Source organism: Leuciscus leuciscus, assembly GCF_965113295.1.
Source record: "Leuciscus leuciscus genome assembly, chromosome: 8".
NCBI classification, from domain to species: Eukaryota; Metazoa; Chordata; class Actinopteri; order Cypriniformes; family Leuciscidae; genus Leuciscus; species Leuciscus leuciscus.
This window is the reverse complement of record NC_138732.1, coordinates 23,601,908-23,670,849: the sequence shown is the minus strand read 5'-3', so window position 1 is coordinate 23,670,849 and position 68,942 is coordinate 23,601,908. Positions and strand designations below refer to the sequence as shown.

Genomic DNA, 68,942 nt, shown 5'->3' with positions numbered 1-68,942 from the left:
TGTTGAAATCCTAATGACATCATTGGATTGTGTGGGATTACAAAATGAAGTGATGTGAATTCATAAAATTATGGCAGCCATTACGTTGACGTTTCTTCATTTAGCAGATCGATTATCCAGAGGCTCTTTATGCTTTTATACAAAATAAGTGCTTTACATAGCATAGCAATGCTGACATTAAGCACAGGATTGCATGTCTTAATTGAGCACCATGAGTTGATTTGAATAATTCCAGGCCAGTTCCAGACACGGCTGATGTAAAGTGTGTTCACACCGCATCATTCATACCAACCGAACGTCTGTACACTCAGCTCTCAGACAGCTCTCTGTGCATTCAAAGACGAGTCTTTAACCTTCGGCCCTCATAATATATGGCATTACCCTGATTTTCATACAAATGCAAGGCTGCTAAAAAATAAATAGACATCCATGGTTGAATAGATGCAAAAACATTTGTGATGAATATGTTAATTGTCAGTTAAGCAAATCTAAATCCCTTACATTTGGTCTGATTATATTCAACATGAGGCAATAGTAAAATTTTGTCCCCATCAGTATCAGAGCAAACGTGATCTTCGCTCGACCCCAGACAACATCTGGAGGGCAGAGTACGTGTGCCGTTTATTGCAAACACACAAAGAGAGAAAAACATTTTTCATAAACAAATGGATGTGTAATTTATGTGACCACTTTAGTGTTTGGAGAGCTATGCTTGAAAGAATCTTCAGAAATGTGATGACCGCAATCACGTATAAACAAAATGTTCTCGCGGAGCGGTTACAGGGAGGATAGAAGTGACAGACCATGATCTTTTGTCAATGAAAAAATAACCAAAAGGTTTCAACGTTCGCATCAGGTGTGCAACCGCAAATGTGCATCGGTAACATGCAAACGTCCCAAATAGGTGTTTGCTTCAATAACGACTTTTTCTGAGCGTGCGATTCGGCTGGGTTTATGAATGCGGTTGGTCCATGCCCACACGTAGGCCGTGAAGTTGCTGAAAACATCAGTGGCAATTGCTAAAAGCATATTAATGCATTCATATATTCAGCCACCCAGAAATACTTTCACAATTCCAAAGGCTGACTAAATCCTCTAAACCACAAATTTAGATAAACCAATTTAATCTAAATCTATAAGAGTTCAGTGTGCACAGAACCCATTGAAATTTTTAAACACTGATCATCAAAGAAAGCACAATGATGCACCAATTCTGAGCACAAAAGCCCACTAATGGCATCACCAGAAGATGAAAAGAGGATTAGCATGAGGCTGTTCGGACTTTAAGTCTTTTAAAAACTCCGAAACCGAGCCTTTATCCGCAGACAATAGCTTTGAACTGACTCCTTTCAGACGAGCATTAAGCCATCACAGAGAAGCAACTTCACCTCTCCGCCTCAAACACGGTGATGCTTCATATACACACATTTCTAGGCATCCCACTGCGGAAAAGACAGTTGCAACATGTTTGTTTGCGTGCACAGAATGACTAGTTCGTAATGGTCGCTGTTGCAAGCCTCCATTAGCAGAGACTTCCCAAAGGTCCTAATAATGTTTGCACTTTACTTCTATTTTACTAAAAGGTGCATATTTTCTGTCACAGCACTGTCATTGACAACTGCTTTCAGCTGGTGCGCTGAAAACGCTTTGAACACCAGAGGCAAAAACAATGGAGACATCTCCGTGCAAAAATGAGGGGAGCAGGGCGGAAGAATGTAAATAATGAGTTCTACGCGGTTTGAAGGTGTTGAAAAGCCCTCCTTAAACCTTCCTCAAGGTGCACTGAGCGCCATCCAACCGAAACTGAATACTCAAATACTTTTCGAAACTTTCAAATAAAAGCGAAATCTTATTTTGTTGTACGCTCAGTGCTCTCGGCCTGGCATCATCAGCATGTGTGGCATCACCTCCGTGTCTCTCGAGAGAGGTGGTGGATCAGACTAGCAGGCCAGAACACTGACAGAGACTCAAGCCTCCTGAAGAGCTGGGAGACCCTCCGGGGGTTTGGACTCAAACACACACTGGCCTATCCACGGCAAGAAAGCCCCCAACACGAGGAAAAGGGAACCAGATGGCACCCAGATCAGCTTTACTACCATTCCCTTGGCACAAACAAGCTTGGTCTTGTCAGTGCCGTTCTCATTAGAGGCAGGGAGAAGGGTGGACTATAGTGGGAAAGAAAGAGACTGTACCCTTTGGTCTCTCCTACAGAATGAGTGTTCCCCGTTACGCCGCCTCCCTGACATTTTGATTCAATATTTTCCAAGCAGTTTAATAAAAAATTAAAAAAGTTCTCTCTCTCTCTCTCTCTCTCTCTCTCTATATATATATATATATATATTTCCAAAAGATTGAACTGTTATTATCTGCTATTATTGCTATTATATTATTACATTATTATTACATTGTTATGTAAGCTTTGGAATGAGGCCTCAAAAGAAAGACAATAAATAATTCTATTAATAGTTTTAAAAGTCTGCTGATAACACTGTTTATATATATATATATATATATATATATATATGTGTATATGTGTGTGTGTGTGTGTGTGTGTGTGTGTGTGTGTGTGTGTGTGTGTGTGTGTGTGTGTGTGTGTACTACACTATTAAGTGTATAACTTAACTGCTATTATTATATTATTACATTGTTACAATATTTTTAAATTATATTATGCTTTAGAATGCGGGCTCTAAAGAAAATCAATCTATCTATATTATTAAAGTGTGCTGATAACACTGTTTATACATCTATATGCATATATATATATATATATATATATATATATATATATATATATATAAGGGGTGTAACAATATATCGTGTATATATATCACTATACAAAATACAAAAACTATCGTGGATAGTGAAAATCTGAATTGTGTATAGTTCACCCAAAATGAAAATTACTGTGTGAGAAACAAATTCAAGTTTACAAAGTTTTAGTGTCAGTACTGCATTAAACTACTATATATAACGATAAATATAGTCTAAAAAAATAATATTATATTAGTGCAATGGGGGAATATTTGTGGGTCCTGATAATGCCAAATGTCTTTTGTTAGCAGTAAAAAGCAGCCTACACTATTTTAAATATGTCTAGTAAGTGACAGAGTGCAAGCATATTCTTCGCCTACAATAATTTTTAACCTTTTAGCATTTGTCTGGGAGTATTGCAATACTATTGTATCGTGAGTTCAGTATCGTGATATGTATCGAGTTGTGACATAAGGGTATCGTCACACCCCTAAATATATATATATATATATATATATATATATAACTGCTATTATTATTATATTATTACATTATTATTACATTGTTCTCATATTATTACATTATGCTTTGGAATGCGGCCTCTAAAGAAAGACAGTCCAGTCTGCTGATGACACTGTTCATACATCTGGAACCTCACAGATTTTTATTGTAACCTGAGAGCGCACAAATCTCCGAAAAATGCATCAGTGCCACTGTCACAGTCTGTGAATCGTAACCATAACACGAAACCCTGCTCATGTACAACAGCAGGCCGGTCTGGGATCCTGTTTACCTTGTCCCGCATGACGGATCCGAGGACATGGACGCATCTCTTTTCCCATTCAGGAAGTGCTTAAAACCCATGGACACATTAGCACTGACACTCTCCTCGATAGGTGATCCGTTCCCACCCAATCCCCACGGCTGCATTTAGTCTTGTCTAAACAGTAGTTTTCTAGGTTATTGGACACCATCAGTGAGTGGATCGGCTGTGTGTGTAAACAAAGAGGCTCTATCTGAACCCCGGATCTGAGTAATAGTGACAACAACCTCTGACTTCCACCAATTACCTGAGCAATGCCCTCGAGGACTGTGGTCCAGCTCAGGACCCTATAACAGCAAATGTGTCTGGGCTTCTCATCACAGCCCTCCAAGCAGGCAATAAGTCAGACCGGCCAGAGCTACTGATAGCAGCTTTAACAAATTGCCTGGTAAATAGGACCTCCTAGTATCCATTACACTTTTTAAAGGACTCTGCAAACAGGACTATCAAATCAATCAAATATTCTTGTATTTGATTTTTAATAATAATAAATTAAAGAAGTTTGAAGAAACATTCATCTCACAAAGATGGTGATTAAAATGTACAAAATAAAAAATGTAATCAAAATAAAATAAAGCTCTTAAAGGAACAAACATTTCAAGGCTGTTTATTTTATTTTATTTTTTATTACTAGAGCTGCCTATTAAATCCATGAGGTAAAGCGCTTATCCAAATAATTGTTTTAAAAGCTAACGTATGTCATTAACAGTGTTTGCATTATTATGGTAATTTTAAGAGCTGTAAATGTTTATGAGCCGTATAATAACAAATGTGTTTACTCTGTGGAAGAATCACAAATGTAAAAGAAAGATGTTGCATGTAGCACTTCGACTACCTCAAAAATATTCGTCCACTCACAAGAGTGTAGGCCTAATATAATTATTGAAATAGATTATGTATATCGTACATTTAAAAAAGAAAACGGAAACGATGTAGAAATACGGTGCATCTTTAAGAAGATACACAAACAAATATTTAAATCAAAATTATTCAAATAACAGTAAAATAATGTAGGCTACTTTAGTTTTAGTTTTTTCTACTATATTTATAGTGTTAAAATTATCCTAAACGATGGAACGTATTATGAAAGTATAATTTAAGTAAAAGCCTACATTTATTTTAGGCCTATCATTAATATAAATGTATATGCTTCTGAAAACTGTGACTATAATCTTTACTATCTTTATCTTAATTATCTTTAATAAGGAATTATTTATATTATAATACACAATGAGAGCTAAAAATGTTTCAAACAAACAGAAAAAAAATTTTTTATCGAACAACGTTCTTCTATGTGATCGAAATAAATTAGCGGTCTTTCATAATGTTATGACGACTACAAAATTATTTAGCAATTCACGTTTATTGGTAATTTGGTAAAATTAATCTAATTTAAAGTCAAACCATTTTTAAATAGACTAACACGAGTTGCACGGCATCATTTTCTCATGAGTCCTTTTAAATCGATATGTTTATAAAAATAGGCTAATATTCAGATGAGAGGTATTTATCGCATCGCCCGTGCGCATCGATATCAATTTTGAAATAAAACATTAAATCAATATAGGCCAAAGAGCTGCTGAAAACCTTGACTAGCCTACCGCATTGGCTAAATCTTTTCAATATTTTTTGTAACGTTAGTTATTAAGATTTTCTTAACTTCATGGGCCCCACTTCAATCTCTCACTGCATCTCTCAACATCCCAGAAGTGATCTTTACCTTGGAATCGATGTCCCAGATATCTGTTCCTCAACACCCACGGGTAGAAGTTGAGGGTGTCCCTATGGTGAGGGCTGAAGAAGGGCTGTGTGGGGATCTGGAGGTGACGCAGAGACAGCCCGGAGTTGGTGGAATGAGTGGCCGGGTCTGTGAACATCATCTCTGGGCTGCTGCTGTACAGTGTCCTGCCTGAGTTCTGGAAGCAGCTCCCAAAGGGGGAAGGATGGATGGATTCAGAGAACCTCAGAGCAGTGGGTCTGATGGGCTCATCCGCAGCGGCACTTGATGAATTGGAGTCTTTACCCACAAGAGATTCAATAGTAAAGCACTTCTTATTGTGCTGGAACATTGTGATGGGCTATAAAAAATACTCAGTCAATTAAATGCACAAAAAAAATCGAACAGGAAGTCAACCGATGATGACCCCACGTCTAAAAAAAGTCAAAAAGACAATATTTATATAGTCCCTCTACAATCCATAACTTCACAAGGTTCCTTTGGCTCCTTCAATTTCGTGGGTTGCAATCCACTTCCAATGACTGCAAATAGACGTGTGAGTTTCTGTCACCAGTTGTGTTTAAAGTCATTCAGATCTCATCTCATTAATGTCCTTGTCAGAGCAAACCTCGAGCATGTGAAGCAGGCATCAGCTCCGATGCAGTCAGATCGCTGCGAGCTCTTGTGATCGATGATCCGTCAGCTTGTGCGCCAGCGCTTGTCATGATGAGCCAACTTCAATACCTGCTCTCTCAGAGCTCCGACATGCGAGGTGTGCTGCGCATGCGCAGATCGGCGAGCAGCGCACTCGCACTCAATTACAGCCATTTTGTGTTGTGTAAAGAAATTCTTCAGGCTATTTGACCAGAAAGAGTTCAACAACACTTAAACGGATGTGTCAGAACAGAATCTATGAAGGTTATACCTAGCTACATTTAAAATGTTTTGAAGCTTCAAAACTGAATCTTTCTGATGGCTTAGTGATCAGCAGGTTGCTTTACAATTTGTTTAATTTTATTACACTGTGATTGATGTTGTTTTTGAATCATTTTTATTTTATTTATTTAGGATAATTTTGCGAAATAAGCGGAAGCAGGTGAAAGGGATTTATATATTTTGTTTTGCTAGGCTAGTTTAAATGAACGGCCTCATAATTCGGCACGATATTCATTTAGGTTATTATTTGCCTATTACTTTCTTGTCTTCTTACAGCCCCCCAAAAATAGCCTATTTATTTCCGTTAATAATTTTTAACACACTATATCATATTTATCATAAAAAAATATTCTGAAAGTGTTTCCTTGCTAGGCTACTGCATTTAAATGATCTATTATTTATATTATGTGTATAGGCTACACAGTAGGCCTATCGTACACTGTACATTTTTTTTGTTGGTTTAACTTTTAAAAAGTAAGTAACCTGGTTACTTAAAATAAAATAAAAAAATACAATGGGGATTGGTTTAATCAACGAAACTCTAAATGTTAAGTTGATAAGTTGATTTAACAAAATAAAATATTTACAAAACAATTATTTGGGGGGAAAAAAGCCTCTTTTTTTTTTAAGTGTAGGCTACAACCAGTAAGAATTAAAGCCTACAAATGTAAAAATTCGTTGTAGCAAATTGAATAATAACAGTATGGCTAATAATAATACAAATTATGCCAATAATAACAATACAAATATTAAATATCATTAAAATTGCCACATGCATCCATGTAATTTGCTATTATCATTTGCAGCATTAGCCTATAGTTTTTTTATTTATTACCCTTGTTGTTTTAGCTGTCAAATAAATATTATCTTCTCGAATATCCTTTAATGAAGTTTATTAAAGGATATACCTTACAAGTGAAGAAAATTATATATTTTTTATTTTATAGATTTGTTTGATTTATGGGCCATTACGCATAAAGAACATTAACTAGTGAAATAATCAATATGGTTAACACATCTAACACTTATTTTTATTTTATGGATAGAAATTGTCATCATAACAAGAGAACTCAGGAATCTGAGCTTAGTTAAGGAGTTTATGAAGGTGTCTTAATGAAGCAGACACAGATCAAGGGAACCAGGCATTGATCTCTCGGCTTGACATGTCTCGAGTGCCTCTCCTTGTCTCATTTGTCAGTTACAAACGCAATAAGTTGTTGAGAGAGGATGGAGGCTAATGGGGTGGATCAGAGTCTCGGAAACCCTGGACAGATGTCACCCTTTTGAGAAGGAACAATCGTGGCTCAGGAGCCACACAAAAGCCCCCCTGCTCAGGCCTTTCACAATCCACCCAGCGGAAACCCATGTGAACCACGCAGGGCACAGACCCCATTGAGCCCCAAAGCAGTCCTTCTCCAGCCCTCTTGTGCCTCCCTTCTCATTCCCTCTGCATATAATTAATAGCTTTCTCTGGCCAATTTTGTCCCCTTTGCCTCAAATACAAATGGCCATTAACATCTATTAATTTTGCCTCTGGCAATTGATTGCAGAGTGTGCACAGCTGAAAGGCTATAACAGTTGGAGTTTTTGTAAGCACTCTGGGTGTGAAGGCGAGTTAAAATGTGATTATTGTTCCCCTGCCTGGAACTAACTGGTGTTAAACCCTCTTTGAACACGGAGAAGCCAAGATTGGTTATTTTACTAGTCATTAGCTGACTCAGAGAAGCTAAATTAAATGGATAACCATCAATACCTATTGACTTGAGGAACAAAAAATAGCATGTTCATGAAATCCCTTATTCACAATAAAAAAATAAAAATAGCAAATCAAAGATACATTACAAAAAAGGTTGAATTAAGCTAATTGTAAAACTTCTCTTATCAGACCATGAATAGAACTCATATCTATTAATAGAGTTTTCAGACAGCCATAGTAAAATACCTTTCTAACTGCCGAATGCATTATTTGCAAAGTATTTTTTTAATAGAAAGTTAATATTTTGCAATAATTCAGCTCTTGAGTCTAAGATTTAGATCTAAAAAAGAAAATAAATAAATGCTAAAAAAAAATTACAGCTAGCCTATATTAAATATAGCTAAAAATATATTTTATAGCTAATATATGATAAGTGCCTGAATTATAAAGCTAGTCCTTTTTCTACTCCATATTTGCATGATGTAGGGCATATTTGGAAAAACTAAAAGAGGTCAGTAAGTTAAGGATGTCAAGCTCACAGTCACTGTTTACTATGGCACTCCGAGTTAGTATTTATTTGCTCATGTATCCTAGTCTGTTTATCCACTAATAACTATATAAAGTAAATGTATTACACGTCATGAATGCTGGGACAAACACTCAATGATATTATACAGGCTTTTTGTTAGTTACTGTTCAGGGTGTGTGGTGAACAAACGCCGCCCTCTACTGTACCAATGTGTAAAAGACACAGAGCACATTCATTTACACTGCATTTAGACATGCTTTTAAAATCGATAAATTGAAAACATATCGGCACTTAAATGTTTAAAACAATTAAATAGTAGGCTAAAACGAACATGGCATGGTGTAAGTAGGCCTACATGAGCCGCCGAGAGACTAGCCTTCATGTTGATTATGATCTCTAACTGATCTGAGGTGCGTTTCCCAAAGCCAACTATGATCGCAATTTCCTTGTTACCAATTAGAGTTAAATGGAACTTGCTACCAAAGTTGGCTAACGATGCTTTTTGAAACGCATGCGGCATTTCTGGACTGTCTTTCACCAGAGCCGCGTGGATAGAGCAAGAGCTGAGGCCAGAAGTGTTCTCTCGGAATTTAATTTAAAACCATTTCTAGTTGCTATGCTGCTCCAGCCTCCAACTTCTTTGACATTTAAAATTTTCTGAAGAGACTCAATCACTAATGAACAGATTGAATTTAGGCTTTTATATTTTAGTCACAAACATTTATCAGTGATCATAAACAGAAGCTCAACCAAACCTGCTTTACACGACGTGAGAACAAACCTCATTGGTTCTTACAGAAGCTCAAACATGCTGCGTCACACGAGAATGAACCTCATTGGATCTCGCACATCAAGCGAACATGCTTGAGCTTCCATTTACCACAAATTATTCTTGAGTTGATGCATGTTTATATGTGAATAAAAGCCTAAATTCAACCTGTTCATATAAAACGATCGTGTCTCTTCAGAAATTTTGGTCTAAACCGCTCAATTCATACGGATTAGATTTACCATCCCTTTATGAACTTTTTGAAGCGTCAAAGTGGTAGTTGCGTAACTGCCAATAAAGGGACAGAAATCTCTCAGATTTCATCAAAAAGATCTTCATTTGTGTTCCAAAGATGAACGGAAGTCTTACGGGTTTGAAACCACATGAGGGTGAGTAATTAATTACAGAATTTTCATTTCATTTTTATATTTAAGCCTCATCGGCTGTGAAACCGGGGGGCTTGTTATTTCCGAACAGAACAAATACATACATATGCATGCAAAATTATCAAACTGCTAGTTAGACACGTGAATCTTCGTTGAAGCTCTGCATTGTGTTAATCTCTGAGAATGAAGGACATTCTTTATTATTATCTTTGACATTCAGATACAAGTAGAAAGTTAAGTGACCTTTTACTTGATCATTTTTTTAATTATTACTGATATTACTTTTTTCAGCATATTAGAGTAAGACTAAAGTCCTTAAAAAAAAATTTGTATGGAAAATTGATACTGTGACAATACATTTTCAAAATCAAAACTCTCTCATTTAAGCTTCATCATAGTCACATTCCTTTGATTCCAGCTCTTCTTCTTTGTACACATTTTTCTCTCTCTGGTCAAAAATTATATTTAACTAGTACTTCAAATATTTCAACATTTAGAAGGCTTGCAAGCGAACAAGAAACAAATTCCATTAAGTGTGTCCAAAACTGACACTTTAGGTCAACAAAACCCAGCTTAACAACCCATTAAAATGACTATTAATAACCATCAATTTGCTGAAGATAAAATTAAACAACAGTTCACGAAAACACAGCATAGCAAACGTCATTAACTGTATAATGTTGTGGAGCTCAACAGGATGCACTACTGGCATGTACAGAGTACACAACTAGTATCATTGCTCTGCTGGTGAATCTGTAGTGCCTTGTTTTTTTAAAAAGACAAAGTAATTGTTGAGTCATATTTTCTTTATTTCTTTTGGCAAACATGTTCTGTGCAGTTGTGTAGCAGTTTGTTGCCACAGGCACAATAATGCATCTCAGTCTGGACAGAGTACTCATTCACAGTTTATGTTCAGGCATTGCTAATGAAAACAAGTATGTGGTGTCTACATTTTATTAACATTTGCACCGAAAGCTGTTTTTTTGGATATAGCTTCATGCCTCCAGTTCATTGGGTCTCTACATAATCCTGTGAGTGTACGTTGTAACAGCATTCCATGCGTTCTGAAACATGGGGGGGAAGTAAAAAGACTTCAAATTAAGAAACATTAGTTTTTTTATATAAATACTGAATATTGTGCAAATACAATCAAAGTACCCTTAAACCCATTTCATGTATATATAATATTGTCCTTTTCAAGACATGATTTTGAATTCAAGCAAAAAAAGAAACAATTTTGTCAAGACAGGGCTGAGCAAATACTCACAATTGCACTAAGAGAAACAGTCCACCGTTACAACTAAAATATTATAAAACTCATTCAAAATCTGACATTTGGATGCTCGTATTTGCAAAGTTGATGATGCAAACTCAGTGTAGTACCTGACATTGGTCCATAGATCGATTAAAAAAATGAGGCAGCACTTCATCATGGATGAAGTCAACAACACTGTCCTATAAAAATAAATCCAAAGGGAAAAGTTCTTTCCCCACTGTCACATATTCAAGTCCTTTTGGTTAGACGATCACAGAGTGACTGACACTAATAATCTGTGAAAGCTTTCCTGCCACCAGAATGTGTATCATTCTGGCGTTACAGGTCCTGCTTTAGCTGGACTGGCACCATGGGGTCTGGCTGAAGTCACACTCTAGAGCGATGCTAATGACAGTACATGGAGCTCCACTGATGGTCACTTCCTTTCTGGACTCCACCTTGTAGCGGAGGTTAGTGAGGCCACCCTCGGGGTCCACCTTAAACTGCTCCTGCCGAAAGCACACAGATATGAATCCAAACATTTGGACAAGAACGTGCATCATGACAATGTTTTCACGACAAAAACATCTACTGATCAGAACTAGAAAACATTTGACACACTTTGTTTCATTTTAGAAAAACTGGAAGTGTATATGTTTGTAAATTTCAGTTAAGCTGTGTCGACATACCTGGGCTGATTCCGAAATCTCCCCCCTATACCATCAAATAGGGCATTGTTTGAAGGGACAGCCATTTGTAGTGGTGTCCGAAACCATAGTGGACATTATTGAGTGCACTTATTCAATCCCACATTGCACCGCAATAACGGGTGTACAGCTGATGTACACTCAACGGCTGTCCGAATTCACTCACTCCTTTTCATTCACTCCTTCATGTGAAAAGTATTAGTGGACTAACGTAGGGAAAAGTGAATGAGGGATTAGGGGGCGATTTCAGATTCAGCCCAAGTCTTTATTAGTAGTACCTTTCCACACCTTACAATAATAATGAACTACAAAATAACACAAACTGAATCCTGGGAATTATGTAGTGACCAAAAATTCTCAAAACAATATTCAATTTGATCTAATATATTTATACCGGTATATTTAATTATCAAGTGAGATGGATTTAAACAAAATAATAACAACAATAAACATTTAGCTTGTAAAGAAAATCTGTAACCACAATTTATGTTTGTCTGCTAAATGGCTTCTAAAGAATGATTTACCTTTAGATCGAAATGTTTAAGATCATTATAAATATAAATTCAGCAAAATGCGTTCAAATGTTTTACATGGTTATGCAAGATATTTTATGAATACAGCTTAATTAATTTGTACCAATTTAAATATTGGCAATGTGAGTGGAATTTAAGATTTGATTAATACATAATCATACCATAGTGTTAATACATAGCTATCCATTTAAGGTATGCTATCACTCAAAACTTTAAGACCAGAACTTTTATTTTATTTTTGCAAGAAAGCAATACATTTATCAAGATTGACAGTGAAGACATTTATAATGTTACAAAAGATTTATATTTCAAATAAATGCAGTTCTTTTGAACTTTCTATTCATCAAAGAGTCTTGAAAAAATTATCAGTTTCCCCCCCCAAAAAAAAAAAAAAACTTTTTCCAACATTGATAATAAGAAATGTTTCTTGAGCATCAAATCAGCATATTACAATGATTTCTGAAGGATCAAGTGACACTGAAGACTGGAGTAATGATGCTGAAAATTCAGCTTTGCCAAAATATATTCAAACAGAAAACAGTTGTTTTAAATTGTAATCATTTTTCATAGCATTACTGTTTTTACTGTATTTTTTTTAGAGACTTAAAGCTGCCGTCGGCAACCCTGGAAGATTGAGTGGACTTAGCCAAAATTTTGAATGTTTACAACTCTCATGCCCCTCCCCCACTATCAACGAATACCCTCCCATCAAGTCCTTATTTATGTTGTTCTGTCGGAATATAGTGTCGATTTCACTGAATATGATCAAAAAAATGTTGCCGACGGCAAGAGACTACTTCTGAGCAGGTACTGAGCGCTGAGGTCTGAGGTGTTTTTTTTATTATTAAATAATTATTTCTACCTGCTTTTGTGCAGCGATCCGCTTCTGGTCTCTCTTCCTCCAGGCTGGATCATGGATGTGTTTAAATGTTTTAGTTCCTGTAGTAATACCCGTTGGCCTAAAAAGCTGCAGAGATTTGAATTGTCACGATTAAATAACATATCAAATGAAACGGCACAAACTCCTCATAACTCCTATAAGCAGGTGCGTAGGATGTATAGTGTTAAAATGTTCAGTTCTTTTGTACCTCAAGTTTAGCCGTTTTTAGTCTTCTGAAAAACTCGTCATCTTCTCTTCCCCATCCCCAAAAGCGATTTGACATCCCATTGCACTATAGAAAAAAAAACACAAGCAATTGTAATTTGCAATGGAATTCTGTAGTCCTGGAATCAGTACTGAATGTCCAAACGTAATTAGGTTTCTTACCATCTGATAATGTTTCTTGGTAAGCAGCAGGATCCCTCCCACATACGTCTTATAATGATATAAGGGATGGAGCTCTGGTGAGGCCACATGGAAGGGCCCCTCCTCCGGGAATCCATAGTCCAGATCCTCATTTTGGGGCAACAAGTCCACATCATGCATTGCAATGTAGTCTGTGTCATTATCACTTTCCATGTGGCCAACATTAATAAGAGAGGCACGATTAAACCTGACAAAAATGAGAGTCAAAATCCAAATTGTTTTATTCCATAACACTTGTGTAACAGATATTTCCTTCAGCAAAAATAACACATTTATTTTTGCAATGATTCAAGTGCCCCTATTGTGCTATTTTAAAGGTTATTAAAGGCATAGTTCACCCAAAAATAAGAATTACCCCATGATTTATTTACTCACCCTCACGCCATCCTAGGTGTAAATGACTTGCTTCTTTCAGACGAATACAATCAGAGTTATATAAAAAAATGACCTGGCTCTTCCAAGCTTTATAATGCCAGTGAATGGCCATTTTATGTTTTGAAGTCCATCAAAGTGCATCTATCCATCATAAAAGTGCTCCACACGTCTCCGGGGGGTTAATAAAGGCCTTCTGAAGTGAAGCGATATTTAAAACTTTATCGACTAAAATAACTGGCTACCGGCAGACGGCCGTACACATCGATTACCCATTTTTGCCCATTTTCTGTTATCTGGGAGTGACGCGAGGCCAAGATGGCGACGGCCGGCTCCGCCCACTTTAGGCTTCAAAAATGCTCTTCAGAAACCTACGGGTGATGTCACGGACACTACGTCCATATTTTTTTTTACAGTCTATGGTCTTACAGTATCAATTCAAGCCCGAGTCCATATCCGTTGGAAGTGCCTGTAAAGTGGATTTGCTTTCGCAGCGAAAAAAAACAGCGTCTTCTCCACATGTTGACAACACGAACCAAACTCTTCCAGGCCTCAGCTACAACTACAGTGTTTAAGGGGCCAAAGTAGATGCTGTTCGTGGGCAACCAATATAGACTATAGGCTGGCATTATTCAAATATGTTACAAACTTAAGACCGTTCAAGAATGAAGTAAGACTGGAGCTACTGAAGACTCAGTTCAGAATCAGTTCTTTTTTAGGGGAGAAAATAACTAATTTGTCTGCACTTTGATCATTGAAACTTTGCAGACATTTTACATTCACAAAGCTATTTAAACACTGCATGAAAGGTAGTATCCGAAAAAGCATAATAGGGGCACTTTAAAGAATCACTAGCAAACACAAAAAGTTAAGACACATAGTAAAATTACTCACCGAAAACGATCCACTTGGTTTATAATAAATATTTTATGCCGTATTTTCTTTTTGTTGAGGAAAGCGTGCATGTAAGGGACAAATATCAGCAGCTCTTCAAAGCGCTCTCTGAATGGCACGATGAGGGCCATTTTGTGAGGGCCCCAGGAGGGGTCATCAGGAGAGGAGGACTGTCTCTCTATGGGACAGGGCTGATGAGGGAGGTGGCTGTATCCAACAGTCTGGTTCATGTCTCCTGAACAAGTCAGCTGCACCCAAAGAAGGGACCCCAAAACAAACACCATGCAGAACCCGAAGAGCTTCCAGACGGTGCATTTCCTCGACAGAAAACTGCAAGCATAAATGGATTTGTGTGAAAAATAAAAATAATTGAGCTAAAGCTGATATATGACATGTCAAGCATTCAATAAAAGGATAATAACAGTCCCTGCAAATCATAAAGTCAACGGTCAGCATATTGTGGTTATGCGGATGCCGTTCCAGACAAACTAAAAGCACTTTAAATAACCCATGACATTGCTTAACGAGTGCAACTGACGTATTTCCCTTTAAACCAGGAAGTAAGTGTTGCAACAAATCAAAGTGCAGGTTAGAATTCAGGCAAATACAGGCAGTATTAGCGGGAGGGACATTCTCATACTTGAGAGCATTTGATTGGACAAAATGAATGAGTGCAAGATGAGTCATCAATACTTCTGGTTAGTTTTCCTAGAAAATAAATGCCATGCATCTCTAAACAACTTGTCTTGCTCAACCAGACTTGACCCCATAAAGTCTACTGTATGTTTGATACATGCATTTTTAAGGCCTCTAAATTAGCAACATGATAAAAACCTGTGCTGAAAAACCTACACTATGAATCAAATCTACTACATGCCTTATGTCGTCTGATTAATAGTTCATACCTTGTAAATGGCCTTTTAGTATAATTGTAAAAACATTCCCCTTCAGGTTGTGGTACACATCTTATTGCTGGGAAATTTGCATTGATTTTTATGAAGTAAACATAAGAATAGCTTTTATGTAGTTATTAATATTGCAAGATGAACACTTACTGAACTGAAACTTATGCTTACCTCTTTATTCACTAACATTTTTCAAAAGAAATTATGCATATGAAATATGATCCATCAGGCTTTTGATTAACATTGATTTGTTCATCTCTTTTTTTAATTTTAATTTTATTGAATTGCATTATACGTTTTGCCTCCCACAATTGAAATGATAGAACTTTTAACAATAAAACTAAGAATTTAAATTTCTTACTAAGATATACTACTGGGAGATATAGAGTGACTACTGATATTTATATACATTTTATGTGAGAAGTCTTGTTATAAAGATCTCACTGATTTACATTACAAGCTATCATATTTCATCTTACTTTCTGACCATATAAATATCAGCAACTGCTCGAAATTGTATATTTTTGCTCAGCTTGGGCCTCTGAATAGAATGTATGTTTTATTTTCCTCCTAGAGTGTGAGCTCCAGCTTTATGCATCAAATATTATACTCTCTAGCCTATATAAAACATTCTGCAAACTTAAAAAAAACACATATATTTTTTTTTATATAAATAATATATATATTGACTGAAGATTCAATAAACGTTTTTTCTAATTATGATTTAATGTGTCAGGCTTTACAGGGTTACAACTCTTCACACTTAACTTCACACTTATACTCACTGAACCTCTCCATGACGCTGCATCCTTTGACTTTCACTTCTTGAAATTTTGAAACACATGAAACAACTACTTGCAAACGAAGATTATATTTCTTTTCAAACACACAGAGGGTTTTACAAACCCACAGACCAGCATTTGCAAATAATTAGAGCAATTCGGCAAATGGAACAAGTTTATATATTTATAGAGAGAGAGTGATCACATGTTGATTTGCATGTTATGATTAAAGCGTTTACCTTCTATCATCTTTGAAATACAGCACAGGTTTTCTCCGTGAAGAATACATCATCTTTGTGCCTGTCAGTGCAACACTGTAACACGCATGAAGTAGACAAGCAGATCGCAATATCTTCACATATACTTCACTGATACGGCCTTATGACGTCTACATGTTAAAATCAAATTTCTCGTTTGCAATAATAGTGTATTTAGTCTCTTTCCATCATGAATGATCTATAACTTTAAAACACATTCTTCCTAGTTGTCTTGTTAAACGTTCTCTTGCATAGTAGGTGCGACGCCAATCATCAGCATCTCAATCTATATAACCCTAGTTATTCATCCTCGTCTCATTATGTCTGATTAGAGCATTTCGTGAGTTACATGTCACTCATAACGGTACGACAAAAAAACAAACAAAAAAACGCGCACGAGCTCGCGTGATGGTTTTAGGACGACACGTCCGTCTGACTCGTGTTACAAGCCGCTAACATACTATATACTTTGACGTTATTTAATACAGCGCGTCATTGATGATAAACGTTCAAAAACTTAACTGAGAACGGTGACAAAAGGAAAAAAATTACACGCTGGCTGGAATCGTCCGTCTTTAAAATATTCCTCTGGAAACAGTGTACGGAATAAAGTTCCTAGGATGTTCTGACCTGACAGGTACATTTAGTTTAGAGACATGATTAGACACATATTTTATTTATTTTTTTACAGTTATATGCACAAAGCGAAGGTCACCAATAGACAGTGGAAAACTGAGTGCAATGTGTCATGTACAAAATTTACAAATACGACTACACTCAAATCCAATTGTGATGTGAAGTTCGACTCTTTTCAGCGAATCGGTTCTTTTGAATAGTTCGTTTTAATGAACCGGTTAAAAATGTAAGTAATTATTTTACGCTATAGCATGGTCACCGTCATCCCCATAGTATTATTACACACCCTATTAAAGCTGTATGATAGGCACAAACTACTTTTTACGTTTACCGAATAGGACGCCTAAGTGTAAATGTTTGGAATATAGGCTACTGTGTGAATGTCTGTCAACAAGGTGTATAGTAGTAGTAAAACAATCCACTAGTAAATTAATTCCTCAACATAATCTTACCCAAACAACTGTGACGTGGACATTAAAACTGAGCCAATGTTGGGGAGCGGGAAACTTTATTTCTGAGTGCAATTATGGGTTGATTTCTCACCAGCAAACTTTTCCCTCCACTATCCCCACTTAAAAAGGTAACCCCATTTCCCTGTGGCTGCTTATAAACTAAAATGACCACAAAAAAAAAAAGAATACAATGAGGGCTAAGCAATTCAGTGAGCAATAATCTGTGTAACAAAACACTCAAAGGGCATGCCATTTTTTTTTTTTTAAGAAAATGCAACAATGACACCAGCTATGGCAACTGAAAAAGCAAACACAAATATATATATTTTTTGATTTTTACAGTGTATTCTGGGCTGATCACTTTGAAGGGCAAATAATCTGTGAAATCTCTACATTAACCTGAGCAAGTGACAACAGGATAAAGATGCGAAATAGAAAAATGACAATAATGTATGTGCAAGATGGCATTCCAGATTTCACAGGGAATTGAGGAAATCTCATTTGTTAAAAGTCTGCCAAAACTTCAGTCAGATTAACAGACAATGGATAATTGGGATTAAGGTATTCATGATAAAATAAAACAACTTTTTGAAATTTCTTTCAATGTGCCAAGTACTCACAATTAAAAATTTTACCTTTTGATAACTACATTTTGCCATTTATTTAGATATATACACTTTAAACAGGTACACTTTTATGCAAAATCATTGAGGTCAGTCAAAGTGTAGCTATCAAAAGGAAAAAACACCTAATACTAACATGATCCTGATCACAATGATGATTAGCAAAAATAAAATGGGGATGGGGGTGGGGGGGTATAGAAGAGAAAAAAAATGAACCAATTGCATAAAGAATAAAAAAGGAAAACACCAAGAAACATTCACTCCAAGCAAAACTTTAAATATCATCCTAATTACTGCATAACCAAACAGAAGAAATGTACACCTGCCACCAGGATAAACGCAGTTATTTTTGTCTTGTAAATGTTTACGCAAATAATCCAAGGATATTTAGGAAAACATCACATTCACAGCCCAGATAATTTCTTCATCGGCTTTCTGAAACAAAAACTACTGTTAACAACTTAAGGGGCCATAAAAAAAATGTGTAGGGCAACCACTATACGATTTGTGTTTTGAATCCAGTAAACTATTTGAGTGCCTATCACCTCCAAACAGTTTAGAACAAACTATAATGCATTTCTGAACAGAAACTAGATTCACATTACTTGGAGTGCGGCACTGAAACGAGCAATGTAAAACGAATCAATGCAGTATAAACCAGGGGAATTTAGGGTGGGAACTGAACTGAGTGCATGTCGAGTTTTCAGAAGTCTTGACCACACATGAAGCGGGTGATCTTCAAAATTGTGTGTACTCTATCAACAACAACAAAAAAAAAAATTCCAAATACAGTTCTATACTAATTTCTTGGCCTCAAAGAAGCTCTTGAGATGTCTCATTTGCCAAAAACCAATGGCCACCAGGATCAGCGTCTGGACGATAGACCACCACAGAACCCTCTGATTGGTGCTCTCGCTGGTTTGTCTGAAGCGTTCCTCACGATACTGAAAGTAAAAAAAAGATTCACGTAAGGATCATTCTTGTGCACAGAAAATAGGGCAATGGCAAAAGTGGTGCTTACGCATGTATTGCATGTTTCACTACCATGTTCTATCAGCGTCGGTGGAAGAATGCCTTGAAAATAATTGTTGCGGTGGATCTGAATCAGCCAGATCTCAGTTGCCAAACCTGTAGGACACTCACCCTCTGATAGTTCTGCTCTTTCTGGATCTGATCCACCTGCTCCATCAGCTGTCGAACTCTCAGCTGCAGCTCTGTGAGCTTGTCTTTGGCAGCGATTTCTGCATAGTTGTTTGTGTGCTCACCAACTTGGATGTCCAAGTGAACACGCTGTATTGAAAATTCAAAAGAAAAAGTAGGCAAAAATAGGTAGATAAATAACAGATGGTGCTCTACACTTTACATAACACACACATATACATATATAGAAATATATATATATATATATATATATATATATATATATATATATATAAAATTATTTATTTATTTTATTTTTTAAATAAGATATAAGCAATTTTATATATATATATATATATATATATATATATATATATATATATATATATATATATATATATATACATTATTTGACAAAATATTAAAATATTTATTTTTGTAATTAATAGATTAACACATCCTTACTTGCAATAATGTTTTGTCAATTTATCTGGAAGAAACTTGTAGCAATATACTTTAAATGTGGCATGAAACAGAGGTCACAATAGACTTTTCTTCCGCAATGTGACGTCTGAATGAATCGGTTTCCCAAACAAGAAAATTGTAGGGCGGGACTTGATTTTGTTCATTGGGAATTGTATGGATGGCTGTTGCTGTGATCTCATGTGAACTCAGCGCCAGTAAACACTTCATCAGAGAAGAGATGAGATGTGGTTGCAATAGGGAGGGGGAAGTTGTTTTGATAAAAGATTACGAGGGCACATGAATTTAAAAATAATGGTGTGCACAGATAAGTCTTTTATAATAAATACTGCAATATTCCATTTAAAAAAAAATATGACTTTAAGGAAACTATAAGATGTGATGCACAAAATGAACTCACAAGCATCCCACCAGCAAACAGAGCAAATTTGGATGAATTTGAGTGCAAGCAGATTTGATGCTCTCCAGGTGTGTGGGAGGTGAAAATAAACCTGCCCTCAGATCCATACTGGCGGGACAGGATCACCTGAAACCCATAAAAGATAAGCAAATGAACATGATGAAAACCAAACAAACTGGGCTTTTATTATTCACAAATCTTTCATCAAACAGACCTTCTCATCAGGATCTTTCACTTCCACGAACATCCCAAGTCCTTGAGTTGCAGGCAAATACTCTTCTTTCTGCTTGTCATAGAGCTGCGTTCGGTAGTTTCCTGTTGAAAAGAGAATTACACACTTGTAAGGAAAGAGAGCAAGTCATAAACACAAACTACTTTGTTGAGTACCTAAAAAGGTTAGAAGTAACAAACTAAAAGAAATACACTAAACACAAGTGGTTATTATTTTAAGAGTTAGCCTAGATGAGGAGTCATATTCACTTGATATTGCAATATAGAATGTTACTTGAGATTCTTATCTCATAATTTACATCGTCGTCTAAGTTAACTTAGTCAAAGTGACAGCAGGATGGATCACTATGGTGTTACCTAAGAAATAAGTTACAATGTTTAAAAAAAGCGTATAAGCTAATGTTACTTACCCAAACCAGTAAGCCGGTAGATGTCTACTTATATGTTCATTCGTATAAATTATCTTTTGCAACTTATTTTTGTTAATTTGTTAAGTCAAGCTGGTTGCCAACGAATGAACTCTGACAAACCTGCTAGTTAGCACAAGGCTAAGCATTAACGTGCACTGCAAACTTGGCTAATTCTGCTTCTCTTACTTACCTATTATCATGGTTTCGTCTGGTATTTCTTCTATGAAACATTTCTTTTCAGTCTCGCCGATATGAAAGTACAACGCAGACACAAAACTGTTGTAAATATTTAACAACAACACCAAATAAAGTGTAAACTGCATTCTGATTGCCACCATCTTGACACTACCGGTGATAAGAACACTGCGCATGCGCACTGTGCACAGAGACTCCAATGCCACGTAACCCATCGTCGGCCATCGTCCAATCACAAGCGGAAAGTGCAACCCCGAGATTCTTCATGGTCATTGTAGTTTGATTCAACTCAGTGAACCGAATCTTTTGAATCTTTCAAAAGGATTTGTCTAGTTCAATGACCAGCAGGTGGCGTGGCGGGAAAAAGTTGGTTTATTTATCTAATTTTGTGTCTCTGGAAAAGTGATCTTTATGACACTGTATTATGTTGAATATCAAAAAAAAAATCTGTCCATTTGTTAATGAGGGATTTTTGGAGTAAAAGTTATAGTTTTATTTTGAAGTAAAGATAAAATTACTATATCAGCTTCATAAACTACAAAAATTACTTTTTCATATTCACTTTTAGATAATATGTGAGGATTAGGAGGGGTGTTTTATTCAGTCTTCATCCAACATGTGTTAGTCAGGATGGTTGTTACTTTGTAAGATTAGTGAGAGGCTCTAGGCCAGTGGTTCCCAAACCTGAGTAACACCATTATCACATGGGTTAATGAGCTGATGAGTTGAATCAGGTGTGTTTGATTAGGGAGACAAAGAAAACGTGCAGTGTTGGGGGTACTCCAGGACAAATCCCAAATGTTGTAATTGTGGAGGGGATCACAGTGCGGGATATGGAGGGTGCAAGGTGAAGAAACCTGCGGCTCATGTTCAAAATGTTAGAATACACAGGAAGGATTGACATACTCCGAGGCTCTAAAAAAAAGTAGGAAAGAATTTGGAATCAGGAGAAAAAAGCAAAGAAATCATTCAACATAATTGAAATAGCAAAGGGAAAAAACAAAAGAGAAATTTGGGATTAAGAACAGTGTTGCATTTGTTATTTTTATGGCTGAAGTAGTGAATTGTTCGGCGCAAACTGAAAGCCGGACAGAGAGAATCAGAATTATAATCAAAGCAGTGGAAAAATATCTAGAGATCGTAGGTATTTCGGTGGATATGATTAATGAGGAATTAAAGATGCAAACAACATACACTCAACCGGGATGTGGTGGTACATAATGGTGCTTTTAATATTTCAGTGGAATGCGAGAAGCTTAATAGCTAATGGTCAAGATTTAAAAAAGTTCATTTCTGATTTGGAAAATAAACCTGATATAATGTGTTCAAGAAACATGGCTCAAACCTCAGTTGAATTTTGTGTTACAAGGATATGTGGTAATTCGGAAAGATAGGAAACAAGGTAATGGAGGTGGGCTAGCTACATTTATAAAACAAGGTGTGGGGTATAGGAATGTTGAAGAGAGTGTGGACAAGGAGGTGGTAGTGATGGAAGTCTGGGAAGGGAGCCATAGTATTAAAGTTATTAATTTGTATAATCCATGTGAAAGGTAAGTCTTACTTTGTAAGATTAGGGAGAGGCTCTAGGCCAGTGGTTCCCAAACTCACTTACTCACTTTCCCAAAGTAAGGAAGTATTGGAAAGTATAAGAGGTAACACAAATCAGAAAGTAATATGGTGTGGTGATTTTAATGCTCATAATACACTATGGGGGAGTATTAAAACAGATTATAATGGGCTGATTGTGGAAGAAATGTTGGAATGGGGACAGTTAGTACGTATTAACATTGGAAGTTTTACAAGAATAGATGTAACTCATGGACGTAAATCAGCTTTAGATATCACTCTAGTGTCAGAAAATCTAGCTAGAAAATGTGAATGGAATGTAAGTAAACAAAGTACAATGGGAAGTGATCACTATCCTATATGGTGTAAAATTGCTGTGGACATTATCCAAACCTTGGTGGAGATAATTCCAAGATGGAAATTTAATGCAGCTAACTGGGAGCTTTTTAAAGAATTGTGTCATAACAATATGTGTGAAATGGTAGACGATATAGAAGATATTGAAGGGTTTAATAAGAAAATAAGTGAAGTGTTAAGAAATAAGGCAGAGGAAGTAATAGGAAAAAAGAAAAATATAAATGGTAAAAAAGCAGTACCGTGGTGGAATAAAGAGTGTTGTAAGGCAGTTAGGGAAAGAAATAAAGCGATGAAGAAAGCCAGAAAATCTGTATTGTTTAGTGAGTACATTAACTTTAAGAGAGCACAGGCAATAGTGAGGAGAGAAGTAAGAAAAGCAAAAAGAAATTACTGGAGAGAATTTTGTAATAGAATTGGGGAAGAAATTGAAATTAATGAAGTTTGGAATATGATTAGGAAGATGGGAGGGATTCAGAGAAATAACAATATTCCAGTTTTAGTAAATAATGGAAAAAAATGGGGGGGGGGGGTGTTAACATGCCTAAGACTTTTGCACAGTACTGTATATATAACATCAGTAACTCGACAGCCCTACCTAGAACGGTTTTCCTCAGTGTTTTTAATGTCTGCAGACTCTGCACAAAGGGCAGCTGCATTAATTAAAGCATTAATTAATTAAATATTTATATTTTATTTACTGACAACAATGAGAAATATTAATAAATTAGTAAAAGAATGAATGAAAGTCACCATCACACAAACAAATGCATATACAAGTCAACACATGAAACAAAGCTTTATTCAAACTACAATCATGTATGTAGGCTACAGGCGCTGAACCACATCCTGCTGCCATCTCAACACAGCGGTTCCCATTCTGCGGCTTTATTCTGATGAATCAGCTGACCGCCAGAGGTGAGCCGTTCCTTCGTGCCGGAGGTTGTTGCGTGATGTGTTGTGCTTCACAATCTGAGGCAATAAGAGCAGGTGGAGTGATGGTGGGTCTCGTAAGGGCAGGTGGAGTAAGGGCAGGTGGAGTGATGGTGGGTCTCGTAAGGGCAGGTGGAGTAAGGGCAGGTGGAGTGATGGTGGGTCTCGTAAGGGCAGGTGGAGTGATGGAGGGTCTCGTAAGGGCAGGTGGAGTAAGGGCAGGTGGAGTGATGGTGGGTCTCGTAAGGGCAGGTGGAGTGATGGAGGGTCTCGTAAGGGCAGGTGGAGTGATGGAGGGTCTCGTCCATGGCACCATTTCCAGGATTCAGCTCTGTGCTCTTCATCCTCAGTGCTCACACCAGTCTGCTGACATTTCAGATCCTACAAAAATGCACAAACATAACACAAAAGCAGTCATTTTAACAGCACAATGTCATTTGATTTCAGTATTATTTAGAAGACAAAAATGCTTTTTTTCACAAATGCCGCCATCATCTTTTCTTGCAGGTCCTGCTCCACCACAAAAGCTGTGCAGCAAATGCACAGAAATCAAGAATCAGAAAAGTGCTGTAATAGCTGTTTGAAATTACCATAATTACAATAAACTACAACTTAATATTTAAATAGTTGTTGTTATTCATTTCTGTAGTATACTCACTCAAAGCCTTTGATGGCAGCATTCAGCTTCATGAGCCACTCTCCACTGGATAAACACACATCTGTTCATCTGTCCCTGTAACATCCCGACAAGATTCACATTACCTCTGTGATTTATGAGCTCAACACTACATTTACATGTTGAGGTTGTTTTAACTTTTTATCCAACATAAATGTTCCTCAATTTATCAACAGTACAAATGGACAAATAAAATAGATAACTTATGTTTAGTTACTTTATAGATTTGTTCTACATAATAGCACACATACTGACATACAGTACATCACTCAGATGTCTATTTCATGTTGTGATGATGTGCTCTTCTGCAATACTTATTGAAGATTTTCCTGTCAGATGTAAATAGACATTTAAAATAAGCGTCTTTAAGATGTATATGGTTTATGTAAATCCACTTTAGAGACGTAACTTACGTGTCCTTACTGGAGCTCCCCTGTTAGCTATAACGTTATATAATAAAACGTGTTTTTACAGCAAAATCACAACTATACTGTACTGTACTGTGTAACGTCTTTACACCTTCAACAATTCAACAGTTTACTCTACAGTGGTTCAACACATGCAATTTTAACACAAGGAACCGTGTTTACTCACATTTGAAAGCACCCGCGTCGCTGATCTCTGCGATGTATCTCTCGCGTGGCCTCCTGCGTATCCATCGGATGAGCACTCGAAAATCTGTCCGGAAGCAGTAAGCCATCCGGAAACTTCTCGCTTACTCTTTTATGAATACTGATGTTTCGAACATACTTTTTCTTTCACGTACTGTTTTCTCCTACTATATAGTAGGAAAATAGTAGGCATATTCGAAAGCAATATAAGTATCCGTACGTCTGCATCTCGCGATAATTAGTATGTCACCCAGGTAATTCTCGCCTACTCTTTTATGAATACAGATGGATTCGTACATACTCTTTCGCTTGGCTACTCTTTTCCCCCTACTATATAGTAGGGAAGTATGCGGTTTCAAACGCAGCCCAGGACAGGTTTGGGAACCACTGCTCTAGGCTATACGCTCTACAATACATCCCTGTTTTTTTTTGGTTCAAGGTTATTTTTAACCATAAAAATAGGTTAAAAATAGGGGGCGCCCCAACAAATCTCGCAAGAATCTCTTTTTGTTTTACGGCACGACTTCACATACATCAACAACATATGAAGCAGCCTCTATGGAAGACACTAGCACGCATTTCAGACGTGAATCATGGCAGTCGTTGAAGAAAACGAAGAAAGCAGGGTCGGAAGAGTGCAGAGGCAGCTCTGCGTTGAGTGGAATTTATGACAGTAATGTTAAATAGTTTGAGAAAAACGGAAACTGCATAGTGTGCCTTTAACACCACTAGATTGCTCCAATATTTTTGACGTCACAACAAGGTTGTAGTTAAACTACTAGAAGATTCACAGAATTAAATCCTAATATTTGCACTAAATCAACACTTAAAACTGTTTTGTCAGATGTGTCAGAGGTTCGTTCAAGGGATTCAACTGTTGAATCCCTTTTGTCAGGACAAATAATCATTTAATTCCTGGAATAAATTTTGAGTGGTTTAAGATGAATATATAGTGCAACACATGGCTAAACTAATACAAAAAGAAAAAAGAAAACATTTTTAACAAGTCAACTGTTATAGCTGCTTTATTTTATCACCAAAAGCATCATTTTACAGTCACTGCCCATTTGCTCTCCAACAGAAAACTTTTGGGAACTTCTTTCAGAAACTGTTGTAAATCAGTGCATTGCAATCACTTCTTTCATATGTGCAAAAATAGCAAAAAGGACATAAGAAATAAAAAACTCATATGGCTGAATTCATTGAATGACATTTTTTTTCTTCAATATTGGTTAAAAAACAAGGCTGAAACAATATACTGCAGAGAGAAGGGACCAGGGTAGTAACTTAAGCTGAAATAAGCTCAAATATAAACATTGATTTGATCAATTTAAAAGAACATTTTCATTAGTTTGATTTATTTCGCAGTCCATTAAAACCCTTTTAAGTAAATCGTACAGGTTGTACACAGCATTATTAGCACTCCAGATCAGAACAAAACAATGTGTAGATGAAACAGATTAAGGATTAAAAACAATAATATTACAAATAATAAAATCACCAAGAATTTAGAGACGTAGTGTATACACAGCATTTACACAGAAATAAAGATGTACTACCATTGAACACATTGGAAATGTGTAATCTACTATATGTAAGCAGACCCAAACTTAGACAGACCAACATAAGGAAAGGTTTATTTGAAGCCACCAATCCTACTCCTTCCAATCAAGCACTTCAACAATATCAACATTTGTATAGCTGATCGAAATTCACATTAATGTTTTTCATTAATCCAGTTCTTTAAAATCCAGATGTTTAGTAGAACCTCTTGTTCCTCTCCTGACGCTTCTGAAAGACCACAGCACCAACAACCGCATAAACCACAATTCCCAGCAGGGCACACAGAAGTAGTGGGAAGACCTTCCAGCCAGTGAGGGGTGAGCTCCGGAAATTTCCCGTTGGATCATCAATATTGTCTGTTTTGTGGGAGAAGACATGTAAGCATGACAAGCAATTGAATGAAAAATCCTTCTGCCAACAATCTGAAAATGTGTGAATATTGAATATGACTGACGCTAGGCTCGATCTTCGTCCAGTCCTGGTTGTCCTCCTCAGGAGTATGTTCTACCATCAGCTGGTACATCTTCATAGAGATGATGTCATGGTTATCTGCACAGAAGAAACAGTGCCAGTGAGGTCTGGCAAAAGGCATCAGGACTACTGTGGAGATTTAGAACTAACACTTACCAGAGAGATCTCCTGTGGCCGCAGAAGACCCAAAATAGTATCCTGTGGGAAGGCGGACGCCCCCAATATCAATACATTCTTTCCAATCGTTCCTGTCATCCACATCTACTATAATCTGTGAAAACAATATACAATAGCTGTGAAAAACCTCTATACATATTCAATATAATAATGGACTTATTATAAGGAACTCAAAACATATTCATTACATGGCATTACAGATTTCACAGGGAATTGAGGAAATTTCATTCGATTAAAATATGTCAAATCTTTAGTCAGATTAATAGGCAGCGGGGATTTAGGTATTCATGATTAAATAAAACAATAACTTTTGATATAATTTCTTTCAAAGTGCCAAGTACTCACAATTAAACATTTCACCTTTTGATAACTGCCCCTCCTTGAACTGCCACCTTAACGTGGTGGAGGGATTTGAGAACCCGAATGACCCTAGGAGCTCTGTTGTCCAGGGCTATATGCCCCTGGTAGGGTCTCCCAAGGCAAACAGGTCCTAGGCGACGGGTCAGACTAAGAGTGGTTCAAAAAAACCTTTATGAGAAAAATTAAATCGAGGTGGGGCCGCCTTCCCTGTTGGAGTTTACCCCGGTGTTGGAGTTTACCCCGGTGAACGAGAGGGTCATTTCCCTGCGCCTACAGGTCGGGGATAGGTCTCTCAATGTCGTGTGTGCCTACGGGCCAAACGACAGTGCAGAGTACCCGGCCTTCTTGGAATCTCTGGGAGGGGTGCTGGAAAGTGCTCCAACTGGGGACTCCGTCGTTCTACTGGGGGACTTCCACGCCCACGTGGGCAACGACAGTGTTACCTGGAGGGGCGTGATTGGGAGGAACGGGCCCCCTGATCTGAACCCGAACGGTGTTCAGTTATTGGACTTCTGTGCTAGTTAGTTTGTCCATAACGAACACCATGTTCAAGCATAAGGGTGTCCATCAGTATAACCAGGACACCCTAGGCCGTAGGTCGATGATCGACTTTGTGGTCGTTTCATCTGACCTGCGGCCGTATGTCTTGGACACTCGGGTAAAGAGAGGGGCGGAGCTGTCAACTGATCACCACCTGGTGGTGAGTTGGATCCGATGGAGGGGGAGGAAGCTGGACAGACTCGGCAGACCCAAGCGTACTGTAAGGGTCTGCTGGGAACGTTTGGCTGAGTCTCCTGTCAGAGATATCTTCAACTCCCACCTCCGGCGGAGCTTCGACCGGATCCCGAGGGAGGCTGGAGATATTGAGTCCGAGTGGACCATGTTCTCCACCTCCATTGTCGAAGCGGCCGCTCAGAGCTGTGGCCGTAAGGTCTCCGGAGCCTGTCGAGGCGGCAATCCCCGAACCCGGTGGTGGACACCGGAAGTAAAGGATGCCGTCAAGCTGAAGAAGGAGTCCTATCGGGCCTGGTTGGCTTGTGGGACTCCAGAGGCAGCTGACGGCTACCGGCAGGCCAAGCGAACTGCAGCCCGGGTGGTTGTGGAGGCAAAAACTTCGGCCTGGGAGGAGTTCGGTGAGGCCATGGAAAAGGACTATCGGCTGGCCTCGAAGAGATTCTGGCAAACCGTCCGGCGCCTCAGGAGAGGGAAGCAGTGCCCTACCAATGCTGTCTACAGTGGAGGTGGGCAGCTGTTGACCTCAACTGGGGATGTCGTCAGACGGTGGAAGGAATACTTTGAGGATCTCAATCCCGCCGTCACATCTTCCATTGAGGAAGCAGAGGCTGAGGGCTCAGAGGTGGACTCGTCCATCACCCAAGCTGAAGTCACCGAGGTAGTCAAGAAACTCCTCGGTGGCAAGGCACCACGGTTGGATGAGATCCGCCCTGAGTACCTCAAGTCTCTGGATGTTGTGGGGCTGTCTTGGCTGACATGCCTCTGCAGCATCGCGTGGCAGTCGGGGACAGTGCCTCTGGGATGGCAGGCCGGGGTGGTGGTCCCTCTTTTTAAGAAGGGGGAACGGAGGGTGTGTTCCAACTACAGGGGGATCACACTTCTCAGCCTCCCTGGGAAAGTCTATGCCAGGGTACTGGAGAGGAGAATACGGCCGATAGTAGAACCTCGGATTCAGGAGGAACAGTGCGGTTTTCGTCCAGGCCGTGGAACACTGGACCAGCTCTATACCCTCTACAGGGTGCTGGAGGGTTCATGGGAGTTTGCCCAACCAATCCACATGTGCTTTGTGGATTTGGAGAAGGCATTCGACTGTGTCCCTCGTGGCGGCCTGTGGAGGGAGCTCCGGGAGTATGGGGTCCGGGGTCCTTTGCTAAGGGCTGTCCGGTCCCTGTACGACCGAAGCAGGAGCTTGGTTCGCATTGCCGGTAGTAAGTCAGACTTCTTCCCGGTGCATGTTGGACTCCGGCAGGGCTGCCCTTTGTCGCCGGTTCTGTTCATAATTTTTATGGACAGAATTTCTAGGCAAAGCCAGGGGCCGGAGGGTGTCAGGTTTGGGGACAACACGATTTCATCTCTGCTCTTTACGGATGATATTGTCGTGTTGGCCCCTTCAGACCAGGAACTTCAGCATGCACTGGGACGGTTTGCAGCCGAGTGTGAAGCGGCTGGGATGAGAATCAGCACCTCCAAATCCGAGGCCATGGTCCTCAGTCGGAAAAAGGTGGCTTGCCTGCTTCAGGTTGGTGGAGAGTTCCTGCCTCAAGTGGAGGAGTTTAAGTATCTTGGGGTTTTGTTCACGAGTGAGGGAAGGATGGAAACGGGAGATTGACAGACGGATCGGTGCAGCTTCTGCAGTAATGCGGTCGATATACCGGTCTGCAGGGTCGGAGTGGGGTCACTTTTCAGCCCGGGAGTTTCAGGCCCAAGACCGGCCCACTTTTTCCATGGTGGAATTCCAAATTAGCACTTTTTCCAAATTGGATAAATGAAGCAACAGTTCAGCTCTTACTATTGTGTATTTGTATTAATACCATGGTTCAACAAATAATGTAAAGGTTAAATAAAAAAACACTTAGACTTTATAACACGCAATTGCGACTTTATTTCACGCAATTCTGAGAAATAAAGTCAGAATTGCGAGATGTAAACTCGCAACTGTGAGATAAAAAGTCGCAATTATCTTTTAAAATGTTTTATTCTGTGGTGGAAACAAGCTTCCATACCTCCTGGCCTCTTCCTCCCATCCATCCTCGCTGACGCGTACCGTTACGGTACGGCCGGCCCAGCTATCGGTAGGCGCCGGCGGTGCCGCGGTAGCCTACCTGAGAAAACGTTTTGAAAAAAAAAGATGGGCTATGGACCCAACCAACTCTATAGGAGGGGAGGGGAGAACTCCCTCACATGGTACAACCCATGCAGAGGCTGCACGCTGCGGTGTCAGAATGCGGAACGTGTGTAGCCTAATGTAACTAACGTGACAAATGTGGAAAAAAATTAATTAAATAAAATACATAAAAAAATCCTCGACCGGCCCAAAAGTGAAGCGGCCCACAGGGAATCCTCCCGATTACCCACCCCGGGCCTGCCGGTCTGTCGTAGTGAATAAAGAGCTAAGCCGCAAAGCGAAGTTCACGATTTACCGGTCAATCTACGTTCCTACTCTCACCTATGGTCATGAGCTTTGGGGCTTTAGAAGAGAATACATGAACCAATTGTATAACGAATAAAAAAGGACAACACCAAGAAACATTCACTCCAAGCAAAACTTTAAATATCATCCTAATTACTGCATAACCAAACAGAAGAAATGTACACCTGCCACCAGGATAAACGCAGTTATTTTTGTCTTGTAAATGTTTGGCTTGTATATGCAAATAATCCAAGGACATTTAGGAAAACATCACATTCACAGCCCAGATAATTTCTGAATTTCTGGAAGCGAATTTGCAAAGCGAAATAAAATGGACCGAATATTGCCTGTTGAATATTATAGGTTGTATTTTTAACAGTTCGAATATTTTGGAAGTGAAATATGAAAGTTGAATATGGATTATTTAATTTGTAATAATGAAAATATGTTTGAAATGTTTTGAATTGAAATAATATTCACAGCTTAAATATTCAAACATGCTGAATTTCAGCCAATAAAAATGCAAGCCCTAAAAATACAATGCATTAAAATTCAAGCATGGTTAATGCAATGCATTTTTTTTTCAAGTAGTGCAATTCAACTGGCTTTTTTGTTTCAAAAACATTTGGCATTATTTTACTTCCATAGTAAACTATTGGAGTGCCTATCACCTCCAAACAGTTTAGAACAAACTGTAATGCATTTCTGAACCGAAACTAGATTCACATTACTTGGAGTGCGGCACTGAAACGAGCAATGTAAAACGAATCAATGCAGTATAAACCAGGGGAATTTAGGGTGGGAACTGAACTGAGTGCATGTCGAGTTTTCAGAAGTCTTGACCACACATGAAGCGGGTGATCTTCAAAATTTTGTGTGTACGTTATCAACAATAACAAATAAATAAAAATTCCAAATACAGTTCTATACTAATTTCTTGACCTCAAAGAAGCTCTTGAGAAGTCTCATTTGCCAAAAACTAATGGCCACCAGGATCAGCATCTGGACGATAGACCACCACAGAACCCTCTGATTGGTGCTCTCGCTGGTTTGTCTGAAGCGTTCCTCACGATACTGAAAGTAAAAAAAAAGATTCATGATCATTCTTGTGCACAGAAAATAAGGCAATGGCAAAAGTGGTGCTTACGCATGTATTGCATGTTTCACTACCATGTTCTATCAGCGTCGGTGGAAGAATGCCTTGAAAGTAATTGTTGTGGTGGATCTGAATCAGCCAGATCTCAGTTGCCAAACCTGTAGGACACTCACCCTCTGATAGTTCTGCTCTTTCTGGATCTGATCCACCTGCTCCATCAGCTGTCGAACTCTCAGCTGCAGCTCTGTGAGCTTCTCTTTGGCAGCGATTTCTGTATAGTTGTTTGTGTGCTCACCAACTTGGATGTCCAAGTGAACACGCTGTATTGAAAATTCAAAAGAAAAAGCAGGCAAAAATAGGTAGATAAATAATAACAGACGGTGCTCTACACTTTATGTAACATATATATAAAAATCTATAATTTTTTTAAAAGATGTAGCCTATATATAAACAATTTATATGTATACACATTATGATTTGACAAAATATAAAAAAAAATGTTTTTGTAATTAATAGATTAACACATCTTTACTTGCAATAATGTTTTTTCAATTTATCAATTGAATAAAAAAAAATTATGATGTGCACAGATAACTCTTTTATAATAAATACTGCAATATTCCATTAAAAAAATTGTCTGTCAATTTTAATTTCATGGCGACTTTAAAGGGATAGTTCACTTTGAAATAAATTTTTGGTATGTTTTAGCTTACCTCAAGGGCATCCAAGATGTAGGTGTCTTATTTTCCGCAGTAGTTTCAATTTTGATATTTTTAGGTCACACCGTTCTTGTCTGTCAGTCATATAATGCAGGTCTATGGTCACCGCCTCAAAGAGCATGCACAGAGTCCAAATTAAAACAATTCCCCGTCGTAAGTACTTGATGGCCTAAGACACGAAACGAGCGGTTTGTGTGAGAAAACGAACAGTATTTATATCGTTTTTACCTCTTGAACACAGCCGCGTCCAAATTATCTGATCTGACGTGTACGCAGACTGGTGCATAGATACTAGGGCTGTTTCTCAAAACCAAGAATGCAAAGAACGGACTTGTGTTCTTGGGGAGAACGCTCTTGCTAGTTGTTCTTGGAAGAATGAACTCACAAGGTGACGAGCACACAGAACGCTGCTGACAGTTTGAGACGATGTGTTCTTGCTGGTATTGCGCAATAATACCCCCGCACAGACGCCGTCTGCAGTACCCAAACATAACGCGATTTAAATAACGGTTTAAACGGGTTAAATAACGGGTTTAAATAACCCAAACATAACTCCTTCCTCGAACGCCGAAATGAATGCTGGGATATTTCTGCCGTCAAGTTCACACAAGTTACCAGCTGCATCCTCTGTAAAATGGGTGTGTCAAGAACACTTCCGGGATTTTTAACCGTTCTTGCCAAAATGCAAACTTGTGTATTGGGACAGTACTTGGGCAGCGAATGATGACGTTTCACAAGTTCACAAGAACACAAGTACAGACAAGAACGCATATTGAGAAACGGCCTATATGTCGCCTTAAAGACATTCGTTCCAATGAACTGCCGTAGACAAGGCGACATCTAGTGTGTATATATATCTATGCACCAGTGTGCGTACACGTCAGATCAGATCATTTGGACGCGGCTGTGTTCAAGAGGTAAAAACGATATAAATACTGTTCGTTTTCTCACACAAACTGCTCGTTTCGTGTCTTAGGCCATCAAGTACTTACGACGGGGAATTGTTTTAATTTGGACTCTGTGCATGCTCTTTGAGGCGGTGACCATAGACCTGCATTATATGACTGACAGACAAGAACGGTTTGACCTAAAAATATCAAAATTGAAACTACTGCGGAAAAAAAGACACCTACATCTTGGATGCCCTTGAGGTAAGCTAAAACATACCAAAAATTTATTTCAAAGTGAACTATCCCTTTAAGGAAACCAGAAGATGTAATGCACAAAATGAACTCACAAGCATCCCACCAGGAAACAGAGCAAATTTGGAGGAATTTGAGTGCAAGCAGATTTGATGCTCTCCAGGTGTGTGGGAGGTTAAAATAAACCTGCCCTCAGATCCATACTGGCGGGACAGGATCACCTGAAACCCATAAAAGATAAGCAAATGAGCATGATGAAAACCAAACAAACTGGGCTTTTATTATTCACAAATCTTTCATCAAACAGACCTTCTCATCAGGATCTTTCACTTCCACGAACATCCCAAGTCCTTGAGTTGCAGGCAAATACTCTTCTTTCTGCTTGTCATAGAGCTGCGTTCGGTAGTTTCCTGTTGAAAAGAGAATTACACACTTGTAAGGAAAGAGAGCAAAGTCATTTACACAAACTACTTTGTTGAGTACCTAACAGTTAGAAGTAACAAACTGAAAGAAATACACTAAACACAAGTCGTTATTATCTTAAGAGTTAGCCTAGATGAGGAGTCATATTCACTTGATATTGCAACATAGAACGTTACTTGAGATTCTTATCTCATAATTTACATCGTCGTCTAACTTAGTCAAAATGGCAGATGGATCACTATGGTGTTAAGTTACCTAAGAAATAAGTGTTTAAAAAAGCGTATATGCTTGCTTACCCAAACCAGTAAGCCGGTAGATGTCTATGTTCATTCGTATAAATTCTCTTTTGTAACTTTTTTTGTTGTTGTTAATTAAAGTCAATTGCTGGTTGACCGAATGAACTCTGACAAACCTGCTAAGTTAGTTAGCACAAGGCTAAGCATTAACGTGCACTGCAAACTTGGCTAATTCTGCTTCTCTTACTTACCCATTATCATGGTTTCGTCTGGTATTTCTTCTATGAAACATTTCTTTTCAGTCTCGCCGATATGAAAGTACAACGCAGACACAAAACTGTTGTAAATATTTAACAACAACACCAAATAAAGTGTGAAATGCATTCTGATTGCCACCATCTTGACACTACCGGTAAGTACACGATACTTAATGTTATGAAAGATCTATCTAATTTGCATTAATGTGTTCTTGGGCAACATTTAATGAAAGTGAAGTGTAATAATGGAAGTATATAATATAATATATATAATTTTGTTACTGCAAAGATGTGCCCAATGATTATTGGATCTGGTCAGATGCCAAATTTAATTTAAAACAAATGAAAATGAGGTTTTTGCGTGTACTTTAACATCACTATTAAAACAATTCCAATGTTTTTGATGTCATAACAAGGTTGTAGTTAAACTACTATAAAGATTCACAAAATGAAATACTCATATTTGCACTAAATCAAGATTTAAAACTGATTTGTCAGATGTGTCAGAGCTTCGTTCAAGGGATTCAACTGTTGACACAGCGACAAAACGATTCGAATTTGAATCGATCCGGAGTTGTAGCCTACAAAATAATTGTTACTGACATTTTGGTTACACTAAAATATTTGTCAGGACAATTAATCATTTAATTCCTGGAATTACATAAACACATGGCTAAACTAATACAAAAAGGAAAACATATTTTTAACAAGTCAACTGTTATAGCTGCTTTATTTTCTCACCAAAAGCATCATTTTACAGTCACTGCCCATTTGCTCTCCAACAGAAAACTTTTGGGAACTTCTTTCAGAAACTGTAGTAAATCAGTGCATTGCAATCACTTCTTCCATATGCGCAAAAATAGCAAAAAGGACATAAGAAACAAAAACTCATATGGCTGAATTTTTTTTACTCTGCAGAAAAAAAAAAGACAATTTGTTTTCTTCTTTTTTTTCAATATTGGTTAAAAAACAAGGCTGAAACAATATACTGCAGAGAGATGGGACCAGGGTAGTAACTAGCTAAAATATATACATCGATTTGATCAATTTAAGAGAACATTTTCATTAGTTTGATTTATTTCGCAGTCCATTAAAACCCTTTTAAGTAAATCATACAGGTTGTACACAGCATTATTAGCACTCCAGATCAGAACAAAACAATGTGTAGATGAAACAGATTAAGGATTAAAAACAATAATAAAAATAATAAAACCACCAAGAATTTAGAGACGTAGTGTATACACAGCATTTACACAGAAATAAAGATGTACTACCATTGAACACATTGGAAATGTGTAATCTACTATATGTAAGCAGACCCAAACTTAGACAGACCAACATAAAGAAAGGTTTATTTGAAGCCACCAATTCTACTCCTTCCAATCAAGCACTTCAACAATATCAACATTTGTACAGCTGTTCGAAATTCACATTAATGTTTTTCACCTACAATCTCCAGAGTTCTTTCAAATCCAGATGTTTAGTAGAACCTCTTGTTCCTCTCCTGACGCTTCTGAAAGACCACAGCACCAACAACCGCACAAACCACAATTCCCAGCAGGGCACACAGAAGTAGTAGGAAGACCTTCCAGCCAGTGAGGGGTGAGCTCCGAAAATTTCCCGTTGGATCATCAATATTGTCTGTTTTGTGGGCATGTAAGCATGACAAGCAATTGAATGAAAAATCCTTCTGCCAACAATTTGAATATGTCTGCAACTACACATCAGCTGTGTTACCTTTCGGCGACTTAAGGAGACTGACGCTAGGCTCGATCTTCGTCCAGTCCTGGTTGTCCTCCTCAGGAGTATGTTCTACCATCAGCTGGTACATCTTCATAGAGATGATGTCATGGTTATCTGCACAGAAGAAACAGTGCCAGTGAGGTCTGGCAAAAGGCATCAGGACTACTGTGGAGATTTAGAACTAACACTTACCAGAGAGATCTCCTGTGGCCGCAGAAGACCCAAAATAGTATCCTGTGGGAAGGCGGACGCCCCCAATATCAATACATTCTCTCCAATCGTTTCTGTCATCCACATCTACCATAATCTGTGTAAACAATATACAGTAGCTGTGAAAAACCTCTTTACATATTCAATATAATAATGGACTTATCATTAGGAACTCAAAACATATTCTCCACTGAGCTGTTGCTAATTTCACATGTTTCTTTAAAGCATGCAAATCTAAATTAATTCTAAGGTTCAGGGAATGGAAAGCAAAAGTCATGAAAAAAATGGTCATGACTGTTTCAGTGCCAAACTGAAAATGCCAGCATAAAACAATATACACTACAGATCCGTTCACACTAAGAGCAATAGCTAGAAAGATAACTATATTAGTGTCAAGACAAAGTTCTGTTTATTATTAGCGGACACTGCAGTTATATCATCTGCCGTTTTGGGGTATGTTTACGTGTCAACGATGTACTAACAACGAAACCATATTTCAACATTTTGACAACATTGACAAAATGATCCTCGTTCACGGATCCATAAAAACAACTAAAAACACAGTAGCATGCTAAATCCAGGCCAGTATTTGACGATGTCACTTTGTAAAGAAACACACCGCACCTATAGACCAAACATGTAATACACATGTGCATGACGTCACCGTTTTCACACATTTTTGTACTTTACACTTTACACGGAGACAATTTCGGTATCATTTTCAAAAACACCCTTGTCGTGTAAATGAATGGACTGATGAATGGAATGATGGATTCTGATTGGCTTGTCAATGTTTTTTTCGTTCATCAGCTGGAAAAAAATCGTTATCGTCCTTGGTGTGAACGTGACATACCGTTCAAAAGTTTTTTAAAGAAATTGATACTGAAAAAATATTAGCAGCACAACTGTTTTCAACATTGACAATAATAATCATGTGACACTAAAGACTGGAGTAATGATACTGATAATTCACAGGAATAAATTACATTTTATAATATATTAAAATAGAAAACAGTTCTTTTAAATTGTAATAGTATTTCACAATATTACTTTTTGTTACCATCCTGATTATTACTATTTACAATTATTGAGCTCTTACCGTGAGTCTGCCTTTGGAGTATCTAACAGCCAGGTATGTGTCATGATCTTTGTTTCTGACTTCAACAGAGCATCCTCCCAATTCAGTAGACCGGCCGTCTTTCCCGTGATCGTACGGCAAGGAGCCGTTACTCACCATTGCAGAAATGTAGGGAAAAGAGCGCTAGAGGACCAAAATGAATATGAATAAAAATGTATTTCATTGATTTTTTTTCTATATTGATGACAAAAATACACTGAAAGTTACCAAATGATGGTACTTTGTACCTTGATACAGCTGTTACTGAATCAAACAGAATGAACAATTTATAAAAGGTCACTGTTAACTACTAAAATCAAAATAACAAACACTGAATATTGTTTACAAAATGCTTCATCAACAAATAATGAATGATGAGGGTAAGAAAATGACATGGACCACATGATGCAGGCAAAACAAAGAAAGCATTGCTTACTTGGAAAAATTTCGGAACATAAAAGCCATTTCGGAACATAAAAGCAAATCAAAAGAGAGTGCAGGGATAGTCCAAATAAAAGATATTCTTCTCTACTCGAAGGATTGTTTCTCTCAGTTCAACATCTGAAAGCAAATACCTGGCACATAATCGTATTCAAACTATCCCTTAAAGTTCAGTTTACAGATGAGGACAAAACCTCAGATGACCAGAAGCAGACCAAACATGCCAGAAGTCCAGAATTCTTAACGCTTCAAAACATATTTGGTAGTTTGGATATAGATATCTTTGCATTTTAGTCTCAAGTCAATTTCTGATCATGAAAAAGCAAAGCTTTCATTCAGATGAAGGTACAAAAACACAAACATTTTACATCTCTCAACTCACATCCGGAGCCTCATCGTTAGGGTATGTGTCTATAAAAATGGCCAACCCATGGAAATTGCCACTACTTCCAAACACGGTGCCTGTAGAGAAAGAAGGACCCATGAGTATGGCTCACTTACATCCATTCCTTGGAGATCATTACGGAAGGTATCCACAAAAATAGCCAGGCCTACAAAATGGTCTTGGTTTCCAAAGACTGGGCCTAAATGAAAGTATGACACAATCAACTGCAGGGAAGAAAGAGCAGACTTGCAAATGGATCACAGATGGACTACACACACACACACACACACACACACACACACACACACACACACACATATAGACAGCATTATAACTCATTACAGTTAAAATCATGAAGTGCGCAATGGAAATGGTCAGAGAAAGTGCTTAAAACAGGACCTGAACCTGCAATTTTCCTTCACAGGATCACCGCTTTCACACTTACCAGGATGTAGTCTCTCCTTCGTGTACCAAATGGCAAAGCCATCTCCATGGAGATTCTTCTTTCCTGATCCATGAACTTTAAACTGCACATGCATCTCCCAATCCTTCAAATAGCATGGCTACAAAAGGCAGAAAATGAACATTATAAAATTTACATAACAGTATTTTGGTGAATTTTCTAAATCAAATTCAATTCGTTTAAAAAGGAATCACATGATCGGGAATTTCACACGAGGGAGAAAGATTCCCCCCTCTCAGATTTTGCATCGGGTTCAAGTTGGATACATAACAGAGTTGATCAACAGGAAGATACTTGTTTTGAAAGCAAGTGTGAGATGCATTTGACAACATACAATGGACAGTATTTGCCAGTGAAATTTCAAGTGACATTTCTATTATGTGACCGCATCTAAGACATCTTTAAGACATAAATATTAGTATTGCAACTTGTAGTGTAAAATACAATTATTATAATTATAAGGGATGCACCGATACCACTTTTTCTAGAACAAGTCCAATACGGATACTTTTATTTTTAGTACTTGCCGATGCAGAGTACCGATGCCTGTGTTTTTATTGCATTTTTTTTTTTTTTTTATATTGGGAAGAGAAACTAAAATAATATGAATCAAATTATTTGGCTTAGTAAATTGATATTTCCTTCACTTATTTTCATGCTTAATTATGCCTGTTAAAATATATTACTTTCACTGTTCATATTATTGCTCTATCATATTTGATCTTTAATTTAATAGCACAGTGAATATTTAGAGCCGCTCCGGCAGGGCTCAATCAATCAAGAGCATTTAGTGATTTTCTCTGTCTCTTATTATTAGATTAAAAGTGCTCTAAGCGATGTCACGCGTTTTTTAGGCCAAAAATTGTTTTGTCACATCCAGCAAACATCTCCTCACTATCCGCTAGCTGCCTGTCCCCTGAACACACTGTAAAAAAACGCGGTCTCTGTAGACAGCCCAGGCTCCGCAAACAGCAAGAAAAACAAACTGGCCCAGCCTGGACCACGAAACATAAAGTGTTCCAGCCAATAACTGACAAGAATGATTTTGGGGTGGGTTAGTGCGCGTGCACATGAAGGGGAGTGTGGGGAGTGGAGGAGAGAGAAGCATTGAGAGGGAAGTTAGCTAGAGAAGAGAGAAGCATGAAGAGGGAAGTTAGCTAGAGGAGAGATGTCCTAACAATGACTAATGTTAAAATTTGATATTCTTGAGAATTTTTACATGGCCGACACGCGACCAAAGAGACGATGTTCCAATGAACAAATAACAAAGAATAGGGAAAAGGAGAAGGATTGTGCAAAGTCCCGAATTTACATCGGAAAAGCGTTCAAAAGGTGGTGAGAACTCCACCGGCAGAAGGGCTTACTATCTGAAATTCAGGTGGCTCTGTTTTTGCTGGACAGGTGGGTAAATCCAGTTTGTTTTTTCTAAATGGTTCATGACTGTTTCAGGAAGCACGGAAGGGAGGGGGAGGGGACGGGATGAGGAGGAGGGAGGGTTGAGCTAGCCTCCGTTTTGTTTGACAATACTTCGAACGTCAACAAGAAGTGACGTCACCCGACATCGCTTAGAGCACCTTGAACAATGAGGACAAAGACAGCAGTAGGTTTATTAGGCTGCTGTCACTTTAAGAGCTACACGTATCCAACATACTGTTACACATGTTTTATTTACAACCGTTTACATTCACAGGACATAACCGACTATGTTTCACAAGGACACTTGCGTATAAATTTTTTTTAAATATTTTAGTTAACATTTGTTTTAATTAAAGTAACTTTTTTTTTTAGTTTTAGTTTCAGTTAACTATAATAACCTCAATTTTAAAGTCCAGTTTCAAACTCAAAATAAAACACATAAAAAGATCCATCTATTTACTTGCATGTCATGTTACCATTAAGTGGCGTCAGAGAACCGTGAACATGCAAATGTGTGGTTAAAATATTGGCATATTAAAATCTCAAGGGGTAATATTTTACATCTAAAGGGTTCGGCTGACAAAAAAAAAAAAAAGTTTGTGAAACCCAGCTGTAGGTTTTTAGTTCTTCAAGGAAGTTTTACTCACCACTGTATTCCAGATGGACCCTTGTTTGCTCCTCTCATCCGGAGTTAGACGCACATACTGGCTGGTTACTAAAGTACTTCCCCAAAAGTCCCACTGACTTGAGGGACTCGTTCCAACACCTGATCGTCAGAGAAATGAATAATCATATCATTTATTCACAGTGTCTTGGGTGTCAGTCGCATCCTTTTAAGAGTGTAAACACTACAAACCATGAGAACATTATGAGATAAACATGAACTAGGCATCACATACACTGGGGTTCAAAAGTCTGAGACCACAATGAAAATATAGAAATGTAAATTTACACACTGTAAACATTTGTTTGTCATTTCTACAGAAAAAAACTAAAAATGCTGCAGTACTGCAAGTTACCACATACAGTGAGCTTCTGTAAATGCTATATGTAATTTTGCTGTGAAACAGTCATTTAGATAGTCAATAGATAATATTTATGTTTTTGGAAGTAAAAACTAGAACCAACCATATAATTTACAGTGAAAAACAGTAAAAGGACATTAGAAGCCCCTGAGATTATGACATCACATTATATTTGACTTCTGACTTTGTTTTCAGAAATGTAAAATTAGGGGGGTTTGCGTACAATTTGTGTGTTTGAATTAATGTTCATACATTATTTTATCCTCATGTATGTTACTCTGATGGTGTTTTGTTTTTGTTTATGACTCTGTGCACTATCTACATACAAGTATTGACCATGTTTTATGAATAGGCCACTTAAAAAAATAAACCTTGCATTATAATGGTGGTTGTCAGCACATTTTAAGGTACAAAGCAGATTTCGGTAGTTCAAATAGTTTGGTATATTATTGTTACTTAATAAAACTTGGTTACAAGTTATACAGGCATCCTCCAATATTGAAAACATCACGGTAGTTTTTAACTGCAAATTTCTGCCATTTAGGAGAACATGATCATCAAGTTTTGCACAAACTTGCGGTGTATTATGTAGTGTAACAAAACTGCTTTCTTCTAACGTTACTTTTAAAACATTTGGATATATCTACGCATGTATGCATGTACAAAACAGTCAATGTGCTATGCAAGAATAATGTTATTTTTTACAATTAAATAGTGTTTTGACAATTTGCATACTCTGCGTGTGAAGGTAGATTGCTTTACAACCTGCAATACAAATGCAAACTACCCTCACCTGTTCAAATAAAGGCGCTGACTAGTTTTGTTTACACTAAGTTGTGTTCCTGTAAAGACTTTAGACTACTTATTTCCCTGTGGTACATGCTCCCAATAAAATTCATGATATATGGCAAAATATAAAATAAAAGGTGAAATCCTACTCAAGGAAGTGAACAGAAAACTTAAAGCACGTTAGTGATGATGAGGCTTAATGACGTCAAGAACAAACAGCAACACTAGCAGGCAGAGGCTACACACAGCTAACGTTACTCACCCTGATACGGTTTAATGAGCGAGTGCTCCCGTTTTAAGTGCTCCACATTCCCGTCCGTTATATCTGAATATACGGAAGAAAAGTGGAGTAGCCATAATAGTAAGAGTATTCTGTGACACACCGGCATTTTACGAGTTACACTTGGTTGAGTGTGAAGCCATAAAGCTGGGCTTCTTTCTCGTGCCATTTTTAGCGTCTTCCTTCCTCCGCGCCTTCACTTCCTGCGCAGAGAAGAAGACGCAGGCCGTGTTTCAAAGCCTAGTGAGCTGCCTACTTAGACAGCGTATTTGAGCACCATGGACACGAGCATTCTTACGCTTAAAAGCGCAGTCTAGGTAGGGGGCTCACTAGGTTTTGAGACACAGCAGCAACATTTACTTGACAATTCAAGATGAATTGTTTTGTTTTATTTTAAGTTATATTTTGTTGTAAATTTGCCGTTTATCAATAAACATGCACATATATAAGACACGTTTTAAATTATGTTATGTGTTGGCGTTCAACATTCACTTTTCTTTTTAAGGAAAATATCTAAAATTAGCTGTAGAGCCGAGTTTCAGCTTGTCTGTTAAGTGTCAGACATCTTTCTTTTTTGTTTGTTTTAGGTAAATGTTGATGCATTAAACGATGTAATATATATAAGTAAACTTAAAAGACCTGAATAAGCTAAGTGTAATTTCAGGAACAACGGAGCACAAGCGTTTTCTTACTGAAAAGTAGTTTTATTTTGGAAAACAAACTTTACAGCAAAGGCACCTATTACAACATTTTATTAACATGCATGTTTAACCAGTTCAACATCATAGATCAGTGCTTGCTCAAGGACCTTGTCCTTATTCTGGCAAATGTCACATAATGCAAATATACAATAAATGCACTTGGAGAAAAAAAAAAGAGAGAGATTTAATGTCATATTTATAACAAACATTAAAAATGCACAGCATCCTTTTGGCAAATACATAAAACATAAATAAATTATCAGTAGGCAGGAATGCCGCAGGGAAGAGTTTTTGTTTTTTTACGTTTTTGTTTTTTTAATCTTAATGCTTAGCAACATAACAAATAAAGAGCATGGTGCATTATGTAAGCTTTTTTCCGCTACAATGTTCTGCGTGAACATCAGTGATGGGTTGGGCATATTCTGAATGCCAATCCCTCTGGAAAATCTTCTGCAACTGGCTCTGGACGGTTTGCTGGCCCTGCCCCACTGCAGAACCCGTCTGATTCACAACAAGCCCAACCCCTGCCGTCTGGGTGAAGTAATTCTCAGACCAGTTGGAAGTTCCTATAAAACACAATATAACAATCGATCATTGTAGCAGGATTATAAATATGACATTCACTTTATTGCACAACTCATATTCACAGTGCTTCAAAATGTAAACATGGACTGTTTCTGTCGGCAGGTTTTTATGATGAAACCTGCCGTCAGATTGCAGCTATATGGAAAAGCATGCAAGTGTGAAATTGTGCATGTAGACAACTAACATACCAATGTAAACAACTCGATCAGTCACCATGTACTTGGCATGGTTGACACGTGCAAACGGAATCCTCTGTTGCTCTCGTGTTGAGGGCACCTCGAAAACTTTCTGTATATAAAAGGTTTATAGGTATTAAATCACCAGTGATGGTGACAGTGATTATATCTTTTTTAAATATAAAGAGCAGAGAAACGTACAGTATGAATGTTGCAGCTCAGAGGGGGCTTGTTGAGGACTGACAGGGACTGAAGAAAGACAAACATGGCACCAGGAGAGTGACTCCAGCAACTGACCAACAGCTTCACCTCAACACCTCTGGTACAAGCAGCCTCACGAAGGGCCGAGTCGATGACAGGCCAAAACCTACATGACATTAAACATAAAAATCACGGAAAACAATCTTTCAATTAGTCAAATTAAGCTATTAAACACCACATGCACATTTAATACATTTTAAAAATTATTAACTGACTTCAGTTAATGGAATTATTGTTCCCACTAACGTTATTTTAGTATTGAGATAAAATAATTTTTTTTATATTTTGAAATAGTTTATTTTCAAGTTTCATTTGAGTTAAATTATCAGTAATTTTGTGTTTTTGTCATTTTAATTAGCTATTGATTTAAAAAATATCTATATCTATACTTTTTATAAATTTTTATTTCAGTTTTAGTTTTAGTTATTTCAGTATATCGAAATGAGAAATGTCGCTTTGGCTACTAGCTGTTAGTCTAAGTATTTTTAAAATGCCTCTATTATGCTTTTTTTGGATATTACCTTTCATGTATTGTGTAATATAGCTGTTTGTGAATGTAAAAGGTGTGTTTCAAAGATCAAAGTGCCTAATAAATTTTGTTATTGTCTCCCAAAAGAAAGAACCAATTCTGAATTGACTGAAATGGGTCAATAGTAGTTCCAGTCTTATTAAACCAGTCTTACCAGTCTTGCTCAAACGTCATTGGCTGTCCGCAAAAAAACGTCTACAAAGACAAACATTTTGGTTCAAATTGTCGACATGTCGAGAAGACGCTGTTTTCTGCACTTCTAAAGGATGAGGACTTGAACTGATACGGTAAAACCAACGCCATCTTTACTGTTCGTATCACTGTGTGTCAAGTGCTGAAGTTTCATTTCTGACATGCGCTGTAAGTGGTAGACCAATCACATGGTAGTACCATCTGACCAATCAGAGCAGAGTAGGCTCTTGGAAAGGAGGGGTTTCGAAAGAACGAATCCTTTAACGAACAGTTGAGGACATTAAGAAATTAAAGTGTCCTTGGATGCATGTAAACATATTGTAGGAGAACTCCAACACTAAATTAGCAACCTTTAAAATAGCATAATAGGGGCACTTTAATATTTTATTTTATTTCAGTTAATGTTTATTTAAATTTTTATGGTTTTAGTTTTACTTAATATCAAATGGTAAAGATTACCGAATGGGCTCCGTGAACTGGGACATGGGAAGGTAGTCCATCACAGACACATAGACGAAGCGCTCAGCATCAGCAATCACTGACAGGATGCTTGAGAGGTCATCAGAACGGCCATGTGATGATAAAGGAGGAGGGGAACTCTAAAAGAACAAGTCAAAAATTGCCATGTAAACATTTCAAACATTTCTGCTCACACAAAAAAAATGCATGTCATGTTTAGAAACATATTAAAATTAATGATATAGGACACACATACAGTCCATGCAATGTATTCATTACAAAGCTTTTTCAGAAGTGAAAAAGGTGACAACATGACAAAAAGACAATCTTTCTACACAATGCATTAAAAAAAACTCATATGGAATGAATGAAAACCAGCCAACACAAAAGAGTCAGAGAATGACTGGAATTGTGAACAGGTTGAATAAAATGATTGCAAAACATGCAATGAAAAAAGATAAATAATGAATATGGTGAACAAAAACCAGACCAAACAACAAAGTCAACTTGTGAGAGAAACACAACTCACAGACAAATAGACACGTGCAGGGACACCGTTGAATTTAACAGCTAATGGGTACTTAGAACTGGAGAGGGCGGAGAACCGGCCTGGCCAGAAAGGAGGTAGAGATCCATTCTTCTGAGCTCCAATGTCCCAGTACACGTCAAATATCCGTGAGGCGTCCTGTGCTAGACAGCTGCAGTCTTCCACAGTCACTCCAACCTCTTTCACCTAGTAGAAACATTGACTATATTTTAGTATAAGCATTTATATTTATAGGATTGTTTATTTGGGTTGATGGCCATTTTAGTCTAATAAACTGCACTGAATAATGAATAAAATTAAATACAAAACAAAATTACATTATGTACATGTCAAGGGCATTACATGTCAACAGAAACCTCCAATAAGATCCATTAACCATCCAATAAGATAATGATATTGATAGATATTGGCTGCGTCCGAAAGCTATCCTATCAAGCAATGACTTTGCAGACAGTTTGTTTGGCACAAAACTGATTCCTGTTTTGCCTGCCTGAGTTCCTCATTAGTTTCCTAGGTTGTTAATAAGTTTCACACACTAGCTCTACTGTCACAGAATCTAACACACAGGATTGTGGGATATCGTAGGCAGCGAAGGATAGCATTTTTCAGCTTCCGGACGCAGCCTTGGACTCACCTGGGTAAGAGAACGCCAATCCATGTTTGCGCTCCCTAAATACATATGCTTCTTATCCACAACCCACAGTTTGGTGTGCAAAATGCCTCCAGTGATGCTCTGCAGGTCAACTCCCCTGACTTCAGCCCCTGAGAGAAAGCACAAAGCAAGTAACCCGAAGGGAAAAGGCTGCATAACATCCATTCAAAATCATTCAAGTGTCACGAAGTGCTTCATGCAAATGTGCAATAGATATTCTGCTGTACGTACCTGTTGCTACCAGTTCGTCTGTGTCTGCAATGTATGGCTGAGGGGCGTTTACTGCAATCTTCAACTTCACTCCTCTTGGTTCCAGCTGCTTCATTTGGTTGAACACTTTTTTGCCCTATTGAAAAGATAGAAATGAACTGCCTTCCAATATAATCAGAATCAATACTATCCTATTATTATCCGCATCTTATTAGATCATATGCCGATAACAAATGTTCTAAAGCCTAGAGTGCATTATTCTCACTTATGCACAGTAAAATGTCCACGGCACAACATACCAGCACAGACGAGGGCTCCGTAAGGCCCATGTCTGAATCTCGGAGTGTGAAATAGAAAGCACCAATGTGGACAGAGCTGTTTGCTCTGTTTAGTAGATTAGTCCAAGTCTCTGAAATGCTTGGCAGGTGTGGCGAGCCGGAAGGGAAGCTGAGGCCCTCTGGGACACTCTCAACAAGAGTGAGCCTGATAAACAACATTTAGAAACACATTTAAACATCTCAAACTCACCATTTAAATAGTTAAAAATTCTTGATGACCTGTTTCCTCACCTACAGTCAGAGATGCACGTCTCTTGAGGCATCCAGAAACTTTCCAGACAGTGAAGCTCCAGTTGTGACATCAGGTGTGACATGGATTTAGGGACTCCATACTGCCAGATATGCAATGCAAATCCACCAAAAAGAAGGAGAATGGAGGGCACGAGACAGAAAAGGAAAAAGCTCCTTCCTTTTGTCTGCTAAAACAATATAAAAATAAAATGAAAGACATACTATTTACTTATGCTAGCATCTATCAAACAAGACATATGCAGATATATGTTAGTGATGAAATTGCTGTTTTATGGCTTTTTCATTTCACATATCCTCTTCTGTTGAAATTCTGTTGTCTTTGATGGTAAAACAAATATTTTAAGGCAACTAGAGACTCTGAATTTGTATATGTATGCAAATCAAAGAGGTCAAATTAGTCCAGAGAAAGACATTCTGGCCTGCAGATATGGCTTGCACTGCAGTATTTTTCTTTCTTACTTTTTTGTCACATTTTTACATGAAAAAAACATCTCAACATTTTTAAAACAAGACACATTTACTTGGAGCAAAACGACTTATTAATTGAGTCTTGTTTCGTATAAAACGTATGTGAGTTTGTGCCTAAAACAAGACAAAATATCTTGTTTTAGGCTCAAAAAAGCATAATATTAAGGGAAAACAAGTTTATTTTTCTTAGCCCATTGGCAGTTAAACAGAAAACTGACTTTATTTTGATAAAGCATTCAGAAAACTTAATATATTATGCCTTGTTGATTCTTAAGTAAATGTATATTAATTTAAAAATGTTTAGATAGTTGTACTGGAAAACAAGAAAATGATTTGCAGTGATTCCCTTCTTCTGGGTAAATCTATGTCTGTTCACTTAGAAAGGTAATGGCATGCCTTTCCTCAACAGGAACAACAATAGTATGCTTGCCTAAGCAAACACCATTCATTTTGCATATTGCATGTAATATAATTCACCTCACCTTTGAGGGTGTACACGTTTCGGCCTGGGTGTGTTTTGTGGGACTAGTATTGCCAGTTTTGGTTCCCTGTCGTGTTTCTTCAATGCATTTTTTGCTATCTAAAGGTTTCTGCATCTTAGCGGTTTCATCCTGACCACTAAGTGTGGATCCATCACCCTTATCTGAAAAAAAGCACTGTTCCACATTGTTCTCTGTGACACGATTTTCTTCTGTCCAATGTGATTGGGAAGCACTTCCTTTTTCCTCACGCAAAGTTTCTTCACAAGCTTGATCGGAGGCCTCGCGTTGATCATCGGAGGAGCACGAGCTCAGATCCTCTACAACAGCATCCTGTGCCGACATCTGCTCATCTTCTGAGATGGTCTCTGCACTTGCAGTTTCAAATTCAGAAACAGGCTCTACGACGAGATCATTGGTCTCATAGATGTTCCTGAGAGGGGGTCGCTGCAGTGACATGTCATCCTGATCAGAGTCTTTTGTAATCTCAGGCGTTTGATCAAGGGATTGATCTATTTTCGGAGCTAAAAGAGTGGAGGTGTGATCCGAGATATCACCTTCAAAGAGAACATCAGCAAGGCTTGTGGGTAAACGAGCCGATGGGATGGGAAGTGCTTTTTCTCTCCCCCCAGATACTGACATTTTCCCTCTTCCAGCCTCTGTAGAGCCAGCTTTCTCTTTTTGGCTCTGCTGGCTGGATCCATCCGTCTTCAGTGATGACTCTGCACTCTGGACGGTGACTCGCTTGCGGCCCACGGAGCTTTGAAAGGTAGGGATGCGGGACAACGGTGGTCTCCCTGCTTTACGGGATTCCTCTCCATCCTCCTTCCTCTCGGATGTTGCTTTCTCATTCGCTTCCTCGTCTATCAATTGTTCTGGTGATCTAAAATACACATCCTCTGGTTCCTATAGCATAAGTTCAAAAACATAATATACTTCAAAAACATAACATAATGGGTGTATACACATGTAACATATATATGTAATTTGTTGTTTGTATACTCCCTTTACACTTTGGTACATATATGTATGTTGTTAGCAATTTAAAAAATGCAAGACTGTAGATATATAGATAGCATAAAGGGTATATACAAATAATAGACACTCTTTACACTTGGTACATACAGTATGTTATTATCATGTATAAAATGCAAAATTATTTAAGATGCAAAGACTGTAGACAGATAGAATAGAAAGATAATACTGTATAATCAACTCCATATCCCTTGATCTCTAAATGCAAGACTGGTTAATAACAAGTAAGTAGCAAAACGTTTGTCTAACATTATGCAAGGGCAGTAGAAGGTGTGTGCGACAAACTGATATGTTTAAACGCTAAAGAAAAAAAGCTGTAACCTTTTTAAACACCAAGCCAGCAAGTTTGAAACCCTAGTTAGCACGCAAGCTACTCACCATGACCACAGGCGATAACTATTCTCAACTTATCCGTAACGAGCAACGTTAATTATTTTCAAAAATAAAACGGCAAAAACAAAACGTATGACGATCATAGACTGTAAAAAAACAGGATGACGATCTGTACGAGGTGGTAAACTTGTTGTAGGTCCAGGCGATACAGTTGGTAAAGGAGACGCTGTATCTGTCTGCGACGTGGCTGCAGAACTACAGCTCACACAGTGCGGTACAATGAAGAAAGGAGAGCGAGAGAAAGAGAGAGCGAGCGAGAGGAAAAAGTGAGGAAGAAAAACCTCGCCTACTAAACACGCGATGAGTTCAGACGTTACAAACCACCTCTGACTCACAACCTGCGAATCTATACTGACCGCACATCATCAGTGCGACTGACATAACTCTTGTTCATGTTATGAAATGATGAGTTCATCAAATACAGTAGAGTATATGTATTAAAAATTAAACTTAAAATGTGTTATTTAAAATAAGTTGTTGATTTGCTCGTTTGAATCAGTTTGTGTAATGAAAGCAGATATAAATCATAATGACAGGAAGGAATGACAGCTGACATGACGGTTATTGATGGCGCAAAATTGAACTAACCGCCGTTTCTCAAGTGGTAGTAGTACCATGGTGATGGTTGATTGATTGAGGGCTCCCCTACAGGCCAAGTGCGGTAATGCAACGGGCGTTTTTCATGCGTCCTGAAACTTCTACCACCGCCCAGTACATCGCCTGTAATAGTACAAACCACGCCCACTACATAATGCTTAAATACAAAATACTTCCTAAAAAAATGAGATGGTGAATCTCTTTTGAAACTCCTCTGTACCTTTGAAGAGTTTGGTAAGACAGTGTTTTAAGGACAGCATCGTTACCATTCTTCATAGTGGGCGTGGTCTTGCATGAGGAGGAAGTCACGTTTGTTTACGTTTGCCATTGCCAGTATGTACCGCGAGATGTCGCCATAGATGAGTCCGTTTGATAACGCAGTGCATAAACACGAACGGGACTTCAGTGATGAGGGAAAGGATTTATTGGATGTGTCACGGCGATTATATGGTCTTTCATGGTCATTTGTAAGGTATTGCTGAATTTATTTTTGTAATATTTTAGGGGATTTTTAAAGAACGTGTGTCGCATATTTATGTCAGAAACCGACCTATGAACTAGCAAATCGATTTTAAACTCTTATCTAGCAACGTTAGCCACACAGCTAGCCACTTTATATCAGTCTAAACAAAGTCATTTTGATACAAATGTTTCAGTGTTAGAATGAGTTAAACAGTTAAAAACTATTAAAACCTGTGCGGATGAACAGGTCGAGCGAACAAACAAAAGTCGTGCTGTCATTCGCGACTGTCAAAACTCCCAATCAGTTACTGTTACTGTAATGGTAACATCAATGGCTGTTGTCGGATAAAAGATGCTTTTGTTTTCGATGAGGAAGATGTTGTTCTTGACATTCAGTGTACATTTTTGAGTTGATGTAAAACTTGGCTGTGTTACTAAACGCTTTCACTTTTATTTTGCAGATCACAGGTTGAAAAGGGACATTCTCACAAAGGACTTTTCAGAAGTGTGTTGTTTTTCTCGTCGTGTAGTAATATGTGACATAATATCACATAATGATAATCATACAAAGACAGTACGGCTGATTTTTTTTTTTTTTTATTACCATTTTGCTGATATGATTTATACTGATTTTATACCATTTTAGTTTTATTTTATTTTGATGCTTTGGTCTATACATTGTTTTGTATAATATTTTTTCTTACATCCATCATCATAATGCACTCTTCAGTTCCACCGTCTCCCATGAGACCAGCCGTGGCCCCATCAGTACAGCTGGGTGTCACGGTTCTCTACGCCTGTCTCTATGGGGGTCTTTTTTTAGTCGTATACATTCAGCTTTGGTTGCTGTTACTCTACCGGCATAAGCGATGGAGCTACCAGAGTATTTTTCTTTTTCTTTGCCTGTTCTGGGCAGCTCTTCGCACAACACTCTTCTCGTTTTATTTCCGTGATGCCCTTGCGGCCAACCACCTGTCCACTCCAGTCTACTGGCTGCTTTATTGCTTCCCAGTGTGCTTGCAGTTTTTTACTCTGAGTCTCTTCAACCTTTACTTTACTCAGGTAAGTCAAGTACAAGTTACATAGAGAAAGATTTGTAAGATGTTTGCTCGGTTGAGAAATCAATCCACTCCCTAATAACAATGTTTCATTTTGACAGGAGTTGCTCAAAGTCAGAAGTGTATTCAACATTGAGCCCAGCAAAGCTCTGTGAGTACATTCACGTTCATGCATATTAGTTAGTGCTGTCAAGTGAATAACATAATCTAATTAATTACATGATGTGATATTTTATCAATCTAATTAATCGCAATTTAATTTGCACATAAAATTTAGCTGAGAAATTTCCCCCAAAAGAAAAAGTCTTTATTGTGTTAAATAAGAAAAACATCAAATAGTTATTATAAAAAGTAGATTTAGAATTAAATATTTTACATATTCAACATAGAATTTATTACACTTAAACCTTTAAGGTTACAACAGCCATGATTTTTTTCAGAAGCTACATTTGAATTGGTATTTAGATATATTTACAGACCAAAACAGTTTGGTTACCAACATTCTTCAAAATATCTTGTCATAAAAAGTCATACAGGTTTGAAACAACATGAGGGTGAGTAAATGTAAATAAACATCATTTTCGTTTTTGGGCAAACAAATTTATACACGTTATTTTTTCGTAACTAATTAAATTAACACATTAAATCTACAGCCTTAATATTAATGGGTATCATTTGTTTGATGAGAATTGTATGGAAGCTTGTTTCTGCCACAGAATAAAAACAAAAAAAAAGGTAATTGAGACCTTATATCTCACAATTCTGGGGGGAAAAAAGGCAAAATTGCGAGATATAGGCCTAAACTTTAATCTGTTTTGTTAAATCTCAAAATTCTGAGTTCATAACTCGTAATTCTGACTTTATAACTTGCAATTGTGAGTTTATATCTTGCAGTTCCGAGTTTATATCTGAACTCGTAATTGTGAGGAAAGAGTCAGAATTGCAAGTTTATATCTCACAATTGTGACTTTTTTTTCAATTACAAGTTATAAAGTCAGAATTGTGAGATTAAAAAGTTCCAATGACCTTATGATTTATTCCGTGTGTTTGTAATTGTGTGTTTGCGTGTGAACTTTGACTTCCAGACTGGCGGCTCGGTGTGTGTATGCCACGATGAGTGCCGTCTTCCTGTGCGTCAACATAGTTTGCGCAAGCCTCGGAGAGCATGGAGGTTCTGGTGTAGCTGGTGAGAACACTTGGAGGCTGGTTTTGCTTCGGGTTCTGGTTAATGATCTACTGTTCATTCTGGAAGCTGTGTGTCTGGCCACATCTCTGCTCCTGTTAACTCGATTCTCGTCCACCACCACCACCCCTTATCTACGCAGTAAGGTACATACTTTGCAAGGACTTTAGCTCAAATGGTAGTCGCAATCTATTTTACTTGTTTAATCTGAAATATTCTGATGTAGTTCATGGTACTCTGGATAACAGTGTCTGCTAAATATCTACTCAAGATTACTCAAGATTAAATCTCTGTTGCTGTTCATGATAAACAAGACAAACTTTGGTATGTTTGATTATGTCCAGCTGTGTTGTGTTTGCAGGGGCTTTGCCGGACTGCGGTGTTGGGGGTCGGTGTAATCTTGCTCTTCTCTAGCAGGGCTTGCTACAATCTTGCAGTGCTGTTTTTGTCTCAGAATCATAAAGTCGAGGCTTTTGACTATGACTGGTACAACATTTCTGATCAGGTGGGCAGTTGCACTTTGTTGGTTGCTAATGAAAGGGTATTTTTCTCACTAGTCAGTTTGTGATGGTTGCGTGTTCTTCTCAAAGGCTGACCTTCAGAGTGAACTTGGAGAGAGAGGCTACATTATCTTTGGAGCAGTTCTTTTCATTTGGGAGCTGCTACCTACCGGCCTGCTCATTCTCATCTTCAGAGTTCGTCAGCCTCCTCAAGAAAAGGTATTTATCTTTTATTTTGCTCTTACACTATTGGTAACCCTCTGGTACTCTTTGGTCAGTTTTGACTGAAAAATTTGATGTTTTTTTTGTTTTGTTTTTTTACTTCATAGTGCGAAACTTGGTAAAGGTTTTGGCACTTGCTTTGTGAACTAAAAAAATAAAAAATAAAAATCATGGACATCATTTGAAAAGGTTGTGCAAAAAATAGCCACACTTGGACTTCTCACATTCAAAAATGTCCGCATTGGAAATGAATGGGAAATGAATGTCTAGTGGAAACTTTTGGTACTGCACCCAAATAAATAAAAAGCTTTTTTTATTTTTAGATATCAACCTCAAATTTGGAACACAACTTGTTTTGATTTATGGCTTTTAATTTCTCGCAGATCTAGAGTAAAACGTGTTTTGGAAAATAGTTGAAATAGTGTTTTTGTGCATTTTTCATATTTCCCATTTTCAAAATTCTATAACTTTTTTTTCCACTTAACCAATAATCTATCCCGTGTCTTTAAAAAGAGTCCAAGATTAAGTCTGTGTTCCACAGCATTCAAGATTCATGACAGTTTAAGTTGGAAATTTCATTTTCAGGTCTATGCTCAAAAAGTTAATAAATGGATTATAACAACTGCATAAAAATGATTTAGGACCATAAAATAAATATTAAATAAAAAACATTATCAAACTAAAATATAGTACATTCATATCATAAAAAAAAATGTAGGTAAATTTTGACCACCACACGAAGAACACCAGAGGGTTAAAAAGTTCAGAGGCAGAACGATTTTTTTTATTAATACTTTTTCTCTTCAAAGATGCTTTAAAATTTAAAGTTTAAATTGATCAGATGTGATGGTAAAGACATTTATAATGTTACAAAATGTTTCTATTTCAAATAAATGTTCTTTTGAACTTTATATTCATTAAAGCATCCTGAAAAAAATGTATTACTGTTTCCACAGAAAGATTAGCTGTTTTCAACATGGATAATAATCAGAAATGTTTCTTGAGCATCAAATCAGCATATTAGAAGGATTTCTGAAGGATCATGTGACACTGAAGACTAGAGTAATGAAAATGTAAAACTGAAAATTCAGCTTTGCATCACAGGAATAAATTACAGTACAAAATATATTCACATAGAAAACATTCATATTGAATTGTAATAATCTTTCACAATATTACTGTTTTTACTTTATCAAATAAACGTAGCCTTGCTGAGCATAAGCGACTTCTTTCATTAAGAAACCTTACAGACCCCAAACTTTTGATCAGTTGTGTACATTTTCTGTATTTAGTTCCATGACAAAAAAAAAAAAAAAGATTGAAAAGCAAACTAAATGAAGAGCAAACTAGTTTATCATCTGCCAAAAAAAAATAATATATATATATATATATATATATATATATATTATTTTTTATATTTGCATTAAATGTTGGCTTCCTGTATTAAAAAAAAAGGTTTGATCTAATGACTTTTTTGAATCCTCACAAAATACAAAAAATTATTTTAGTTCAGTCATTAAATGTATGAAATGCGTTTTTAATAAAATAATAGGTCTGAGCATCATTTACATGTTTGCTTTGTTGTTTATTTCAGAACTGCAGCCCGGCCATGTGCAACACACAAGCCTCACAGTCATATTTCTTTGATGATCCTCGAGGAATGGATGATGACACGGCTTCTCTCTGGAGCCACAGTATCAATCCTCATAGCAGGTAATGTGTTCATCAGGCTTTGATTATTACAACTCAGATACTTGACGTTAATGGGATCAGTTGTGATACAGTGATTAAAAGCGAGTGTCTGCACCAACAGCTGGTTTGGGTCGAGCGAGACGACTCCACTCCTCTTCAACAGGAGCGACCATATCAACCAACACCACTCGCTTTACTCCACTCCACAGACCTGACCGCTACGCACAGCTGCAGAGATCTTCCTCTGACCTTCTCAGGCAATAGCACAGCATTACCTCTTCCTGTTGAGTAGCTCAATAGGTTTGTTTGCACTAACATGCATCAGAAGCATCTATACTTCTGAAATTGCACCTTGACTTTTTAAAGCCGAGCACAATTAGGCTAGATGCTCACGATAAAAGGGACCAGAAATGATTTTACTACGATTTAAAGGAGTTATAACCACATTTATCTTTTTATCATTCATGAGATATTCTTTGAGATGTATTAACAGATGTTTTTTTGTGTGTGTGGGATGGTGACCTTCCATTTCAAATGGTGCATATGGAAGCAATCAATTTGGTACTTTGTGCTCTGATATTTGCCAATTTACTTTAATAAAAAACTAATTTAAACATTTTCATTTTTAACTTGCTTTTTACATATTTATGGTGCGTTCATGTATTGTTGGAATTTCAGTAAAGACTAATTCTCGGACTTTAGAAACTGAATATTTATAACTCATTTGACCATTTGTGATGTCATGAAAACAATCTTATCTGATTAATTTTAATATTACCTTAGGTTAATGCTCATTATTAGGACACTATTAGGCTAATTTGTTTCTCTTGTTGGTAAGACTATAAACAAACATTTTATTGAATTTACACTGCAAAAGAATAGCATTTAGAAAGTTCAAAAGAACAGCATTTAGATACACGATATATCAGAAACCATATTTGGTATCGGCCGATACATGTTCATTTTTAATGTTATCGTTATCGGCTAAGAAAGCCGATAAATAATGGATTATTATTTCCTTCAGCTGAGACACTTCAGATACACACTGTTCGCCCTGATGTTTTTGAAGTCTGTCATAGTTTATTGTGCAGTATGTACATATCCTCCTATTAAAACACTTTATACATTATGTACATTAATTTACTCATATTTGGTTCATGGTCATCTTTTACCCACAACCAAAGTAGATCTAAGAAAACAAAATCTATTATGTAGAGCTAGAAATAATGAAAATACACAAAGAAGGGGAAAACATCAAATTTTAAGGGCACATGAGAAATCCACAGACCTTGTTGATCCTCTGAGAAACAGAAATCACATTCAGAGAGGAAAGTCTCACCAATACTCGATTCAATAGTCACGGCTGACCTTCAAGGTGCAAGGTTTTTTTTTTATCCTTTAAATCTTCACGCACGGTTACCCAGAAACCAGTTCTCTACCCGAGTCTTCTGTACACGCGACAATGACAAATCCTCCATACACTGGGTAGTGCCTTGATGTGCCACATTTAGATAACATCTAAGAACACATGAACTTTCCTCAGATAATCTGACATCTCAACATGACAAGTGCCCAAAAAGTCCATAAGAAGCGTTTCTACAGTCATGTATTTAAGCATCACATCATCAGTGGTCAGGAGTGGGCGTGGTCTCCAGTTTACGGAGGCGACGCCGTCTCAACTCGGCGGCGCTCGGCTCGCCGTCATCTTCATCTCCATCCATCCTGTCTTTGTCCTCCTCTGTGGTTGAGTCTGGTCGAGAAAAGCCTGTAGCTCCATTCACAGATTCACCTAGGAACAAGAGAATACAATGACTCTGGTACTAACATGCGGCCCAGGCGCCTGGTAGCAAATTGGCTACATAGTTAATATATGTGTGTTAGAATGTTAGTGTTTTAGTAGTTTAGGAGAGTAGGAGGTGCATATATGGATATACGGATATATATATATATATACTGTAAGAAGTATGTGTTTCAGATATTATGACTGCACATTTCACTGGCAGTCATGCTGTGTATCGGGGCGTGTCAATTCAAATATAAAAACTCTTTTTATACAATATTAGCTCAGTCATTCAGAAAGTTGTGGCATTATTTTTCCTTCTTCCACTCACCGCTCTGAGCCTCGTTCTCCTGACTGGGGGTTTCCGTGTTGCCCGGGGAGGGGGAGGGGGAGGACTCCGTGTTCACTGATGCACTCGTCTCACCAGTGTTGGTTTCTGATCTTGGCGGACTAAACAGGAAGTTTAGAAAAAACAAAAAACACGGGGATTTCAGAGGTAGGAACTGGATGTGCCAATCTCTATCAAACCTTAAGCAACACTTGCATACCTTAACGTAGCCACCGTGCTGAGGTAGTGGTGAATGTTGAGCATGGCGGCATCCAGCAATGTGTGGATGTTGTGAAGGCACTGCAACCTGGCTTCCAAACCTCGCCTACCCTCCTGCTCCAGTTCTCTGAGCTCAGCCTCTGACATGGTGGACAGAGTTGATGGTGGCGGTGGCATGGATGACACTAGTAAACAGAGATCAGAGTTAACTCATATCTGACCTGGAAGGTTTCTAAAGCATTTGTTCTACATGTTTTATATAACAAGAAAGCATTTTGACCACTCTGACATACTAAAAGGTGGAGGTGGAGGCATTGGCAGCCATGGAGCTGATGGGAAAGGTGGCGGCATGGAAAAGGGGAATCCTGGGATAGCTCCAGGAGCAGCAGAGGCGCTGTCTGCAGTCGGCTGAGCTGAGCTGCTGGCTCCTGATTCTACATGACAGATGGTGAGAATTTTTATGAAAATCATGGATATTCTACATTTTCACAGGGAGGTAGAACAGATGCTCACCTGATCCCTGAGCCTGTGCTCCATCGGTACTGGTCTGTGGCGTGTCAGTAGCTGCCTGTGCACCAGGGGCAGCAGGAGGAGGTGCGCCAGGGAAGGGACCCCAAAATGGAAACAGCCCCGGAGGAAACTGAGGCATCATACCTGGAGCAACTGCACAGAAGTGTAGGCATACAATCTCAATCTCAATTAGCAATCTCAAAACAGCCAAATATCAGCAGAATAACCAGCCTGGTCTTACCATTGACAGGTGGAGGTACGGGGGCATTAGCAGGAGCAGCAGGGGCAGGTGCTTGTGCAGGAGCTGGGGCTGGATTCTGGTTTGGCTGGGATGCTCGGAGGACATCCATACGACAGGTGGGACATGTCTGCTGTCTTTGGAACCATGAGCGAAGGCAACTACAATGAGAGGAAAAGACCATTTGAAATGTGCATGCAGATATAAACACCAAAGGAACTGAGATGTGTCAATCAGTGGACATGAACCTTGAGTGAAAGATGTGGTTGCACGGCAGTTTCTTGGCTCCAGTCACCATCTCTTCTCTGCAAATGATGCACACATTGTCGGTGGCTTGCAAGTCTTCAGGAGTGGCATCAGGATAGCTGTGACAAAGCATGGAAACCAGCGATTTGAGAAATACTCAGAAAACTATTAATACACTCTCAACATATTCAAAACGGCACAATATTAAGAAAAAGACTAAATATACAATAAAAAGAGATTTACATTTTTTTTTAAAGGAAAAAAATTTACTTTATAAAAAAATTATAAAAACATTAAATACACAATAAAATACAACTTTTTTCAAAAAAAATAATAATAATCAAATAAAGAAATTACTAAAAACATTTGTCAATTAATAAAATAGATGAATAATAAAATAAAACTTTAAAAGTAAATTTCATTTTAAAAGATATTTTAGATTATTTTAGAGAAACACTCACAGAGTATTCATATTACGAATGGCTCGTCGAGACATGATGGCGTCCGTTACTGCCTTCTTGAATTGCCTGATGAAGACAAACATTTGGCACATGACAAAATAATAAAGACAAGCTAGACAGCTGTTCATAGCTGGAATCTGATGATGCATCACTCACCTCATTGCGAGATACATGGGCCGAATGGCAAACAGAGGGAAGGTGTGCACTTTTATCATTATGGTCATAAACGCCATATACAAAAGCACCTTGATGAATCCTGAAGGAAAAATATAATAACAGTCAATCTGTAAATGGGCTTATTTGATACATAAGCATCCCATGCTCTGGTTCTCTAGGACGTACCTGTAAAGAGCTCTGTGTACAGCATGTAGACAGCTTTATTGTCCCATGGATTCTCACTCTGCAGATCAACTGTGTGTAAGGTGTACTTGATGAAGGTGGTGAGGACCATAGTCATCAGAATCGCATACTGAAAGAAATGCAGCATTCATATTACAGTAAAGTCTATGGCATTTTAATACTCTAGTAGTATAAAATATGTTCTGATTTATAAATTGCTCAACTTCATCAAGTTATGGGCCACCATGTGAGAAAGTTTAGGGTCAATGGGCCTTTCAATAATATTAATGAAATTCAGTTTAGCAGGATCTCACTCAAGCTAAGACATAATAAAACTAGAATTAAATTGATGTTCACCTCAAATCCAAAAACCAGCTGCACTGATGCCCCTCTTGTTATAATGCTGTGACACGCATGATTGACAAACAGAAAGTCTAACACTCCCAGCAACACCATAAGAGCTGTACCAGAAAAAAAGAACAGTAGTGACAAGCTCATGAAATGATGCAATACCACAACACAGTGACTCCAAATAAGGTAGTCCAATGTCAAATGCTTTAAAATTTAAAATGCAGGTGCAGCTCAAAAAATTTGCATGTCAAAAAAAAAAAAGACTTGGTAAAGTAGTTTCATAAATAAAGAGGAAGTAAGAGATATACTGGTGCTATAGGAAACAGGCCGCAGCAAACCATAATGTACTCACAGAGAACTCTGAAGTGGAAGACCCATGAGATATTTGGACTCCTTTCCATCTAAAAAAATTAAATAAAACATTAGAATCAAAAACATTTATATATATATATATATATATATATAAATATATAAATATATATATATATATATATATATATATATTTTTTTTTTTTTAGGGCAGTCACTTATAAATATTAATATTTTTATATTAATATTTGATAATAGAGTAATCAGTCGATTATTTTTGAGGAAATAATTTTGGTTCAAATAAAGGATCAAAAGAAAGTAATCATATGGTTTTATACGTTTTATATAGGGGTGGTGGTGGCGCAATGGATAAGACACATGCCTTTGGTGTGAGAGACCCGGGTTCGAATCCACTGTGAGACACCAATGTGTCCCTGAGCAAGACACTTAACCCCTAGTTGCTCCAGAGGCGTGCGACCTCTGACATATATAGCAATTGTAAGTCGCTTCGGATAAAAGCGTCAGCTAAATGAATAAATATAAATATAAATATACGCTGATTTCACGCAGCCGTTATTTTGAAATCGAAAGCGAGGCTCCGGTGGGAAGAAAACCGGAAGTGTCGCCTTTAATCACAGGAGAGTCGTGAATGCGATGGCGTATTGTTGTGTTTAATGATGTTGTGTCAATTCTAAAAATGTACAAACATTTCTTTCATACTTTAGACACTTATACAGTGAAATTCATTTATAAATAAAATATTTTTTTTATATATAATTCAGAATGTAAAAAACGAAGCAGGTATGAACTATATACATATCCTATATTGGATATTAACATCCAATAGTGTAAATCGCGGCAGCAGCTTCAGGTTGGTAATCCAAGGCATTGTTGTTTATCTTTACTTCCGGGGTTCTTCCCACCGGAGCCTCACTTTCGATTTCAAAATGGCGGCTGCGTGAAATCAGCGTATAGAACAACACATAATATAGTATACATAATATAAACAATCAACTTGTGTATATTGTAATATAACAAATGCCTGCAGAGGAGGCAAACGGACTGGTATTGTTACGATTCCTGAAAAGTGAAGCTAGAGCGTCTCGATCGCCCCCAAGCTGCTGGATGCAGTATAGCTCATAAACACAGCCATATTTTTTCCCAAATATGGTTTCTGTCATTTTAGTCTGTTTTTATCACGCTGATGTTAAATAAGTTTAGGTTTAGTTAGTTATTTGATGCTATAAAAACGGGGATGTGACTTCTGAGAGAATCTTTTTTTTTACAATCTATGGTTGTTACACTTTACAGCATGATAAAATCCTAGTTTAATATTGGCCAAACAACATTTAGTTTTTAATATTTGGCCACTTATTTACGATAGAAATGCTACAGCCACTGTAATTCCTTGAACAAGAATATGTGGACATCAAAACATGCAAACTTGGCGTGGGTTTAAACTTTTATTTTGAAATCGCGATGATCAGGTCGCATATTTAGAAACATACTGATGTATTCTCCTGTGTTGGCGTAGGTTTATAAATTATTCACCATACAAATTTGATTAAATGACGCACATTGCGTTCCCAGACGATCGTTTTAAGCGACCCAAACTCACAGCATATGCTGAGACGGAGTTTGAGACGTGCTCCACACACATGCAAATGATAACAGTTCATGTGGAGCGGCATTTACTGTGAACAGAGCCGCTCTGAGCCGTAACTTAAACGAATGTAAATAATTAAAGCGCATAATATATATTAAACTTACCTGAATCACATCCAAAAATTGTGACAGCCCAATATATTTTATACATTGTATATAAAATGTAACATTTCGATATTCACTCACAAAATCCACCCTGTCTTCAGCCAGCCAGTGAAAGCACTTGAGGAAAAGCAGCAAAGTGAAAAGGGCCACAAAGCGAGGAGAGAAATCATCCCTGAAGACTGTAAAGGCCAAACAGGTCTCCGTCACTGCATACCAGGAGCGTTCAATCAGGTGCTAAAAATATAAAGAATATAAAAATGAGAACGACAAACATAAAAATACAAATTGCCCTTGCACACTTTATACATTTAGACACCAACCTCCATTTCAGCAGCTCTTAGTTGCCCGAAAAAGACCTTCCGCATAAATTTCCCCAAAAGGAAAACCAACACGAAAGCCTGAATGTATAAAACCTGTCACAGAAAAAGTACGGAGTTTAGCGCCCACCTGTCTTACCATCAACATTTGATACTGAATAAACCAACGGCGACTTACTGCCATACTAGGACTGCTTTTGGTGAGGTACACCACAGTCGGGTAGAACTGGTGCTTGAGGAAGTAGGCATGGGCAATGACTGTACCAGTCAGCGCCAAACTGATGGTCGTCACAAGAGTGGCTCGCACCATCTTGCACTGCTCTCAAAAAGGACATGAGCTTCAGTATCAATGATGAGGACAAGCAACATTTCACAACACTCAAACAAATACCAGCATATTAACAACATTCGGCTGCAGGCATGTCTTCAGCTAAAGGAGGAAAACCGGAGCACACCTCCTCCCAGAAATTATTATTAAAACATATTTGATCAAATTAAAAATATTTTATATTGCAATAATATACACTATTGTACTGTAAAATAAAAAATAAAAAAGTATTTCATAATCATGATAATAATACATTATATTATAATACAATGTTATAATAAAAGTATTAACTGAATTGTTATAAATAATTAGAAACAGAACAACAGTGAAATTATAATTCTAACATTTATGGTTGTCTTAATTTCTTTGTTTTCAAACGTTAAACCATTGAGTTTTTATTTTGGCTAAAAAACGCAGATAGACCTTTTTGCTTCTCTTTGTTGACAACAACAGATTTATAAATGGTTCTCATTAATTCCCAGATGCAAAAAATAAGCGACTCAAACACACAGCACTTGCAGAGTAAGATTCTACTGTGAATCAAAACTGAAAACACAAGTGCTGTTACAAGAACTTTAAAAACATGCAGACTAGCCTATGTATTTACCGGGATGCCAAATTGTGAATTCAGCAAATTCATGAGCTTGTGATTCGATTTCGATGTTGATTCAATATCTATTCATTTGGATATACAAGGATATAGTACTTTCATTTTTCTCAAGAAAAAAAAAAAATCTAATGTTGTAAACTACACATGGAGCCGCCCTGTCAGCTGGTACATTATTGTTAAAAGATTAAAGGGATAGTTCACCAAAAAATGAAAACACTGTCATCATTACATATATATTTTGAAGAATGTTGTTGGTAACCAGAGAGTTGATGCACCCATTGACTTCCACAGCATTTCCCCCCTACTAGTCAAGTCATTAGCTAGAGTCAACTGTCTAGTTGCCAACATTCTTCAAAATATATTATTTTGTGTTCAAAAGAAGAAAGAAATGTATACAGGCTTGGAACAACATGATTATGATTTGTATACAATTGCATAAGGCCGTTTTTATAATAATGTTATATGAGAATACATTTTAATGGTATTAAAGTAAAATATATAATGAATATGTAATAAAGTGAATTTTTTGGCAAAATGCTCCTCTCTAGACTAACTATACAGTTTATGAACAGTGAATGGCTTTTTGTGAGGTAAATGGAAGTACCTGACAAAATGTTTACAAGCTGTTTTATCCATGGTTAAAACACTGATTGAGCGATTACATGAGACATGATATATTTCAGTAAGTTGTACGGTTTCGGTTTCCTGCGACATACCCTCTGATATTAATTCATGTTTATTTTGTACCGTAACTAACTTAGTAGTAAAGAGTAAGAGATGATCGGTTCAAGTGAGCTACCGCTTGAGAACAGTCAACAATACGAAAACCCGTATAAATATGGTAAAATCACATGCCTCAAATAGACATTTCTAGTAAACTGAAGTGAAAGTAAGGGCCCAAATTACAGTAGTGTGCATATGCATAAACTAGGCATGTTTTAAATGTTACTAAAACCAGAAATGCCAAAAAATAAGCTTTAGTTACATTGTATTATGTTTGTCTTTATAACACTTAACTTAGCTGCAGGCTGTTTGAAAACAGCACCCATTAACTTAACTTACATTAACTTACTGAACGGTAAACATTACATGAATGCTACGAAAGACAGTATGACAGTCGTTATTAATCTACTACACAGATAATAAATACCAACTAAATCCGCCAAGACGTGTTTTAATAACCCGACCATATGCTGGCAAGTATGAACTGGCCGACTAGCTAAAGCAGTCAGTACTGAGATGACACGAATTGTGTCTTACCTACAGCCGCAAGAATCCGCTATTTCTGCTTTAGAGAGATTACCTCTTTTGCGTTGTTCTTCTTATGACAGCGTCGTGCTTCTATCCTTCCATCTAAATCAATCTTGTCGCTTCCAAACTCCTGTAGTCACGGCTACGTGTTTATTTTTCGTTGCTCTCGAGAAAGGCCACCTCACTTCCGGCGAGAGCTCATTCCTGCCAGTAGAGTGAAGACAGCACAGCAGCTTTGAGACTGCTGAACCGAGCGCTATGGTTACGCCTACAAGAGTTTCCATTTCAAAATAAAAGCATATCAACGGTCACCAGTCCAACTAGCCAAGTTCGCATTCGGCCAGGAATGAATTAATTAATAATTCAACAGATATAAACGAACATAAAAAGGTTAAATAAAAACATTAAAATACTTACTATTATTAAAACATTTTACAGCATTCTTTTCAAACATAAAATTGTTTAGGTATTGAACTTTGATAACATTTTATAAAAATGCTTGCTTCGCGCATATTTGCATTTATAGACCTATATTAAATTTAGCTGATAAAAGTAGCAGATTAATTAAATAATATTCCTTATGATAGTACGTCATAAGTGGGGGGAAAACGAATTAAACATTTCCAAAATACAACTGAAAGCTAGGCATGTGATCCATAATAAATTATTAGAAATCGGTCCAAAAACAAGACGAATGAGGACAACTCCAAAATAAATGAAAGCATGATTCCGCATGTAAATGTACAAAATATCAAAACATATCAATTTCATAATTAAATGCTTACAAGATAGTAATTGCAAGGTTAAAACGTTTAAATTGTGGATTAATCTGTTTGTGAGGTTTCAAAAAAACAGCTCGAAAACAGACTTGTTTAAATGACGTATCCTAACGTCATTTCGATCCATCCTAACATTTTCGATTCTATTCATTGTTAGTTGCAGCCATTAATAAATACACCATAAAAAATAAATTAAAAAAACTAGTTTATAACTAACTATTCGCTCATAAACATAAGTAAATTAGAACCGAAATATAATTTGCATTTACATAAATCAATACTAAAATTAATTTACATATCTTGGCTTCAATATGTGCGTGTGCGTGCGCGAACGCGCCTGGCGCTCGTGCACTTTATCGTGAGCGCGGCGGGGAATCTGTTAGAGCTGTCAAGTCAGCTGTCAGTTTTTACTTACCGTTTTATTATTTACGCATCGGGTAGGTAACGTACATTCATAAAAGGATCCAGGTCGTTAGATGCTATTTAGTTGTAATAGCAAATTTACATTATTGTTATTACTGGTTATTTTAGGGCTTCCTTGATACAGAGAAGTACTGAGTATTAATATACACTAACAACGTGTAGGGTTAGGTTTAATTGCTTGTAATTGTGCATAATTTACAGTCATTTATATAGTAAGTGCATGCAACAGGTATACCAAGTAAAATAAAGTGTTACCTTATTATTTAGGAGAGACTGTCTGCAATGCTCTTCACATTGATGATGTCTAAACTGTGATTTTAAAAGAAATGCCTAGTACTAAAACTACTACTTGTCCAGTAGAGGGAACCAAATAACAGACATCATTCATGGTCCACTTCAGTCTCCATGCCCACGGATTCCACTTTTAGGAATTTGTTTAGAAAACACAATCATGCAACGCTAATGAAATACAAATCTACTATACGTGTAAACTGTACCTTATGCAATTTTGAGTTTTCTATATTCTTGATTTATAAACTGCAAGGACAAACAATGCAAGGACATATTCCACTAGCCACTAAAAGCTGATGTCTCAATCTTTATATCTAATATGTACTTTTTAGAGAATAACATCTTTTTGAATTATCATATTTAAAAAAAAACATGTCAAATTACCATGAATTTATCAGATAAAAGAACTTTATTTAAAAGCAGTAACTTTGATTTGCCTTAAGACTTAAGGCAACAGATGCTATAAAAAGGAAACATTTGTAATGAGCTTTGAGTCTAACAGTAAACATATAAAGGGGGAAATGCCTTGCGAATAACAGGGATTAGACATAGCAATTAAAAAGATTCTCATAGAACTAGGAAATTGCCATTTTCAACTGGTGTAAAGTGAAGTAGAGATACATAAGAGCATGTCAAATTCATCTACTAGATTACCTACAGTTAGAGAAAATCAGTCATACAAGCATCATTTTAAAACAATTGTAAAGCAAAAGACAAACAAACATGAAGGTAATTGCTAAAGCAGTAGTTAGTCCATTTTGTGTCACTGCCTAGAATTTTCCTCTGCCAGATGTGCTTGTGGCCCCAGTTCATTCTTCTCGTTCTGATCGCTGCAGGATTCGGTAACCCTTCTGCAGGTAGTGTAAACAGTTCAGCCCTTAAGACCTCATTTTCTTTCAAAAGTGAAAAAAAAGAAAGAAAAATGCAAAAAAAAAAAAACAAACAAACAAAAAATCCTCCCAGCCCAGTGGGGCCCATCATTATGAGACAGAAGAGATGGGGTTCAGAGGAGAACCCATTTGTGTAAGGACTTTATCCAGCCACTGGAGGGGGCCGTGGAGATGCACTTCTATCCAGCAAGGGGTGCTGGTCACGTCTTGTCTGTGATACTCGGCGCCCCAGCCCTAAACAAATATATTAAAAACAAGTTCCTTTATTTATTCCAAAAAATGAACTAAAGGCATTAAAGGGTTAATTCACCCAAAAATGTAAATTATCTCATAATTTACTCACCGTCAAGCTTTCCTAGGTATATATGAATTTCTTCTTTCAGCCAAACACAATCAGAGTAATATAAAAAATATGGGTTAGGGTTATATTTGTTGTGAATGGTACTTTAGACTTTGAAGCCCAAAAAGCGCATCCATCCATCATAAAAGTAATCTATACGTCTCCAGTGGGTTAATAAAGGCCTTCTGAAGCGAAGCCATGCATTTTTGTAAAAAAAAAAAAAAGATCCATAATAACTGTGTTTGGCTTAAAGAGGAAAGTCATATACACCTAGGACGGCTTGAGGTTGACTAAATTATGGGATGATTTAAATTTTTAATTGAACAAACCTTTTAACAATTTAAATAATTTCATTTGTGAACTGATCTTCAGCTGTTCTTTTTAATTGTCAAATTATTTTTGTATCATCAGTCATAGGCCTGTCGCGATAGTCAATAAATCAATTAATCGCACGATAAAAAAAATGAGCTCGATAATTTTTCCGGCCACGATAATTCCATTTGTATGCTTGTTTGTTTTCCTCGTGTCTCTCTCTCTCTACCAAAGAGACTGGATGACCACTCTCGGTTCCTTAGCGTATAGGAGGAGTGAACCCTCTTGTCAGTTGCATGGTCTTTGTGTGGGGAGGCGGCGCCGTGGCGCTTGTCAGTCACATGGTCTTTGTATGGGAAAGCGGGACTGCTTGCGGCGACTGCCGGAAGAGAGAATACCGCTAGTTGTGAGTTGGAGGGAAAAAAAAAGAAAAAGATGGAATTGGTTTCAAAGCCAAACGCGACAGTGAGCCCGATCTCATGAAAATGCGTATCTATACCACGAATGTTATTTCTTGTGCCATTTTAATATTGATTTATACACCAAAAATAGTTTTTGCGTGCATATGAATCGCACTTTATGGCGTGTAATACGCACGCACTCCTCACCCCTAATCCTAACCAAGTATTTTCAGTGCGTAGCATATACACGCAATAAAGTGCGTCTCTGTCTTCCCGACAGTAAGTTACACAATCACTCGGGCGTTTGTTTAGTCGACAAAGTAACAGGAGGACAGTGCAAAATAGTGTGATATGGCCTGTTGAGGCTTTTTTAAATTTGTTTACGAATGTCCTAATCGGCAGTGTTGCCTGTTATGGAATGTATCACTATTTATGTCTGAGCCTAATGTTTAACCCTCTGAGGTCGGAAAACGCGCCCCCGCGTTTTGCTGGATTTTCTTCACATTGTAGTACAATAAACTTAAATTACTCCGTCATTTATGGTTATACAGAAAAAAGAAATATAAAAAAAGAATCTGTGATATTTCTACTTTTGTATGTGTCCACTTACAATCAAATCAAAACATTGTGCTTTTGTAAAATAAAGAAAATAAACAGGGTGTGCGTTCT

At 37.5% G+C, this 68,942-nt stretch overlaps 9 protein-coding genes across 15 annotated transcripts in view; 1 reads left to right on the top strand and 8 right to left on the bottom strand.

Annotated features, from left to right (window-relative positions):
* The window catches only part of emx3 (empty spiracles homeobox 3), a 9,249-nt gene extending 3,219 nt beyond the window's left edge, over positions 1 to 6,030 (bottom strand). The window contains exon 1 of the mRNA XM_082177457.1: positions 5,298 to 6,030. Coding sequence (XP_082033583.1) covers positions 5,298 to 5,646 — 349 coding nt within the window. The 5' untranslated portion in view covers positions 5,647 to 6,030. The remainder of the gene's footprint in view (positions 1 to 5,297) is intronic.
* Positions 6,031 to 10,398: 4,368 nt separating this feature from the next.
* b4galt7 (xylosylprotein beta 1,4-galactosyltransferase, polypeptide 7 (galactosyltransferase I)) lies at positions 10,399 to 17,611 on the bottom strand. Its single transcript, XM_082176822.1, has 6 exons — positions 16,604 to 17,611; positions 14,678 to 15,007; positions 13,373 to 13,598; positions 13,194 to 13,277; positions 12,968 to 13,072; positions 10,399 to 11,374 (listed from the first exon to the last, which is right to left on the bottom strand). The coding sequence occupies exons 1-6, from the start codon at positions 16,654 to 16,656 to the stop codon at positions 11,219 to 11,221; spliced, it is 954 nt and encodes a 317-aa protein (XP_082032948.1). The 5' UTR covers positions 16,657 to 17,611; the 3' UTR covers positions 10,399 to 11,218.
* Positions 17,612 to 17,748: 137 nt separating this feature from the next.
* Positions 17,749 to 21,424, bottom strand: LOC309503960 (transmembrane emp24 domain-containing protein 9-like). Its single transcript, XM_082176823.1, has 5 exons — positions 21,187 to 21,424; positions 20,570 to 20,670; positions 20,356 to 20,481; positions 19,476 to 19,622; positions 17,749 to 19,276 (listed from the first exon to the last, which is right to left on the bottom strand). Exons 1-5 carry the CDS (start codon positions 21,404 to 21,406, stop codon positions 19,127 to 19,129), a joined length of 744 nt encoding a protein of 247 aa, XP_082032949.1. The 5' UTR covers positions 21,407 to 21,424; the 3' UTR covers positions 17,749 to 19,126.
* Positions 21,425 to 26,340: 4,916 nt separating this feature from the next.
* On the bottom strand, positions 26,341 to 35,096 carry LOC309504882 (transmembrane emp24 domain-containing protein 9-like). The gene is made up of 8 exons (XM_082178163.1): positions 34,915 to 35,096; positions 34,314 to 34,414; positions 34,100 to 34,225; positions 32,317 to 32,463; positions 31,990 to 32,121; positions 27,522 to 27,636; positions 27,349 to 27,443; positions 26,341 to 27,250 (listed from the first exon to the last, which is right to left on the bottom strand). Exons 1-8 carry the CDS (start codon positions 35,060 to 35,062, stop codon positions 27,062 to 27,064), a joined length of 1,053 nt encoding a protein of 350 aa, XP_082034289.1. The 5' UTR covers positions 35,063 to 35,096; the 3' UTR covers positions 26,341 to 27,061.
* A 537-nt stretch (positions 35,097 to 35,633) lies between these two features.
* On the bottom strand, positions 35,634 to 42,996 carry lman2 (lectin, mannose-binding 2). Of its 4 annotated transcripts, none has more exons than XM_082178160.1 (8): positions 42,772 to 42,996; positions 41,343 to 41,461; positions 39,262 to 39,379; positions 38,814 to 38,893; positions 37,973 to 38,134; positions 36,856 to 36,970; positions 36,683 to 36,777; positions 35,634 to 36,561 (listed from the first exon to the last, which is right to left on the bottom strand). In XM_082178160.1, the coding sequence occupies exons 1-8, from the start codon at positions 42,956 to 42,958 to the stop codon at positions 36,367 to 36,369; spliced, it is 1,071 nt and encodes a 356-aa protein (XP_082034286.1). In that variant the 5' UTR covers positions 42,959 to 42,996; the 3' UTR covers positions 35,634 to 36,366. The 4 variants fall into 4 exon arrangements, with proteins under 4 accessions (XP_082034286.1, XP_082034285.1, XP_082034288.1 ...); XM_082178159.1 differs by lacking the exon at positions 38,814 to 38,893 and adding an exon at positions 38,933 to 39,015 and having other exon boundaries at positions 42,772 to 42,995; XM_082178162.1 differs by having other exon boundaries at positions 36,658 to 36,777; positions 42,772 to 42,995.
* A 476-nt stretch (positions 42,997 to 43,472) lies between these two features.
* Positions 43,473 to 50,152, bottom strand: pld7 (phospholipase D family, member 7). Of its 2 annotated transcripts, none has more exons than XM_082178127.1 (11): positions 50,052 to 50,152; positions 48,642 to 49,544; positions 47,671 to 47,858; positions 47,401 to 47,584; positions 47,123 to 47,237; positions 46,874 to 47,001; positions 46,222 to 46,425; positions 45,693 to 45,832; positions 44,453 to 44,618; positions 44,264 to 44,363; positions 43,473 to 44,056 (listed from the first exon to the last, which is right to left on the bottom strand). In XM_082178127.1, exons 1-11 carry the CDS (start codon positions 50,052 to 50,054, stop codon positions 43,851 to 43,853), a joined length of 2,337 nt encoding a protein of 778 aa, XP_082034253.1. In that variant the 5' UTR covers positions 50,055 to 50,152; the 3' UTR covers positions 43,473 to 43,850. The 2 variants fall into 2 exon arrangements, with proteins under 2 accessions (XP_082034253.1, XP_082034254.1); XM_082178128.1 differs by having other exon boundaries at positions 47,671 to 47,855.
* An 834-nt stretch (positions 50,153 to 50,986) lies between these two features.
* Positions 50,987 to 56,398, top strand: gpr137 (G protein-coupled receptor 137). The gene is made up of 8 exons (XM_082177302.1): positions 50,987 to 51,135; positions 51,587 to 52,187; positions 52,285 to 52,334; positions 53,269 to 53,512; positions 53,728 to 53,871; positions 53,957 to 54,085; positions 55,683 to 55,801; positions 55,902 to 56,398. The coding sequence occupies exons 2-8, from the start codon at positions 51,843 to 51,845 to the stop codon at positions 55,993 to 55,995; spliced, it is 1,125 nt and encodes a 374-aa protein (XP_082033428.1). The 5' UTR covers positions 50,987 to 51,135; positions 51,587 to 51,842; the 3' UTR covers positions 55,996 to 56,398.
* A 440-nt stretch (positions 56,399 to 56,838) lies between these two features.
* On the bottom strand, positions 56,839 to 65,055 carry syvn1 (synovial apoptosis inhibitor 1, synoviolin). Of its 2 annotated transcripts, none has more exons than XM_082177286.1 (16): positions 64,847 to 65,055; positions 62,827 to 62,964; positions 62,652 to 62,744; positions 62,413 to 62,565; positions 60,605 to 60,653; positions 60,259 to 60,362; positions 59,905 to 60,031; positions 59,719 to 59,818; positions 59,563 to 59,628; positions 59,104 to 59,220; positions 58,859 to 59,016; positions 58,621 to 58,770; positions 58,401 to 58,541; positions 58,109 to 58,292; positions 57,892 to 58,010; positions 56,839 to 57,569 (listed from the first exon to the last, which is right to left on the bottom strand). In XM_082177286.1, the coding sequence occupies exons 2-16, from the start codon at positions 62,956 to 62,958 to the stop codon at positions 57,406 to 57,408; spliced, it is 1,857 nt and encodes a 618-aa protein (XP_082033412.1). In that variant the 5' UTR covers positions 62,959 to 62,964; positions 64,847 to 65,055; the 3' UTR covers positions 56,839 to 57,405. The 2 variants fall into 2 exon arrangements, with proteins under 2 accessions (XP_082033412.1, XP_082033411.1); XM_082177285.1 differs by having other exon boundaries at positions 64,890 to 65,055.
* Positions 65,056 to 66,720: 1,665 nt separating this feature from the next.
* The window catches only part of smad5 (SMAD family member 5), a 20,486-nt gene continuing 18,264 nt past the window's right edge, over positions 66,721 to 68,942 (bottom strand). For both annotated transcript variants that reach the window (XM_082177290.1, XM_082177291.1), the window contains exon 7: positions 66,721 to 67,454. In XM_082177290.1, coding sequence (XP_082033416.1) covers positions 67,311 to 67,454 — 144 coding nt within the window. In that variant the 3' untranslated portion in view covers positions 66,721 to 67,310. The remainder of the gene's footprint in view (positions 67,455 to 68,942) is intronic.

What these genes read in the sequence shown, in the direction of transcription:
- b4galt7 (XM_082176822.1), bottom strand. Translation starts at nt 16,656, where the DNA reads ATGATGTATTCTTCACGGAGAAAACCTGTGCTGTATTTCAAAGATGAT. An exon ending in AACCAAGTGGATCGTTTTCG is followed by an intron (nt 13,599 to 14,677) that starts GTGAGTAATTTT and finishes CATTTTTGTCAG; the next exon opens with GTTTAATCGTGCCTCTCTTA. An exon ending in TAAAAACGGCTAAACTTGAG is followed by an intron (nt 13,073 to 13,193) that starts GTACAAAAGAAC and finishes AAATCTCTGCAG; the next exon opens with CTTTTTAGGCCAACGGGTAT.
- LOC309503960 (XM_082176823.1), bottom strand. Translation starts at nt 21,406, where the DNA reads ATGGGTTACGTGGCATTGGAGTCTCTGTGCACAGTGCGCATGCGCAGT. An exon ending in AGACGAAACCATGATAATAG is followed by an intron (nt 20,671 to 21,186) that starts GTAAGTAAGAGA and finishes TCTTTTCAACAG; the next exon opens with GAAACTACCGAACGCAGCTC. An exon ending in TGAAAGATCCTGATGAGAAG is followed by an intron (nt 20,482 to 20,569) that starts GTCTGTTTGATG and finishes TATGGGTTTCAG; the next exon opens with GTGATCCTGTCCCGCCAGTA.
- LOC309504882 (XM_082178163.1), bottom strand. Translation starts at nt 35,062, where the DNA reads ATGGTGGCAATCAGAATGCATTTCACACTTTATTTGGTGTTGTTGTTA. An exon ending in AGACGAAACCATGATAATGG is followed by an intron (nt 34,415 to 34,914) that starts GTAAGTAAGAGA and finishes TCTTTTCAACAG; the next exon opens with GAAACTACCGAACGCAGCTC. An exon ending in TGTTTCCTGGTGGGATGCTT is followed by an intron (nt 32,464 to 34,099) that starts GTGAGTTCATTT and finishes TTTTCAATACAG; the next exon opens with CGTGTTCACTTGGACATCCA.
- lman2 (XM_082178159.1), bottom strand. Translation starts at nt 42,958, where the DNA reads ATGGCACGAGAAAGAAGCCCAGCTTTATGGCTTCACACTCAACCAAGT. An exon ending in GCTCATTAAACCGTATCAGG is followed by an intron (nt 41,462 to 42,771) that starts GTGAGTAACGTT and finishes TCTGACGATCAG; the next exon opens with GTGTTGGAACGAGTCCCTCA. An exon ending in GGACGAAGATCGAGCCTAGC is followed by an intron (nt 36,562 to 36,682) that starts GTCAGTCTCCTT and finishes CCCACAAAACAG; the next exon opens with ACAATATTGATGATCCAACG.
- pld7 (XM_082178127.1), bottom strand. An exon ending in AAACGTGTACACCCTCAAAG is followed by an intron (nt 47,859 to 48,641) that starts GTGAGGTGAATT and finishes ATATTGTTTTAG; the next exon opens with CAGACAAAAGGAAGGAGCTT. An exon ending in AGACGAACTGGTAGCAACAG is followed by an intron (nt 47,002 to 47,122) that starts GTACGTACAGCA and finishes GCTTTCTCTCAG; the next exon opens with GGGCTGAAGTCAGGGGAGTT.
- gpr137 (XM_082177302.1), top strand. Translation starts at nt 51,843, where the DNA reads ATGCACTCTTCAGTTCCACCGTCTCCCATGAGACCAGCCGTGGCCCCA. An exon ending in CCCCTTATCTACGCAGTAAG is followed by an intron (nt 53,513 to 53,727) that starts GTACATACTTTG and finishes TTGTGTTTGCAG; the next exon opens with GGGCTTTGCCGGACTGCGGT. An exon ending in AGTATCAATCCTCATAGCAG is followed by an intron (nt 55,802 to 55,901) that starts GTAATGTGTTCA and finishes CTGCACCAACAG; the next exon opens with CTGGTTTGGGTCGAGCGAGA.
- syvn1 (XM_082177286.1), bottom strand. Translation starts at nt 62,958, where the DNA reads ATGGTGCGAGCCACTCTTGTGACGACCATCAGTTTGGCGCTGACTGGT. An exon ending in CCCATGTATCTCGCAATGAG is followed by an intron (nt 59,629 to 59,718) that starts GTGAGTGATGCA and finishes TGTCTTCATCAG; the next exon opens with GCAATTCAAGAAGGCAGTAA. An exon ending in AGCACAGGCTCAGGGATCAG is followed by an intron (nt 58,542 to 58,620) that starts GTGAGCATCTGT and finishes TCTGTCATGTAG; the next exon opens with AATCAGGAGCCAGCAGCTCA.